The 61891-nt window shown below is 39.9% G+C and overlaps 1 protein-coding gene across 1 annotated transcript; it reads right to left on the bottom strand.

Moving 5' to 3' along the window:
- Positions 1-16378: 16378 nt before the first annotated feature.
- MDM1 (Mdm1 nuclear protein) lies at positions 16379-46628 on the bottom strand (the record flags this gene model as incomplete). Its single annotated transcript, XM_080704833.1, has 16 exons — positions 16379-16491; positions 17717-17776; positions 20419-20671; positions 28333-28442; positions 28540-28652; positions 29420-29719; positions 31401-31576; positions 31892-31921; positions 36053-36152; positions 36228-36331; positions 37497-37664; positions 40239-40373; positions 41443-41813; positions 45515-45629; positions 46217-46236; positions 46352-46628. The coding sequence occupies 16 exons, from the start codon at positions 46626-46628 to the stop codon at positions 16379-16381; spliced, it is 2445 nt and encodes an 814-aa protein (XP_080560959.1).
- Between the last annotated feature and the right edge of the window lie 15263 nt (positions 46629-61891).

Here is a 61891-nt window from a genome sequence, read left to right as displayed (position 1 = left end):
TCTTTCAGCACCAGAGAGATCTAGAAGAAGAATGGGCAAGGATAGAATAACTACTGCAAAGTAGAAGGAAGAGGAGGTGGTGGGAAAAAACGGGAAGGGATTCCCACTGCGGGGGGCTGAAGTGCGCTAAAAACAAACCACAGATAATCTAGGGATTAATACCAGTGGCACCTACTGAGAAAGAAAATGACTCAGAGCTTGGCAGGATTGAGAACCAAGGGTTTCCTGCCTCCTCCACCTCCTGGCCCAGCTCGCATTCACAGAAGCACGCACAGGCAGCTCTGCCACGCTTCAGCTGTGAGCGCAGTGTGTAAATACCAAACCCTCAGGAGCTAGCTTCGTCAGGGCTGTTTGAGGACTGAGGGAAGCGCAGCACGCACGTATCTGAGCACGGCGGCGGGCTCATCACCAGCTATCCTTATGGTGGCTGAATGAAAAGGCAGCTCAGCCTGCACACACGGCGGGGAAGTTCACAGATTTATTTTATCCTATATGTGTGTGTATTCTTAATTAAACATCTTTCTACGGCCCTTTTTGGAAGTGGAAACCCCTGGGGGTGGGGGTGTCCTGCTGATGGTGATGCTAGAGAACCTCCCACACCGGGGACCCTTTTTGAGAACGTGATAGACAAGAAATGGTATAAGGTTCATTAGCCAAAGGTCAGGGGCCACTCCCTTTTCTTTTCCAGGCTCTAATTACTAGTATCATTTTTACTATTTTTATATTTTATTTATTTATTTACTTATTTATTTTTGTGGTGCTGTGGGTGGAGCCCAGAGGCTTTTCTACCTCTGGGCTGTACTCCCAGACCTATTTTTATCTTTATTTGGAAACAGGGTCTCACTAAGTTGCTGAGAGCTTCACTAAGTAGCGGAGGCTGGCTTCGAGCCTGTGCAATCCTCCTGTCTCAGCCTCCCAAGTGCTGGGATTACAAGCGTGTGCCACCACGCCCGGTTTATTGATTTTATTTTTATGTGGAACATATGGGAAATGACATACATTCAGACTGTGCCTGGTGCCCTCTCCCCCCACCCGGCTTCCCCTTCCCCCCCTCCCAACAATGAGTGTCCAGGTTAACCATGCTATATTCATACTTTTACACATATTCAGATGTAGCTCCTCCAATAATCAACCTCAGCCTTCTTCCTCTCCTATCCTTCCATTCTAGCTTTGCTGAGGTTTCCCCTTCATTATCTGGAGGCCCTCTGGCATTCCTGATACTTGCTAGTTTGCATACCCATGTTCATGGCAGCACAATTCATAATAGCCAAAATATGGAACCAATCTAGGTGTCCATAAAAAGATGAATGGATTGCAAAATTATGGGAAATGCACACAATGGAATTCTACTCCGATATAAAGAAGAACAAAATCAGGTCATTCACAAGAAGATGGAAAGACCTGGAGAAAACTATGTTAGGTGAGATCAGCCAAGCACAGAAAGAGAAGGGACATTTTTTTTCAATATTTAGCAGTATCTTTATTTTTTTTATTTTTATTTTTGGTGATACTGGGGCTCCTGGAAACCCTTCTACCTCCGGGCTACACTCCCAGACCTATTTTTATACTATCTATTTGGAAAGAGGGTCTCTTGAGCCCGCGCGACTGGCTTCGAACCTGAGGGATCCTCCTGTCTCCGCCTCCAAAAAAAAAAAAAAAAAATTGTTAAAAGCCAGGCGTGGTGATGCACGCTAGTAATCCCAGTGTTCCGCAGGGAGAAACCAGAGGATCCCAATTCATGGGCAGCCTCAGCTACTTAGCAAGGCCCTTCACATCTCAGTGAGACCCTGTTTCAAAAAATAAAAAATATGCCCGGCGTGGTGGCGCACGCTTGTAATCCCCGCGCTTGGGAGGCGGAGACAGGAGGATCGCGCAGGTTCGAAGCCAGCCGCGCTGGCTTATGAGACCCTGTTTCCACATTTAAAAAGTATTTTTAAAAAATAGGTCTGGGAGTGTAGCCCATGGGAGTTTAGCCCGGAGGTAGAAGGGCTTCCAGGAACCCTAGTACCACCAATAATAATAATAATAATAATAATAATAATAATAATAATAATAATAATAAATAATAGGGCTGGGGGTGTAGCTTGGAGGTAGAATGCCCCTGGGTTCCATCCCAGGTACCACTAAATAAATAAATAAATAAACAAGAGGTTACATTTCCTTTTTATGTACTGTATTGATTCATTGTAACTATACATCATAGGGAGGCTCACAGTGACACAAACACACATGCACACAGCATGTGGTGTGTTTCTCTCCTGGTCCCGCCCCCACAAAAATGTGTTAGTGAAATTGGTAGCGACGCCTCCCTATATGGGCATAGCATTATTTCAACTGTCTCCTTCATCAATTATTCTTTCCCCTCCTCGCCTCCCTCTCCCAAATCCCTAACACTGTTCTAGTCACTTATCTGTCTAGCTCTTCATTTCTTTAACTTCCTTATACAAAAGAAAATGTGTGACCCTTGACTTTCTAAAAAACTGGCCGATCTCGTTTAGCATAATATTCTCTATTTCCATCCCTTTTTCTGAAAATAACAATTTTGTTCATCTTTGTGTCTGAATAGAATTACATTATGTGTATATACTACATTTTCGTTATCCATTCATATACTGATGAATACTTAGAATGGTTCCATAATTTGGTTGCTGTGAATTGTGCACTATAAAGATGGATATGCATGTGTCACTATAATATGCTGACTAATTCTTCTGGAAAGATACCAAGGAGTGGGGTAGCTGGGTCACATGGTGATTCCATTCCTAGTCTTTTTAGGAACCTTCATACTGATCTCCATAGCAGCTACACTAATTTGCAACCCCACCAACAGTGTATAAGAGTTCCTATTCTCCTACATCCTCACTGACATTTATTATTGTTTGTAATTTTGATTATTGAATAGTATCTTTTTATAAATCAGTGGGCAAAAGGTTTAGACTCCAAGAGATAGGCATTAATAAGATATTCACTTTTTCTCCAATGAGGTTCCTTTCCCAGCACTGTTTGAAACATCCCAGTAGAACAGAAGACCATGTCCCCTCTTACCTCTGACTCCACATGTTCCTCCTGCCCCCTGGACAATTAAGAGGTGAAAAAGAGCATCATCATCACATTCAGATCCAGACACCTCAGCACCTGTCACTGCTTCCCAGGCAAGGTGATCCATGATGGAGATGCCCTGGTATATTATATAGATGATAGATGATAGATAGATGATAGATAGATAGATAGATAGATAGATAGATAGATAGATAGATATAGATAGATGATAAATAGATATGTAAATCAGTTTATATTTTTGTGTTCATGTTATTGGGGATTGAAATCATGGGCATTCTACCTCTGAGCTGGACCCTCAGCCCTTTTTATTTTTTTGTTTTGAAACATGGTTTTGTAGTTTGCTGACAGTTTTGCTAAGTTGATGAAACTGGTCTCAAGCCTGTGATTCTCCATTCTCAGCCTCCCAAGTATAGGAATTACAGGCATGTGCCACCATCCCAGCTTATACTTTTATATTCAAAATAAGTGCATGAGCAACTTTCATTGTCATTGGGAACACTAAGAAAAAGACTTCTTATTTCTATAAAAATATCACAAATCACCAAAATATGCCTCAATAATTAAAGCAGTGCAGTACAACTAGATGTATTCATTAATAGGACAATAGAGAATAGAATTAATTATAATTGCATGTGTTGGCACACACCTGTAATCCCAGTACTTGGGAGGATGAGACAGGAAGATCTCATGTTCAAAATCAGCTTTAGCAACTTAACAGGCTCTCAGAAACTTATCAAGACCCTGTTTCCAGGTAAATAATAAAAATAGAGCTCGGGATATAGCTCAGAGGTAGAACACCCTTGGGTTCAATCTCTAGCAACACACACATGCACACACACACACGCACACACACACATGCACACGCGCACACACAGAGAATTGGGAAGCCAAATGTCTACCAGATTTGGTGTGTGATGCAGACGGCCTCTTAAGTCAATGGAGTAAAGATAAAGTTTTAACTAAAGAGAGAGAGATTGAGTAGTTAGCTGCAGAGACAAACTTGGAGCCACAATTAATATAATACTCATCAGAATTAACTTCAAGTAAATCAAACATTTAAACAGGGTGAAGAGAGGAATACATCTTTTAAAAATGTGATAAGACACAGGTCAGACCCTTCATGACATTGGAGTAAGGCTCAAAATCCACAAGTCATGAGAGAATAATAATGCACTAACTACCAAAACAGATGAAAGCCCTCTGAGTATAATAATACTACCCCAAAAGCAAAGTCCAAAGATAAATGGCAAACTAGCAAAAATATTTGCAGCTCATCTCAGAAGATGTGCTCTTCCCAGTAGGTATTTTTCACAGAAAGGGAGTATAATTACTTGCTCCCAAACATATGAAAAGATTTCCAACCTCAGACATTAAAAAAAAAAAAAGTTTTGTCAGAACTGTACTTGGAAAACATTTCTTGCTTATCAGATTGGCAAAAATCCAAGACAGTGACAACAGTCTATCAGCCAGGCAGTGGAGAAGGTGGCTATCTTATCTTTCACTGGTGGGAGAGTTCTAAGAAGGACAATTTGATGGTAACCATAAAAAATGTGTTTACTCTTCCACTAGCAATCCTACTTCTGAGAATTTATTTCACAGATATAGCTGCATGATAAAAAATCATTCGTACAGTTTTGTTCATCTCAATATTGTTTGTAATTATAAGATTGCAAACATGAGCGCATCAGGGTTGTGGTTGGGATAAACCATCACTCAAGTCTCTCTCGAGAGGGAATCTGGCCCATGTTGTGCAAAGCCGAGAGAGAGCTGGAGAGTGGAGCAAAGGTGGGCTCTACAGTTGAGGGGCAGCATTGTGGATTCAGTATGACTGCATGTTGATTACATTTTTGTGTATCGGTAGGTACTGGGAATTCAGAGACACTTTTTTTTTTAATTTGGTGGTGCTGGGGTTCCTGGAAGCCTTTCTACCTCCGGGCTACACTCCCAGACCTATTTTTATATTTTTTTATTTGGAAACAGGGTCTCTTAAGCCAGCGCGGCTGGCTTCGAACCAGCGCGATACTCCTGTCTCCGCCTCCCAAGCGCGGGGATTACAAGCGTGCACCACCATGCCCAGCTACCATTTATTATTATTATTTTTTTTAACAGGGTCTCGCTAGGTTCCTGAGGGTGGTCTCAAACCTGTGATCCTCCTGTCTCAGCCTCCTAAGTACTGGGGTTACAGGCATGTACCACCATGTCTGACTTTCTTTTGTTTAAATATACTTCTATTGGTGCATTGTAATCACACATCATAATGAAGTTCAGAGAATAGGAACATACATGCACTCAGCACTTGGTGAGGATCTACCAGGCTGCTCAAGACTGAGGTCTTCAAAGTCATTAAGGCATGACTTTCAGCCCCAAGTGGCCCATTTATAAGGGATGTGAACTTGAATCCGTTTCTTGGTTTCTATAAACCACAGCTTCCTTAGCTGTAGAGCACAGGCATTAATAAGGAAGCCTACAGAAGATTATCCAATACAATCCCTCAACACAATGTTGGACACATAGTAAGTTGCTTAGTAGTCATTAATATTACTACTTGGCCTATACTAAAGGGAGCTCATTGTTCTGAATCCCATATCGGGCAAAATATCATGCATGGGGATTGTAGGTAGCAAATATCTCTACTATCTTTATTAATCTCAATTCAAATTTCATTTACTTTCTTATTTGCTTTGGTATTAGTAATTAAATCCAGGTGATTAAAACCTACCTCTAAGCCATACTCTCAGTCCTATTTTTTTTCTTTTGAATAAGGGTCTAAGTTACCAGTATCTTGCTAAGTTGCTGAGGCTGACCTCAAACCTTTGTTCCTCCTGTCTCAGCCCCCCAAGTATTGAGATGACTTCAATTTTAGAATGAAGAGCATAAAGTCCTCATTTGCACAGCATCTACTGAAGCCTTGCGTGTGAAGACGTGCGTGTGAATGTGGCCACTCTTCCAAATGAACCTGCTCTTCATGTGCAGGTTGGAGGGCTGTCCATCACAGCAGGAAACCGGCCATTTATTGCAACTTATGCATGGCAGAACTTCTAAACTTAGGGCGAACACATTTTAACTAAACTTAGGAAAGCCTTGAAAACCAGCTAAGTCCTTTGACTTCAGAAAATTCAGGTGCCAAACAGCCTGCTTGGCTTTAGCTGTTTTCTGATCGCCTTGGTGCATTGGCTTGCTCACCCCTTGCTCATGATCACAGTCATATCTGTACCTTAGAGAAGACTCAGTAAATACTGTACTTGCCAACAAGGAATTGAAACCACTACCCAGAAAATTCACTTCACTGGCGCCTCGGTGCAGGGGCGTTTCGCTGGTATCCCCCGTGACATCGCAAGTCCTATGAGGCTGGTGCTTGTCAGAGAATCCAGTTGAGGGAAATTGAGCCTGCTTCACTCTAATGTTGTTTCTACGGCCAATTCACAGTTTTGCAAGGAAGAATCAAATTTAATAAAACCTCCACTGGACGTGATATACTTGATTGGCCTCGTTTCTCAACACTCTGGCTTTCCTGCATTCTCAAACATCAGCAGCGTTTGCAACCGGGCTGTTTATCAGGTAAGTACGTAGCAAGCTGGGTTTACTAGAGAAGATGGGAGAAGGTGGCTTTAATGTGGGAAGGCAGGAAGTAGGAGGCAAGGGGACAAAATAGAGCCACTTCACAGTCACACACGGGACCAATTGTGTTTCAGAGGTTTCAATCCACGATCACTTGGCTCTGTTGTTTCTGGGCCACAGCAATACATCATGGCAGGGAGAGGTGGAACATCATGTGGTAGAACAAAGATACTGACCTCATGGAAGCCAGGGAGCAAAGAGGAAGGAAGGGGCCAAGGAAAAAAATACAGCTTCCAAGGGCACACTCTTGAGGACCCAGGAGCATTCTACCTCCAAGCTATACCTCCAGCCATTTTTGTTTTTTTGTTTTGTTTTGTTTTGTTTTGTTTTGTTTTGTTTTGTTTGGTGAAACAGGGTCTTGTTAAGTTGCTGAGGGTCTAGCTAAGTTGCTGAGGCTGGCCTCAAACATGTGACCCTCCTATTTCACCCTCCCAAGTACTGGGATTCGAAGAATATGCCACCATGTCTGGCCGTCTGACGCCATTTTTATTTTTGTACCAGACATAGGGCAAGGAATCGCAGACGTCAAAGGATCAACCATTTTTCTGGGTTGCATCCCAGAAGTGAAGCAAAGGTACTCTTTCCTCTCAATAGCTCCCAAACCAGGGGCGTACTGTTCAATAGTTAACATTTTCTCTCTTCCCAGGGAAAATCTCTGACTGCTAACAACTGTCAATTTCTGAGACAGCAGGATCATAGGATTAAGGCCAGCCTTGGCAACTTAGCAAGACCCTGGTTCAAAATTAAAAAAAAAATAAACAGGACTGTGGATGTAGGTCAGAGGTAGAATGCTTCTGGGTTCAACTTCTAGTATAATTAATAATAATAATAATAATAATACCACTAATAATAATGATATCTCACTTCATCTCAGAGAGCCCACTCTCTATCCCACACCGGTCAACACTGTTGCCAAGGAAGGGACCATTCTTCCCAGCCCTTCCCCATCCCCAGCAGGTGAAGGCTTGGTGTGTGACATGGGAGGTGCCAGAAAAAAGATGCTAATGCACCATAGGATATCTCTAAAGATTGACCCTCCAGGCCCTTAGGTCATTGATCCAACTGTCCAATTTGCTACTTACATTTTGTATGTGGTACTAGGGATTAAACCCAAGGGCATTCTACCTCTGAGCTACACCCCCAGCCCTATTTTATTTTTATTTTGAAATAGTTTCTCGCTAAATCACTGAGTCTGGCCTTGAAACTGTGATCCTCCTGTCTCAGCCTCCCAAGTACTGGGATTACAAGCATGAGCAACCATGCCTAGCTGCTGTTTATATTCTTTTTTAAAAATGCTAAATATTTTATTGCTCTCAACACCCCTCTCTATGAAATAAAGTTCTTTTTAGAAAATAAGATAGAAAATAAATAATAATAATAATAATAATAATAATAATAATAATAAATACAATTATTTTTTGTGGGTCTGGGGATGGAACCCAGAAGCATTTTACCTCTGACCTACACCCCCTTCCCTATTTTTCATTCTTTATTTTGAAACAGGGTCTTACTAAGTAGCTGAGGCTGTCCATGAACCACGATCCTCCCATCTCAGCCTCCCGAATGCTGGGATTACAAGCGTGCGCCACCACGCCCGGCTAATAAATATAATTAATGAACTGTAACTGTGTGCCAGCATGAAGTGCTTCAAATGCATGAAATTATTTAACGATTACAACATTTTTGGAGATATTATGGCTATTCACCCTGTTTAACATACTTAACTACTAGAGCTTGGAAAAGTTAGACTTGCCCAGGATGACAGAGCTAACAAGTAGCCAAACCGAGAAATAGACATCCTCTTGTCCTACCCAAGAGCATAAGCTCTGATTAAATGAACATACGTGGCTGTTTCTTTTTCTCTAGTTCCTTGTGGTCTAGTAAGGTTGCTAAAGAAAATCTACTATAGGAAGACATGTACTGAGATCAAATCATTCTATACTTGGAAAAAAATGTGGTAAGTGAATATACTCTAAGCCATTGAACTTCATGTCATTGCCAAATCTGGATGCGAGGTGCTCTGCAGAGACCAAGGAAAAGGTTATTTCCAGAGTCTTCAAGCAACCTGTGCCTTTGAACCCAGAAAGCAATGCACTTCAGGCTTCCCATCGGAAACCCAAAGGACACAGACAGGGCGAATGTTCTTTAAACAGGGTGCTTTGGCAGAGGGAAAAGCTCATAAGGTTTGTCTTATTGTCATCTTAGTTCATATAAAAGAATTGCAGTGAATGACAAAATGAATTGTCAATAACACACCTGAGGACATAAACTCACACACGCACAGACCACACATGTATGTATTGTGGCTTAGAAGAACTTTTTGTTATAAGTAACTAAGAAGGAGGTTAGCAAAGGGAACCTGACACAGGAAAAAGTAAGACTTGCTAGCTATGCTATCCTTCAGAGAAAAGAAGGAAATGGAAATTATTTGTCACAGAAAATCTGAAAATTCATGAAGCATGAGTAGAAAATAATTTTTCTCCTTATATGGAATTAACCAAAAATAGTAGCTAGAAGCCTAGTCATTTATTTTTTAACTTGCAACTGTGACTTGAGTAAATTAAAACCAAGAGACACTAAGATCAATGTGTTATGAATATCAGAAAGTATTTGTGTAATTTTTACATGCAGCTGGAATGAATGAATGAATGCAAATAACCACTAAATCTATATAGGAGGGAATATCCGCGTCTCTCTTGAAGCTTCTCCAATTGAAAATAGCCACTGTTGCTAAGTTTTATTTTTATTATTTATTAAAGAACTGTGTGTGTTGGTATATTGGTCTCTACTAATCTATATTTTTACATTTCTTCAAATTAAAGAAATAATTGTGAGTGGAATTTTTTTATCAGTCCCCAAGTTGTGATTCTGACTGATAAAACATTAACTGACATGTTTTCAGAGCATCAGTTCATAGTATTTTTAAAATCTTGGCCACCATGATTCACAGAAACCAGAATCTAAATGATCACGCAAGGATGTTTGTTAATGTCAGGTATATGTTCACTAATCATTAAATCACTTTGGAAATTTTGTCTTTGCAAAGCACAAGGTAAGCTTTGTAGCACTACGGGATCATTACAGAACCAGTGTTAGTGCTGTCACACAACCTGTTTTCAATTTTGTTTTGGTTTCTCCAGCACTTTAACTGTTTGACCTGAATAGTTTTTTTGTAACAGGAACATCGAATGCTAAAGTGCTCATTGTGGGCAAAATGTTCCTGAGTGAGACATCCAAACTCTGACGACCGCTGAAGTTGTGAGTGTAAAGAATCCTCACTTTCCCATAATGTGTAGCTCTAGGGTTAGTCTTCATTTTCTTTTTGAAATCACGCAACTGAGTTTTATTTAATTCATCTTAAAAGACAGCAATCATGGGAAATCTTTGACACTGGGCATATACTCATTTAGCGACCTATCTTTCATCAGTAATTATTGTGGGTCCTTTAATCTCTGCATTTTCTGACTCAAACCTGATAACATCTCCAATTCATGGCTTCACTGATATAGTTTGCATATGTCAGGTAATTGATTCCACCTTCTAGAATCGCTGAGTCACAACACTGCAGTCAGAATCTTTTTTTTTTTTTTTGCCTTACCACACAAAGGAAACAGACAAATCATTTCTGCACACCTACCCAAAACTGCCTTGTGAGCGGAATGTAGGTCATAATAGTCTGTGATGAGAGACGCCACAATTGCAGGATGCCTTGTCTCCCGCTTGCTAGATTTAACCTTAGCCTCATTGACAAAAGCCTATTATTATTATTATTATTATTATTTATTATTATTATTATTTTGGTGGTACTGGGGGTGGAACCCAGGGGCTTTCTACCTCCAGGCGCTACCATGCCCGGCTTCTATTATTTTAATAAAAAATTTGCCAGCATAAAATACTTTAATTAAATAATGTAAATAGTATATATAAAATGCCTTTAGAGACCTCAGGCTATTTAATCTTAAAACTAAATTGGTGAGTTATTATCCTCACCTGTAAAATGAGGAACACAAACTCAAAGTTCAGCAGACTCACTCGGAGTTAGGATTATTAAACCATAGGTTATTACAGCCCCAAAGCCAGTGGTTCCCAGACTACCTGGATATCAGACCATCCTGGGAGAGTGTGCTTACAGATTCCTAACTCCCATCTCCCGGCAGTTCTATGGCTCTATCATGGGTAGTCTTCCTCTATAAGTCCATTGCCTGCTATTCGTGGCTTAAAAAAGTAAAAGTCCTAGGTGGATTTCAGCCAAGAAAGAAAACTAAATCAAATCGTTTTATTTTTATAAGCCAAGGGAGGTGTGAATTGTATAATAAATCTTATAGCAACTTATTTTGAGCTGTCCCTTATCTCCTTTCTAAAGTAGATGCTTTTCTCCACCAGAAGAGGAGAGACTGATGCGGTGGCTGTAGTAGTGGGTTTGTAAGCTGCCTCTGGTGCGTAGGAGGGAGAAGCCCTGATTTATAGGGCTTCTGGCTTCAGTGGTATAAATATTCCTAACGTGGCCAAACTATTGGTGATTTAACCACCTGCTCACAAAATTCCTGAGTATTTAACAATGGGCCCCGAGGCCAGCTCCAGCATGACACTGGGTATAGAATATATTGGGGAAAACCGCACAATTTCCCAGTATAATCTAAATTGTCCGTTATATAGTTTGAATTGGTATGAGCTCTCCAATATCACTCTACCGACTGGCCTCAGGCTCTGACTTCCAAAGGCAGCTCTATGTCCCCCAAGTCCTCATTTCTCACCAACTCTCCAAGGAAATGCTCTGATAGGGGTCTGGAGCACTATGAAGCCGTGGATGCGACGTGGAGGAAGAGAAATAAGATGCCATATTCAGGACAACTGCTCTGCGAACGCCTCTCTGCCTGTCGTGTGTCAGGTCTCCTGCTTGAGAGAACAAGGGTGGGACAGAAACAAAATGGAACTTGAGGGAGCTTGCCTCTAAGCCTGAGGGCTGGGTCTTTCTGTGCCTCCACTCTCCACAGGAAAAAGACTAGATGTTTACTAGAGATCAGGATCAACACTAGCATGGAAATTCTACTATGACTAGATGACTGGCCTGCTTCTAACCCAAGAGGAAAGCTGAAGACCCAAGTGGTTACCCGGCAGTGGGGCACGACCCTCGCTGTCCAATGACAGAGACCATTCTCTTCCCTGGAGTAGATTTTGTGCAGCAAAATGACCTTGGGAAAGCAAGTGATTATGGTAGTCTGACAAATACCTGAGCACATTAACACAACTATTACCCACCCACCACATGTAAAAGTGCCAGAAGCATATTCTAAAGCCAAACATAAGTGATTCTAGGACTGATTTTATTCTTTTGGAAACCTTTCAGAAGTCTGAACTATTTTTTGATGTCTACTACATGCACATGAAACCACAACAAAGGTACATAATCTATCTTTGAGCTTTTAGGGTATTTGACCTGAGCAATGCTCTATATAAGAACAAACTTGTTTTCAATGTTAACTCACTTTCATTCTGGTTGAATCCATTTGTACAACGGGGTCAATGACCACATTCCCTGTTTTCCTGACTAGAAAAGAAAGGTAGGTATTTACCTACCAAGAAGGCACAGTGAAAATTTTACCAAATGAAAAAAGCAGACCGAACTGAGTCACAGGTCTAAAATTTTAGTATAAACACTAAATGTGTGGGTAGGCTTTGAGTAAGAACACCTAGATTTGGGATTTTGGACCCATTATTCAATCTATTTTCCCATCTGAACAGTAAGTGATGTGTGTATATATATATATATATATATATATATATATATATATGTATATGTATATATATATATATGTGTGTGTGTGTGTGTGTGTGTGTGTGTGTGTGTGTGTGTATGAATATATAGAGATAGAGATAGAGATAGAGATAGAGATAGAGATAGATATAGATATAGGAACCCAGGGCCATCTACCTCTGGGCTATACTCCCAGACCTATTTTATATTTTATCTGGAAACAGGGTCTCACTAAGTTGCTAAGAGCCTCACTAAATAGCTGAGGCTGAATTCAAACCTGGTATCCTCCTGTCTCAGCCGCCCAAGTACTAGGATTACAAGCATGCGCCACCACGCCCAGCTGTAATAAGTATATTTATGCTTACATTGCTTGGCAGCATCTTACCACATACTAAGCATATTTACTATGTTTTTTATCCTTAATCCTCAAAAATCATTTTTCAAGGTTTTTTTTTTGTGTGTGTGGGTCTAGGGATGGAACCCAGGGGCATTCAACCTTCGAGCTACACCCCCTGCCCAATTTTTTATTCTTTATTTTGAAACAGGGTCTCACTGAGTTGCAGAGAGCCTCACTAAGTAGCTGAGGCTGTCCAAGAACCGCGATCCTCCAGTCTCAGCCTCCCAAATGCTGGGATTACTAGAATTACGCCCAGCATTCAAGAATTCTTAACTTGAAATTCAGACTCCCATAGAAATCCAGAGATAAAACAAAAAATTAACATGCACAATCTCATATATATATATAATGTTTGCACATTTTTATCTGGTTCTCAGCCAGAAAAGCATTAAGAATCTCAGCATCTGGGGTAAAGATGAGGTAGGAGTGGCAGAGGGGCAGGTGTGTGCACTTTGGAAAATCTTTCCATTGTGATTTCAACGCTTATTCCCCAGTTAGTTTGTTATATACCAATTCACACAAAAAGACAAAACCACAATTTATAATATTTATTTGGGTGTATATATATACTTACTTAACATAGAAGTTATATTAAAGATGAACATTGAATTTCCTATGTATTTTCCAAAGTGAAAGTTTATGTCTAAACAAGAGCTCACACACAAATAGTTTTGAAAGCAGCATTGTTCATTATAGTCCCAAACTACAAATAATCCACAAGTCCACCAGTGGGATGAATAAAAAAAAAAAAAGAACACTAAAACATGACTCTCAAAAAGTTTATGCTAAGTGAAAGCCAGACATAAAAGATAAGATTTCATTTATACAAAATGTTTTCAATTAAAACTACCAACAGGAAGTAGATTAGTGGCTGCCCTGGGGACCAGGAGTAGAAGGACAGATTGACTGGACAGGAAAATGAGAAAACTTTTAGGAAACATATCTTAATTGTGGTGTTGGCCTCACAGATCTACACATCTCTTCAAACTCAATGAGCTATGATTCTTTTTGACAATTCTAGTTTATTGTATATAAAAGCCTGCCTTAATAAATTTTATTTAAAAATGTAAAGCCGGCTGTGGTGGCGCACGTTTGTAATCCCCGCGCTTGGGAGGCCGAGACAGGAGGATCGCGCAGGTTCAAAGCCAGCCTCAGCTACTTAGTGAGGCTCTCAGCAACTTAGTGAAACCGTTTCCAAATAAAATATAAAATAGGTCTGGGAGTATAGCCTGGAGGTAGAAAGCCTCTGGATTCCACCCCCCAGTACCACCAAAAAAAAAAAAGTGTAATTAGCAAGCCCGTTTCCTTAATACTAGGACAGTCCTCATGTAACAGACTATTCACCGATTAACTCAAGCTCACATTCTTCAAGTTGCTTTTCTAGTGTAATTGATGGAGTAGTAATGATTCCTCAACACTGTTCTCTCTCCTGGGCCACAGAGCAGTTATAAGATAGAGGTAATCAGTAGTGCACTGCAGAGATAAATCACACAAAGACAGGGTCACGACCTCCGCCCCATGAAAACCATACCCTACACAAGTCACAACTGATAAAGTTCATGTGGTGTGACTGATTCACTGTAATCAGTACAACTTGATATCACAGTCTTTACTTCTGATAGCATATGAATATAAATTGTGAATTCTCTACAAGCTACCTATAATTTCAGTCTGTACCATAAGTCAGGGGTCAGCTGTTTACCACTGTCCTAATCCACTCAACTAACTGTGGAGGAGAAAATCCTAACTCTAAGCATCTAGAGGGACAATAAGTTCCAAACTTACTTTACTATTAACATGCCTCAGAATAGAGGCATGAAGAAGCTAATTTATGTTCTCAAATCTAGCTATCCACTAATTTCAAGCTGTTATTTCAATGCTTAGTGCCTTGATAAATTTATGAAAAAATTATTTTAAAAGGTCAGTAGCGGGCGTGGTGGAGCACGCTTATAATCCCAGCATTTGGGAGGCTGAGACAGGAGGACTACGGTTCAATCCTCCTGTCTACTTAGTGAGGTCCTTTGCTAGTCAGTGAAACCCTGTTTCAAAATAAAGAATAAAAAATAGGGCTGATGGTGTAGCTCGGAGGTAGAATGCCCCTGAGTTCCATCCCCAGTACCAAAAAAAAAAGGTCAGTGGAATGCAGACAGACATTTGTACACCTACAGTACTTTGCAACATATGAGATTTTTAACAAGCTTCTGGTGAACTGATGATTTGTAAGAGCAGTTTTGACTAAATGAAGCACTTTTGAACAAATTGTTCACTTGTTTTCTAACCAACAGACATTATATTTTATCTGTATATTTTATCTATAGTACTTTCTATTACTCTAAAAATTTTATGTAATGTTTTATAAAATCTGTATTTAGAAACTTAAAACTTATGATTTGTAAGATAAGACAATATAACATATCCTGTAAGTGAAAAATATAATTAAAATTTTGTGTTAAATTTTTTAAAAATGAGTCTTCTTTGAAAATTCTAAATTTTCTTCTATTTGTGCAAAAATATTGTAGATTCAGCTTCATCTTTTTTTTTTTTTGGTACCAGGGATGAAACCCAGGGGTATTCTACCTCCAAACTATACCCCCAGCCCTATTTTTTAGTCTTTTTATTTTTGAAACAGAGTCTCACTGAGTTGAGAAGGGCCTCACTAATACCTGAAGCTATCTGCAAACCGGAATCCTCCAGTCTCTGCCTCCCGAATGCTGGGATTACAAGCATGCACCACCACACCCAGCGAAGTTCATAGTATTTTGACAACGACTGCAAAAAAAGTTTAACTTTTGATTAAGCTGTTATCAGCAGAGTATTTCTAAAAGATATTTACTCCATAAAAATAATTTTCTGTAGAAGTCAAACACACTTCATTAATTTTATTTCAAAATGTCTACAAAGTTTTAATTCTCATTATACAAATAATTTTTCAAAATCCAGACATTATTCGAAGGTAAGCCAAAGTTATCATACAAATAGAATACACATAAAGATAAAAAATATTCATATTCTCTCAGCAAACTTTGTTACATAAATAAGAAAAATATATACAGTTGGTATTTGCAAAGTACAATTATCTTTAACACTGCAAACACATGTAGAAAGTAAAAGAAACATTAAAGCAAATTCAAAAGAGCAACATATTCATTTTATGCAGTCTATAGTTATAAATATAGCAGAGCAAATCTTAGGGGACAAGATACTCCACACTGGGATCTTCATTCTCACTTTATTTCTTTACAATATTCTCTGGATGGGTGAACTTCACAATTCCACCAGCTACCCCTGACACCTAATACAAAAGATAGAACATGTAAAGAACTACATAATTCGGTCTTTGCATTTGGGGATAGATATAAAAGAATCTCTAAAACTGAAATTTGTATAAGCATGTGTTAAAATTTTCCAAGTAAAATGAACTATTAAAAAAATCAAATAATTTAAGTTGGAAATATAAGAAGAAAATTCATTCAAAAAAATCTTAAAACAGTGAGCAGTAAAGAATAATTATGCTAACAGTTTCCTAGATAAAAACAACTCAACTTGGCTTATGTTTTGCCCCAGAAATTCTCCTTCCTCTTCTGAGCTCGTGCCAGAGTCTGAAAAGCCCGGAGACTGGAAGCTGCAGAGCGAGCGGAAATCTCAGACAATCTGTCCTCATCTATAGTGAAAGAATCCCAAGATTATGTTCAGCAAGAAAAGTCTACTAAACAGATATTATGATCCATATAATACTGACAGAAAATTTAAAGCATCAGAGTTTGTAATATCAATGTTGGGTCAGAAAAAAGTGATTCATTAAACATATATATAAACAAATTATTATAAAAGGTCATATATATGTTTATATATTTATATCAAACACTTTAATATGAAGTGAGAATTTTCCCTTACAGAAATCCCATAATGTCACAATGTCATTAAGTAAACAAAACCTATGACTTCAGTATTACTTGGAAACAATTCATCATCATACTGTCTTGTCCTACTTTCAAAAGCACAGCTCTTTGGGGTGGGGAGAAACACCTTTTCTAAACTTTTTAAAAGCAAAATTCCATACCTTAACATTGTGCTTACATGATGTTTCTAAAATAATCGCACTAAACGGAGAAATACTTGACTTTATTATGTCACTCCTTATTACTGAAATTGCCCAGTCCAAGTAAGCAAATCTATTACACTTATTTATCAACACTGCTATTCCATTAAAAAAAAAAGAAAAGAATTAAAAGATGCCAGCTAGTTTGCATTTCAAAGCATAACTAGTTTCTAGTTCACTGACTACTGGAAAAAAAAAGTCCCAAATTTGCTAATGTAAGAAAAAAACTTTAATGTATAAAAATTTCTAATACATAACTTACTGAATTTCAATTTTTCCCAATTCAAAATTTACAAATTCAATTAATTCCACACATCTAGAGATGAATAAATATAGCAATTACATTTTTCACCTAAGAATTCAAAATTCCTTGTGCAATTATTAGAAGAGAAAAAAGTCCTTTTCCATACATATATATTCAAATGTCTATATATTCTTGTCAAAAATTGACAATATATACACGTTTGAAAAAAATCTATGAGTAAAATGCTAGACCAGATTCCCAAGCCTGGAGCTGGGCGGGCAGAACAGGAAGCGCACTGCACCTGCTGAGATGCACGGCACAGACTCTTCTCATCTGCTCGCCCTCGAGGAGAGCTTCACTGCTCATCCAGGAGACTCGTTTATAAAATGGGATAATTTCACCCCATCACAGGATTTCAAGGACCTAATGAAGAAACATCTGTGGAAGCACTTTATAAAGTGCAAATCAACCATACAACTATTACACTACTATAAACTATCATATGCAGAACATTATATTTTTATCTTACAACTATTGAAATACCTTCATCATTAAAGGCTTCATGCTGAGGTAACTGGAAATTGTTCATCCTTGTTTTGCCCACTTAAAAAGAAAAGAAGAAATTATCTTTAAAGCCACAAAATAGCACATATTAATGGTATGGTTTGAATGTTTGTCTCTTCCAAAATTCATGTTGAAATTGAATTGCCACCTAGATGACACCGGGAGGTGGGAACCTTTAGTGGTGCTCAGGTCATGAGGGATCAACCGTCAAGAACTGATGCCCTTCGTGGGAGTGGGGTTTTGCCCCCCGTTCCCTCCTTTCCTGTATCTTCCCTTTGCCCTTCTGCCATGGGGCAATGGAGCGAGAAGGCCCTCTATTTTGGGTTCCTCAGCCTCCAGAAGCATGAACTAATAAATTTCTGTTTATTATAAATTGCCCAGTCTCAGGTGTTCTGATACAAAAGAACAAAACAAAGACATTGTAGTAAGCCCCTAATAAAAGTAGATGATTGGAAATTAATTTTATACTATCAAAGGGCTGTAAAACAGCTGTTACAACAACTATATATAACACTGTTACGACAACTACTTAAATGAATAACCTCCTAGAATTCTTCTCAATGATAATCTCGATCTAATTTCATAGAAGCATAGTAGGCTTTTTAGAAATGACAGATTGAATACATACATTTGTAAAAATGACATAAACCCAGAGGGCAAAGAAAATTGGAAGACAAGAACAGCAACAAAATGTTAGAAAAGTGATAAGCAAACGAAGGGAGTGCATGTTACTCTACCCAGGCAAGCCGCATTCTTAAGCCAGCAAAGGAATGAAACCAAGAAGCAAGCAATTTGTTCCCCTAATGGTTTGGGGTTGGGGAGCACTGAGTCTCACATCTCACTAGAAGTGATACTGAGGGCAAGATGAACCAGGAAACCGGTTGAAAATCTTTTTATAAAACAGATCAGCCTCTTCACCTGAGGGAAATATCATATTCAAAACAAGGAGACTTTGTGTGAGTGCCTGTGTGCTTGTGCATATAATTTTGTATGTGTATGTATGTATACTTAATTAATTATATACATAGTTATAATTTTATCATTATTATAGATTAATTATATATAATTTTTTATGTCTATATGCATATGTATGAATTTGTGTATATATACTCTCATAGATGTATAGTGATTAGTCTCTTCAAGGAGATGAAAGATTCCATCCATGAAATAAGAACAGGATGCCATATAAAATGAGTAAGTAGAATGAACAAATTCTTAGAAATTAAAAATATTGTAGCAATATTTTTAAAAAACCAACAGAAGCCAGGTGTGGTGGCGCACGCTTGTAATCCCAGCCCTTGGGAGGCTGAGACAAGAGGATCACACAGGTTTGAAACTAACCTCAGCTACTGAGTGAGGCTCTCAGCAACTTAGTGAGACCCTGTTTCCAAATAAAGTATAAAATAGGTCTGTGAGTATAACCCAAAGGTAGAAGAGCCTCTCGGTTCCACCCCCAGTACAACAAAAAAACCAACAACAAACAAACAACAACAGAAGAGGTAGAAGATGAGAATCCAACAACACTTTCAAATTAAAATTTTATAAAACAGATGAAAAATAGAAAAAAATACATCCAACATCTGAATAACAGGAATGCCAAAAAGGAAACAGAAAATGAAGAGGAAGAGAGCCAGGCGTGGTGGTGCACGCTTGTAATCCCAGGATGTGGGAGTCACACAGAAGGATCACCATCTGCAAACCACCTCAGCTACTTAGTGAGGCCCTTTGCAACTCAGTGAGCTACTGTTTCAAAATAAAGAATCAAAAAATAAGACTGGGGGTGTAGCTCAGAGGTAGAATGCCCCTGGATTCCATCCTCAGTACCGCAAAGGAAAAAAAAAGGGGAAGAAATGACTACTTAAGAAAATTTCCTGGAAGTAAGAATTTTATAAGAATTCTAGATCTGTAAATAAGAATTCCAGATTGGCCAGGCATGGTGGTGCACGCTTGTAGTCCCCGCGCTTGGGAGGCGGAGACAGGAGGATCGCGCAGGTTTGAAGCCAGCCGCGCTGGCTTAAGAGACCCTGTTTCCAAATAAAAATATAAAATAGGTCTGGGAGTGTAGCCTGGAGGTAGAAGGGTTCCATCCCCAGTACCACCAGAAAAAAAAAAAATTCCAGATTGAAAAGCCCACAAAGTGCCAATGACTGAAGAGACACCCACTTTGACATACATCATCATAAAATAGCAGAGCAGTGGGTGTAAAAAGAAGGTCCCAAAAGCTGCCAGATAAAAAATGCCACATATAAAGACGCACAATACAAAGCGCGTGAGAATTCTCAACAGGAGAAAGCTAGAAAACAGCAGGCCCTATAACACTAAAGTAAAGCAATTTTTGATCTTAAATTCTATACTCAAGCAACACTGGGCAATGTCTAGGGACATTCTGGGCTGCCAAGCTTGGAGAAGAAAGAGGTGCTACTGGCCTCTAGTGGGTTACCTCTAAGTGTGTACTAAGAACTTGAGAAACACCGCACGCTTAGACTCAACTGAACAGTGACCTTAGGTGTAGCACCATCCAGTGTCCCAAAGAGAAATGACTCCTCTGTAAAGACATCTATTACATTAACTAATAAAAAACTGTGCAGCTTATTAATATGTAGTACATTATTTGGAGCATTTTATCTCTCCAAGTTACACCTGCATTTTTAAAAATAAAAAATTGAAATCAAAATGATTACCATTGTGCTGAAATTCTGGATTTCTCAGAGAGCCCTGAATTCGACGAGAGGGATGCCAGTAAGACGGAGCGTGCGGCGGAGAAGGCAACTGTCCTGGGGTGTTCGCTGCACATTCTGGAACTTTTGAAACTGAAAGAGTTGCCTCAGCAAATTTCGGGATACTAGCTTCAGTATCTTCCCGCAAAGGCAGGGGATCAACTGTTTTTATACCAGCAGCAGGAGAAGTCAGTAGAGATACAGCATGACTTCCTTTCTAAATGACAGAAATAGAAAAGATATATTTGCATGCATATATAAATAAAGAGCATATATAAATAAAGAAACCAAATATTCAAATGCAAAACATATAGTCATAAACATAGTAGGGAAAATTTATGTACTCGCTGTGGGGAAAGATTTCATAAGCATAGCAACCAGTATAGATAAGCAAACCTGACTATGTAAAAGCAAAACTATGTATGCATTAAAAAATCTTTAAGAAAAAAATGACAAGCCTGAGGAAAATATACAACTTACATGATTGACACCAAATTATTACTATATAAATATTTCTTTAAAAGTAGTAAGATAAGCCGGGCGTGGTGGCGCACGCTTGTAATCCCCGCGCTTGGGAGGCAGAGACAGGAGGATAGCGCAGGTTCGAAGCCAGCCACGCGCGCTGGCTTAGGAGACCCTGTTTCCAAGTAAAAATCTAAAAATAGGTCTGGGAGTGTATCCCGGAGGTAGAAGGGCTTCCAGGAACCCCAGTACCACCAAAAAAAAAAAAAAAGGAGTAAGATAAATATAACTAAAACGTAGAAAAAGGAAATAGATAAGCAATTCATATGTATACCAATATAGCAAATATATTCTACCTACTGAGTATTCAAAAAATTACAAAACAAATGCATTGAGGTACTGTTTACTAACCAAACTGTAAAAACTATTTTCAAAAAAACCATAATATACACAGCTGGCAAAGATGTGGAAAAATGAGCATCCTCCATAGACTTATTGGTAACATTACCTTTCTGGGGTGCTGGCAAAACATGGCAAAACCCTTAAAATTTCAAGTCCTTTCAACATACATTAATACTGGGAGAATATGTATTTATTGGAAAAAAGATAATATTATCAACAAAAATACAGCCAAAGGATAGATTTCTTTATAGAATTTTTAAAAAATAAAAATTGAGAATAGAAATCTAAATAAAGTTATCAACAATAAAATCTAGTTTAAAAACTATAGTAATCTGTTTCTTATGTTGTCATAAAAATAAGATATGAATAATATTTAATGAAAGAAAATGTTTATAAGGCTAAGTAATAAAAATTGATCATGAAACCTTATAATATTTATTAACACACACATACAACTAAATACCTAAAAAATTTTGGTTGGTCAGTATTTTTTGTTTTCCATAATGACCATCTATTATTATCCTAAACGGTCCTACAATTGTACCTTTTTTTTTTTTTTTTTTTTTTTTAGCGGGTTTGGGAATGGAACCCAGGGGCATTCGACCTCCAAGCTACACCCCCTGCCCTATTTTTTATTCTTTATTTTGAAACCGGGTCTCACTGAGTTGTGGAGAGCTTCACTAAGTAACTGAGACTGTCCGCGAACTGCAATCCTCCGCTCTCAGCCTCCTGAATGCTGGGATTACAAGTGTGCACCACCACACCCGGCTCAAACCATTGTTTTTTAACCATAGGTAGCATTCTCTGCAATGGAGAACTCCTGGCTTCAAAGTGGAGATGGCATAAATTCTCAACACTTTTTTTTTTTTAACAGTACCAGTGTTGGAACTCAGGGGCATTCTACCTCCGACCTACACCCCCAGCTCTATTTTATAGTCTTTTTTTTTTTTTTTTTTAGTTTTTGAAACAGATTCTCACTAAGTTTCTGAAGGCCTCACTAAATAGCTGAGGCTGCCCACGAACCGTGATCCTCCGGCCTCAGCCTCCCGAATGCTGAGATTATAAGCGTGCACCACCACACCCAGCTCAACCAACACATTTTAAATCAAGATCTAGGATAAAACCAAAATCTCCTGCTTACTTTCCTTTTTAACTCTAAGTATTACATAGCATAATGCAAAAAACTCTAAAGGGAAATTGTTCTTTTTTTTTTCTAATCCTACATATATCAACAGAGTTTAGGTTCTGTCAAACTGGTTTTTCTACTGTTAAAAAGATCTGAATGTAATCTGCAAAACAACATTAACAACGGGGCCCTAGGTTTAATGTGATGGATGCATGATGCATTTTGAGCTGGAACCTCGTGATGGCCTCCCTGTTTCCGCTCTGCCGTGTGTTCATCTGCTGCCCATCAAGTACCCAGAGTGAGTCCACTGACCCTGCAAATCAGATCTATCTTGCTCTGTTAGTTCAGATTTCCAAGGGCTCCAGAGTGCCATTAGAATAGCATCCAAACTCCCTGCCCCGCCTCCCTGTCCAATCTCATTTCCTACCCTCTGCTCTTTCCTCTCTAGGATCCAGTAACAGGAGACATTTCACTCTTAAAATCTCAGCCTCAGACAAGAACACTTGGCACTTGCTGATCACCAATAAATTCTATAACAGTGCCCAGAACATAGTAAGAGCCTGTTAAAAACAGGATTCAGTGGATAAAAATGAAATTTCCAATATTCCCCCCTCCAAAGAGGTCCTTGTCCAGAGTGTCTTACCCAGTGCATGGTACCCCCCACACACACTGGAAAGCCCCAGGCCAACAAGTCACCCAGGTCCTTCACCTCCACTAATGATCAACCCCCGCAAGGCTTGCCAATGCCTCCCTCAGACAATTCTCCAGTCCGTCCACTCTGTCCACGCTCACTCCCCTTCATCTAAGATACCAGCATCCCCAGCCTGGGTCACCACACTGGCCTCAAGGAAATCCATGGTCTACCCCTGCTTCCTATAGTAGCCGCACAGAGCTTATAAAATATAGTCAATCTCAATGCTCCCAGGTTTAAAATATTGCAATATCCTCTCATTGCTTGAAATAATGACAGAAATTCTCAATGCTGCTTTCTTTTCCAGCCTTGTGCTGCACCATGCTCCCCGCCACGCACTGGACTAGTCTTTGCTTCTTAAGACTCTGTGTTATTTTCTCCACAGGATTCTCGTACAGGCTGTGCTCCTCACCACCCTGTTTAACTGGTTAGGGCTTCTATTTTGTCGTTATCACAGGTGAGTTACAACTTCTTTTTTTTAACTTAGAGGCTTTCTACTTCCGGGCTATACTCCCAGACCTTTTATATTTTATTTGGAAACAGGGTTTCACTAAGTTGCTGGGAGCCTCACTAAGTAGCTGAGGCTGGCTTTGAGCCTGTGTGATCCTCCTGTCTCAGCCTCCCAAGTGCAGGGATTACAAGTGTGCGCCACCACACCTGGTGAGTTACAACTTCTTCTAAGAGGCATCCTTGATTTGCAAGAAGCTCTGACCTCAATAACTAGGACCAATGCCTTCAAAAAAAGCACGTACTTAATATGTTGAAGACTTAATTTGTTTTAATTTCTTCTTTTTGTATGACTGACTGATGTGTGTCTCATCATAAGACTGCAGGTGCCACCGAGTCTTGCACCATGTCACCGTCACAGTCAACAGCACTTCGCATGTGTGAGTGGAGCACACCTGCTGAATGAGGTGAGCTAATGCACGCTTGGGTTCTTTAATATCATTTGTAACACTGAAAGTGCTTCTTGATAAACCAAGGCTTTGAGAACTCTAAAGGTGTGTGAGACAAAGTTGTTTAAGGGCCGTGAGGACAGACAACTGGAGTCAACTTCTACTCCGCCACATGGTGGGCAGCTAGGTGACTGCAGTTTCATCATCTAAATGAGCAGAACAACGCCTATCTCCCCTCTTTGGTCTGAAGACTACACAGGTTTATACACGTTAGGTGCAAGTTAGCCAACTTGTTGCTGCTTCATAGTACTACCACAATTCAGAGCATATGACTAAAACTTAACAGTGAAAACATTTCTGCATATTATGATAATACATTCTCTCTAATTCCTACAGTAAAAAGAGATGTAAGGTGCTATTAATCAAAAGTAACTGAATAATAGGAATAATTTATTGAAAACTAAAAGACTTACGGGTTTAATTTTATATGTAATAATAAATTTTATGAGAAAATGAAGGGCAAGAAAATTATTTTTCATATCAAGTTTAATGACTCCTCTGCCTACCAGCAACTAAGGGGTAGACAATAAAAAATAACCAAATCTGGTTCCTCATCAGCCCCTAGTGGTAGAAATTTCTAATCAAGTTGTTAATAAGGACCCTGCTTACTTCAGAAAAGGTTGTGATAAAATGTTAGAATTGCATGGTGTGCTTCATGACATTAAAATGTTAAAAACAGCCAGGTGTGGGGATGCACACTTGTAATCCCAGCGCTTGGGCGGCTGAGACAGGAGGATCGCACGGGTTCGAAGCCAGCCTCAGCTACTTAGTGAGGCTCTCAGCAACTTAGTGAGACCCTGTTTCCAAATAAAATATAAAAAAGGTCTGGGAGTATAGCCCGGAGGTAGAAAAGCCCCTGGGTTCCACCTCCACTAACACACACACACACACAAAGTTAAAGACAATTATCAGTCTATTTAGATAATTCAAGAAATTAATAATTCCACAATAAATGAATAATACATATATATATGTGTGTGTGTATATATGTGTGTGTGTGTGTGTGTGTGTGTGTGTGTGTGTGTGTATCAGCTACAGATATGGATTATCCCCCCCCACTGTGGCTGAGCCAGGTGTGTGTGCACAGCTGACCAAAGCTTCCACATCCCAGGTGGCAGCCTGGACTCCTGAGGAGGGGGCAGAACAGTCCATGGGGCAACTGATGCGTAACATTTTATTCTGATCAATATTCTGACCATATTCCTATTGCCACATTTCCTTTAATAACTCAATACATACATAAAAAACAGGAAAGTTGAAATACTGTGTAACTCAACATTTATTCAACACATATTTAACAAGTAGCTGCTTTGGGCTGGGCTCTGTACTGAGCACTGAGGTTGGAGGGAGCTCTGACCCAGTCTCCCACCTCTCCCCAATCCCTGAAAACCCCTACTGTGTACTCTGGGACTCATGAACAGCTATTAACAAAATCCCACATGAGATTTTCAATCTCTTCTCTGAATATTCTCTATTCTGCTTCAACCACTCACACCCATGATTATACATGAAATCTTGACAGTACTCATAACTTTAGCCTCCCAGAATCTTAATTCCTGACCAACACATCCTGTCTCAGCCTCCCAAGCACAAGGATTATAGGTGTGTGCCACCATAACAAGCCTGATCAACACATCGTAAGCTAATCCTTAGCCAGGTATGGTGGCACACACTTGTAATCCCAGCATTTAGGTGGCTGAGACAGGAGGATTACGCAGGTTCGAAGCCAGCCTCAGCTTCTTAATGAGGCCCTTTGCAACTCAGTGAGACCCTGATTCAAAATAAAGAATAAAAAATAGAGCTGGGGGTGTCACTCAGAGGTAGAATGCCTGAGTTCTATCCCCAATACCGCAAAAAAAAAAAAAAAAGGCTAATCCTTATACTCTGACTCAAACAAGTCTGAGGCTACAAAGGCCTTCTACCCACTGATCTTGTTACATATGTGCTGTACATTTTCGAGTCATGTTGTCCTCCCTAAGTAACTGGACTTCCACAGCCAATTATTAGACTCATTTCCCTGCATAAACCTTCTCTCCTTTACCCCCTTTCTCGCTTTATCTCACTCTTTTAACTAGTTAAATCCAACTCTCTGCAACCAAACATGCCTGGAGAAAAACACAACCCATCTCACTCGCTTCACCTCAAATATGTAACCACTAGCCAAAAACAGCCCTTACCATTGTCTGTGCTAGTCCTCGCTCCCCTGGCTCATCCACTCTCCGACAAGACTGTCGCATGCTCCTCCTCTTCCCTGAAATAGCCAACGTTTTCTACCCCAGCCTCATTCTCAGCAAGGATATTCTTCGTATATCACCAAGAAGCAATCAGAAGAGGCTTTCAAGAGCTCCTGTCACACCTTCCTGTGTTCCACAGCAGCACCCCAGAACCTGCACTCCCTCTGGGATGTCAGCGTGCCAGTCTCCACCGACCCTACACCCTCCCTCCTACTCAACAGCTTTCCTCCTGCCTCAGCTCTTCTCCGCCTTCAAAATTGTTCTGGTCAACATGCACACATGCTGTTATATTTTCCATCTTGCTCTTACTTTTTACAACTACCATTCTACTACTCAGCTTCTCAGGAAAACACTCCTGAAAAAACTGTGCTGGCTGTCTCTAACCCTTCTCTTTTCTCTTGAATCCACTCGCATTTAGACTTCTGTCCTTCACTTATACCAAAACTTTCCTTTATCAAGGTTATTAATGACCTCCAAGTTGCAAAATCCGAGTCAATTCTCATGCCTTACTGACTTGTCAGTGGCACTAACACTCCCTCCTGACACTTTAGGATGACAGTTTCCCATGTGTCACCCTGTCACAGGCTGCTCCTCTTCTGTCTTCTTTGCTGGTTATGTCTCAACTTCCCAAAAACAAAAAATCTGGGGATCAGACCTGCCTATACCTACTCTTCTCTGTCTACTCCCACTACATTAATGATTTCCAATCTTCAGACTTTAATACCTGTACCACTGTCTTCCCCACTCCAGTTAACGGGTAACTCCAACCTGGTGGAGGCCAGAAATCATGATTCTTCCTCAGTGCTTCTCTTCCTCCAGCCCCATATCTGATCTATCAGAAATCTTGCTGGCTATACCCTCCATGCATATCCAGGATAGACTTCATCACATGACATTCACTGCTATCACCGTGATCCAAATAACCATCACCTCTTGCCTGGATAGAGTAACTGACTCCGAACTAGTTTCACACACCGCCTGCTCTTACTCCCCTCCTGTCTTATTTTCCATATAGTGGTAGAGGGATTTTGGAGACTAAGTTACATAGTCACTTTTCAGACCTTATAATGACTTCCCATCTCACTGAGAATAAACTTCAGGGTCTTTACTATGACGTACAAAACCTAGGCAATTTCACACACCACGTGTCTCTGTTCCAGTCACCTGACCTTCTGGCTGGCTGTGAAAGAATCAGGCATGCTCTAACCTCAGGGACTCCTCACCTGCTCCTCATTGCCTAGGATGCCTCCCCAGTATGCTCGGGTCAACCCCTCGACTTCGTTATGTTCCAATGCTACCCTCTCACTGGCCACCTCCCATCGACTTCTCTTCTTTATTTTTCCTCTTGGTATTCATCACTACTGTGTATTTTACCTAGCTAGATTTTTTACTGCCTCTCTCCTCCTCCACTAGAATGTAAACTCAGTGAGCGCCATGACTTCTGCCTGTTTTGCTCCCTGCTGGATCTCCAGTACCGAAACAGTGCCTGGAAGGTAGTTGGAATACAACTGCCACACAGTAGGTGCTCAATAAATAGAATTGTTTTTCTCCTCTCTCTTCCTGTTGAGTCACTACTAAGATCTGAAAGCATTTAGCAGCAATGCAATGCCACTACCAAAAAGAAAAACAGTCAACCCCTTTGCCTTATGAAAATTAGATTAACAGAAACATCTTCACATATGACAGAACTTTCTAAACTCTAACCTTATCACTTTTTTTTGGTTTTTTGGTGGTACTGGGGTTCCTGGAAGCCCTTCTACCTCTGGGCTACACTCCCAGACCTATTTTTACATTTTTATTTGGAAACAGGGTCTCCTAAGCCATCAAGCACAGCTGGCTTCGAACCAGCGTGATCCTCCTGTCTCTGCCTCCCAAGAGCAGGGATTACAAGCGTGCGCCACCACGCCCGGCTAACCTTATCACTTTTAATCTATCATTTACTTATTACATGTGACTAAAATAATCAGTTCTAGAAAATATGCTTTTCCCTTAACTATAAACATTTACCTTAGTAAAATCGTTCTTTGGGGTTTCCAAGCCATGCTGAGAGGACATCCCTCTCCTCTGCTCTGGGGCTGGATGCTTCACTTTAGACGGCGACACTAAAACAGCTCCACCTGGAGAAACATAGATGTGGAAAGTTAGTTTCAATTAAACTAGCTTATCACGCAGAGAAAGTAGTGAAGAAAGAACTGCACAGTGTTTGCCTATTACCAACAGCGGGAGTAGTAAGATCGTGATGGGTCCTTTGGATTCCGCCAAGTTCTCTCAGCTTCGGAGTAGGAAGCCTGCCTCCTTTTCCTGAGGACACAGAAGAAGAAGCCGACCTACAAATTGGAACAATCTATTAGAAAGCATTTCATTCAGAAAATATGCAAAACACTTTGTCATTGCTGTGCCATAAAAAAGTATAAGAGAAGGCCATAATAAATAATGTTACATTATAATTATAAAATACTTATATTTATAATATTTTATAAAAATAATAAAATCCATATGCAGTTAAGAGGAACTGGATATTGGAAATGGGCAGAAGGGGGCATTGCAAGTCAGCAACAACACAGCTGAGAATTCTTCCATCAAATCAGGGCTTGAGATCCACGTCAGCTACAACAGAAATGAAGGAATAAAGGATTTGTACTACATACAAAAAGATGGTAGAGAACAAATCCCCGAAGCAATTTGCACATAAAGCAATAGAAATTAGGAATTAGCTATTTTCAGAAATCACTTAAAAATACTACAAAACATGATCCTTTGTTGTTTTTTTGGTAGAATTATCTAATATTAAAACACCAGCATTTTTTCCTTAAACATTAAAAAAAATCCTTCCAAACACATTTGCAAATCTGACAAATCCTAATTACAATACATAAATGGAAATAATCCTACTTTCTCCCCACATGGTCCAGTGTTTATCATTCCATTTCCAATTAGTGAGGACTCAAATATCTGAGTGAATCAAATAATAAATTATATAGCAGTGACTTCTTTGTGATGTTAAGGCATAATCTGCTCTTTATTATTCATAAAACTAAAAGTGGCATAACAATGTACAATTAGTCGCGTAGTCTGAGAAATTTTAAACTCTCACCCTTCTGTCTTCTTGTCTGCATTACACGTCTCATGCACATCCAGCTTCTCGGGCTTTCTCATATAAATCTGCTTGATCCCTCCCCTTTCGTCCTCCGCTTCTTCCTCCCCTCTGGGCTGTTTCTGCACATCTTCACCGGCGTCGTCTGCATCCCAAGCCAGCTGTCTTCTAACAGGTATGGTGGGAGCATCTGATACGCCCAATTCCTCCGTGGCATTTTTCTGGGGCTGCTCTTCCAAGGTACTTTTTTCTTCTAGTTTTGTAGGACATTTCTGTAAAGTCTTTAGGCTTGTAGGATCTCTGCATAACATAGGCTTTATTTTAAATTTGAGTAGTTTGAGCAGTCTAATTTATACTAATTGCAGTAAGTTCATCACTCCCTTCCACTGTTCACAAGAACATTTCCCACAGATGTTGCCTTGTCCAGGTACCGAAGATAGAAATCTAATTGAGAGTTCATTTTACAGTGTAATAAATGAAAGTTACCATCTGGAGTTTCTATTACAAATTCCAAAATATGTCTGCCTTCCCTTACTCCTACCTTCATAAGTAACACACCTACATTTTTGGTGGCAAAAGTCATACTTGGCCCCCAAACTGGGGCTTACACACAGAGTAGGATCCTATATAAAATAACTTGTTCACTTACTAAACTGATATTGTGCACAAACTCAAGTATACATGTGACCAAATATACTGATTCAAATTTTATACTTAAATTTATCTTTTAAACACATTATTAAAGACTACCTAGTCTTTGTAGCTAGGCATGGTGATACAGGCCTATAATCCCAGGAATTGGGAGGCTGAGACAGGATGATCACAGTTCAAAGCCATGCTCTCAACAACTTTGCAAAGTCTTGTTTCAAAATAAAAAATAAAGCTGGGCAAGGTTGGCTCATGCTTGTAATCCCAGCATTCGGGAGGCTGAGACTGGAGGATCATGGTTTGTGGACAGCCTCAGCTACTTAGTGAGGCCCTCTGCAACTTAGTGAGACCCTGTTTCAAAATAAAGAATAAAAAATAGGGCAGAGGGTAGCTCAGGGGTCGAATGCCCCTGGGTTCCATCCCCAGACCCACAAAAAAATAAAAATAAAATAAAATAGAACGAGGAGTGTAGCCTGGAGGTAGAATACCCCTGGATTTAATCCTCAGAACCGCCAAAAAAGGGCTAGATTTTGTGATATATTTATAAATCAGATGTCACATAATCAGAATTTATAGACTAATTTGGTATACATGACTATAAATATAACAGATAAGAAAACTATTTGCTATAAGTCATGTGCAATTTCTCTTATAAATAATTAAATTATGTTCACTTTAAAACCCAAAACAGCAGAAATTCGCCCTTAAGATCAGAGAGCAAACTCCATACCAGTCATAAAATCCATTAATGAATGATAATGGATATGCACTAACAGCTTATGATCTCTGATTTTTTATTGTTGTTGCCCCTTTTTTCTTATCTTTTTGTGCATATATGTGGTTCTGGGGATAGTACCCAGAGGCATTCTACCTCTGAGCTACACCTCCATCCCTATTTTTTTATTTTGCAACGGGGTCTCATTCAGTTGCAGAGAGCTTCACTAAGTTTTTGAGACTAGTCTCAAACCTATGATCCTTTTGTTTCAGCCTCCCAAGTACTGAGATTACAAGTGTACACCACCACTCCCGGCATTTTTTGTTTTTCATTTTTTAAAGCCTTTTTACATTGGACACATAATCATTCTTACTACTCTACTACTGTTATAATATAAAATCCATCATCTCAGAATTACATTACATATTATTTATATGCAAATGCTTAAAAGAAGCATATATAACTTTGTTTTTTCACAGAGGGTAAGTTTTAAAATGTTGAAATACATGACTTGCATTTTTCATTTGACTAGAAGATTCTGAGTAGTCATGTCATTTTCACTCTATGATCTGCATAAACTACAGGATCCTTTTTCACCATCCAAAAAGAACATCTCACCGGGCAAGATCCAATGCTCTGATGTTGCTACTAATGGTTCCTTCGGAGCTTGTGGTTGAGGAGACATCCCAGCAGTAGTTGTTATCAGACACAATCTGATTCAGGTGGTCCCGAGAAAAATGTGTTCCCTGAACTCGTTTCCTGTAAAACTCAGCCTTTTCTCGGAGTTCTTTAACCTATGCAGAAGATACAGACAGCATATATTACTATAAATGCTCCTCTACAAATATCACAGAGTAGCATATCAAAGACATTGCACAAATACAAGAAGAAAAGAAGGCAAAAACAGCCACATACAGACATCAGACTATGTGCACATAAGCAGAAATTAAACAATCAGGCTAAGCATGATACAATTATTTTGCTTCATAACAGCAGGCAGAGAGAAATTGTAGCAGCTAAGGAAAATATTGACAACTATTTTTTATTCCAACTGAAATTATATAAGTATTTGATGCATTACAGTTTTTAAAAACTCAAAAGCAACCAACCTCTGCATACCACATGGCATTTAGAGAACCCTAGGAGAGGAATACAGAAACAAACTTAATGACAGGTTAATGCCATAACTGAATATTAATGGCAGTCAATAAATGTTGTACCTTATTATTCCTCCTTAGAAATATATACCAAGCTTCTCTATCAGTATTTCTTAGGATTTTTAGTAATATTTGATTTAGTAAACCAAGGTGTCTTAATATTATCTTGAAAGCCAGCCTCATTCTAGTACAGCTAGGATACTGTAATGACAGGTAACCTGACTATTATTTCTATTTCCCTACCTCTGGATGAGTAGTTGCACGCCAGAAATGACCAAACAGCTTTATATACAGCTGCTACTACCATAGAAGCCCCACTGAGAGACTGGTAAGGCTTCCCTCTCCAAATCCCTCAAATCCCCTTAGAATCAGCAAAACCTCAACTTTTTTGGGGGGGATGAGTGGGGATAAAACCCAGGGGCATTTGACCTCCGAGCTACACCCCCTGCTCTATTTTTTATTCTTTAATTTGAAACACGATCTCACTAAGTTGCAGAGGGCCTCACTAAGTAGCTGAGGCTGTCCACGAACCACAATCCTCCAGTCTCAGCCTCCCAAATGCTAAGATTACAAGTGTGCGCCACCACGCCTGGCTTAAAACCTCAACTTTTAAAAAATGTACTATATAATTAAAAAGAATATTCTATAAAATAAAAATTATATTCAATAAGGTGATAAGATATAAAAAAGAAATGTCCTAATGAACTATAATGTAATTTCAGTTCCATAATATGTAAATAACATATTTTCATATGAAAAAGAGCTTTTTTACACCCATTTGAAACTTTTATTTTACACATCACACTGCCACCTGCTGGCTTCTCTAAATACAATTTCACAATATTAAAAAAAAGTTGAAGCTTTAACCTTAAAATTCTGCTTAAAATATTTATTCTTGAAAATATTTCTATCATAAAAGTAAACTATTAGCATTAAAATGACATCAGAAAATTGTGTGCCAGAATAGCTTTTTTCACTTAAAGGCAAAAAATAATACTGTAACTTAATGCAAAAGCATTAGAGTTGCATATATTCAATTCCCTAACAAGACATTATTCTGAGTGCAAAGGGATTAAAAATGTTACATCTCTAGGGAAAGAGCCAAAGCAAAAGACAGCACCCATTATGGCATAGGAAACCACATAATCAGCTGGGCGTGGTGGTGGACACTTCTAATCCCAGTACTTGGAAGGCTGAGACAGGAGGATTATAGGTTCACAGCCGGTCTCAGCAACAATACACAAACATAGTCAGAGACCCTAGTGAGACCCTTTTCCAAAATAAAGACTAAATAATTGGGGCTGGGAGTGTAAGTTAGAAGTAGAATGAGTTCAATCCCTAGTACCACCAAAAAAAAAAAAAAAAAAAAAAAAAAAAGGAAGGAAAAAAGAAACCACATAAACCCAGCAGAGCCTTACTACTCTAATGACTCAAACCTGGAGAAAAATAAAAATCCTTAAGGAAAATTTGGAACATTGTTTTCTTCACTAATCCCAAAATGAAGATTATTATATCAGGACTAGAAAAATGCCATGTGACTCAAAAAGTGAGTTAATATTCTGTGATAAAAGTCATTGATTTGAAGTACATTGGTAACTCATTGTCAGCCACATCTCTTTGTAAAAAAAAAATTTAAGATTTAAGTAAAATCTTTTATTTATTTTTTTTTTTTGAAGTACTGGGGATTGAATTCCGGGGCCTTCTATCTCTGAGCTATACCCTCAACCCTATTTTTTTTTGTTGTTCTTTATTTTGAAACAGGGTCTCACTAAGTTATGGAGGGCCTCCCTAAGTAGCTGAGGTCACTGTGAACCTGATTCTCCTATCTTAACTTCCCAAGTACTGGGATTACAAGCATGTACCATCATGCCCAGCCTAAGTAAAATCTTAAATGTTAAATCTTATAACCTGTTTAACAAAAATTATTACTAACATCACTGACCATTGACTTCTTAGAAAAAAAATGTATTCTAACTCCAATTTACTCTTTTAAATTATTTTGCTGCCAGGCATGGTGATGCATGTTTGTAATCCCCGTGCTTGGGAGGCAGAGACAGGAGGATCTCACTGGTTCAAAGCCAGCCCCGCTGCCTTAAGAGACCCTGTTTCCAAAAATAAAAAAGCCTAAGATAGGTCTGGGAGTGTAGCCTGCAGGTAGAAGGGCTTCCAGGAACCCCAGTACCACCAAAAAAAAAATTTATTTTGCTTGAGGAAATTAAGGCAAAGTGTTTTCCTAATTTAAAAATTTGCAAGCACCAGTAGCAATTAATAAAACAATTACATTACCAAAATATCATAGTAGAAAGAATAACCAGATCTTAAATTAACAATGTTTTCTTCCTTCAGGGCAAGATAAGAAATTTCAGCTTACCATGATTTCAACATGACAGTTGTCTGCATATTAAATGTTTACATTTGAGGCCAAACTACCAACTCAGTTTAAAGAAGTCTCAGAGACTAGACTGGCTCTTTCCAAAACAAGAGTGTCTCGTGACCTCCACCTACTGAAGTGCCTAAACACAACAAACAGGTCAGCATGACCCCTATTTAATGTCCACCTCAGTGCCCATGCTCTCTGACCTGCCTGTGTCCCCTCAGTTCCCAGACACTGAGCTCCTTGCCAAGACCAGGAATGCTCATAAACTGCTCAAGAGTTTAATGACTCAACTCTTTCTTCTATCAGGGCTGCTTTGGATGTTCAAGCTTTTAACTTGATTTCACCAGAATAAACAGTTGAATGCTGCCCCAGATAAAATCTAGGACAGCTGGAGTTTTGTCTCATTCTCTGCTTGTGCTACCTCTGAACCATGCACAGATAGATATCCCAGGGCAGCCACTGTGGAAGGAGTCAAGTAACCTCCTGAAATGATGCAGAGCCCGAGAGTGGCCAGGATACATATCTAGGAGCTGCCAGTTCAAAGAACCAGCAGCTCAAAGTGCCAGCACCTTCTCCCGGAGGCTGATGACATATAACTGTTGGCCATGGATTTAAGTACTGAGCTAAATAAGAGCTTCATTCCCTGTGCAAGTTATCCCTCTATTTATTTAATTTTTATTTCATTATATTTATTTTCTTTTTCTTTTCGTAGCACTGGAGATTGAACTGAAAGGCATTCTACCTCCCAGCTGCATCCCCAGCCCTAGTTGTTTATTTTTTATTTTGAAACAGGGTCTCACTAAGTTGTAGAGGGCCTCACTAAGTAGCTGAGGCTGTCTACAAACCTGCAATCCTCCTATCTCAGCCTCCCAAGTACTGGGAGTAGGAGCCACCGCACTCAGCTTATCCCTCTCTTTATAATGATGAAGGAAAGGGAGTGTTTACTAATATCTAATGAAAAAAATATTTTTAATTTAGCTTGTGTATACAGAAAAGGAAAAACTGTCAAGATATAGTTTTAAAGATGCTAATTATACAATAACACAAGATGCTTCATTGTTTATCCTTTGACTATAAGAAGCTCCACTAAAGTAGCACCTCTCACATCTATCCTTAGTTCCACAGTTTTCCCCTCCGTCAGAGCACCCCAATCTAGAACTTGAACCTCTGAAAGCTTGGGCTGCACCTTCCCTTTTCCAATAGATTGGAATGGTACACTGACAGTGAGTGCCACTATCAGACACATTATCTTGAATAATAACCTTCATTGGGAAACTGGAGGTCTCAATGTAAGAGAATCAAATTCAAAATGCTACAACTGGGTAAACCAAGTTTATTAACAGAATCAAATGTTTGATTGCAAAAAAGTACTCAACTTTAAAGACTTTCATAGTAACTACTGACTTCTAAGGAGACTGTTGGTCTTAAACTAACACACCAATAAATGTAAACACATTAATAAATTTTATTCTAATACATACAACTGAGTTACTGACACTTTTAGTACTATTATTTCATCATACATTTTTAAAGGGGGTCTTTTTTTGTCTTTTTGGAACCAGGGATCAAACCCAGAGTGCCACACCTGCAAAGTAGGCGCTTTGCCACTGTGCTACATCCTGGCCCCTGCATCATACATCTTTAAATTGCATCTCTGTTATTAAGTGAAACTTACTGTGAAATAAAAGTGTTACACAGGCGGAAAGACAATGTGGCAGTAGGGATGGGATACTCACCTGATTCGGCATGTTTTCTTTCACCCGTGTCCAAGAGCCAGCTTTGTAAAAATACTGAGAGGGGCTCAGAAATTTTGCTCTGTATTCGGAATTCACCTTCCTAACAGAGATGAAATAAAGGTAAAGATCTCACTATGTTGACCACCTAAATACCAGGATATTTTTCTATACATACCCAAGTCTCTGGTGTCTCCATGGAGTAAGCTTCTTTTTAGGTTGGTTTGAGTCTTTTGATGCCATCTCTTCTTCCAATTTTAAAGGATCATCTGTTTTATCACACTAAAATGGAAATAGTTTAAGCTTTTATGTTTATAATAATATTATATATTAAAGCAAAAGCATAGATGTCATAAAGTTAGATGTGGATATTATGTTTCTGTTTGTAGAAGTTAGCTTTAACTATTAATGATAACAGAAATCACAACAAATCAACGAGCAAGTTTTAAAACCAGTACATGTGGGGTTTTTTTTTATTATAGTTTAAAACATAGTTTTATTTTCTAACAATAAAGATTTTAGATCCCTGGCTAGGGAAGAAACTTTAAAGATTAACAAACACACATCTAAATAAGCAAATTTAATGCAAATTTACTGTTACTACATATTAACATGGTCTCAGATTCACTCTTAATACTCTAAATTTAGATTTAATTGAATTACAATAGTTAAATGTAAGGTTCTGATAAATAAGTTACTACAATGCCTTACTGGATAAATCAACAACACTTTTTCTCCCCCAAGAATGTCACATACCCAAAGAAAACCTAAATACATACACACACACACACACACACACACACACACACACACACATACAATTTTACTTTCAGTCATACTTTTAGGAACTAGAAAATATCAGGTATCACCATTACAAGAGACTTAAAAGTAGCATTTAACTTAAAATCATTTTAGCCTTATGCTGTGACTTTAAAATGGCTCTAATTTCACACAGAAGCAGTTGTTCATTTGTATATACTGAAGTTAATGATATGAGTTACACTGGATATAATTTATCATGCTAAAGTTTTGGTTTAAAATGTGTATGTTTGTGTCTAATTCTAATATCTATTTTAAAATGTGTGCCTCTATCACTCCTGTTATCCGTGGAGCTTTTATTACTGTAAGGCCAGTCATTTGACAGAAGACTCACCTACTGTATTGGTAAGTATTCATCACAGTACATATGTTATTTTAATGACTGACATATCTGTCTCCCCTCTAGCCTAAGAGCTGCTTGGGGCTTGGTGTGTTTGTTGGCCTTGTGCTCCCAGCACCTACCCAGTGTCTGGCTCTGAGTAAGTAATCAGTGAACATCTGACTCTTGATAAACAAACAATGAATTAATGAATAGCAAGGAAAAGAAAGAAACCTCAAGTAGTGAAAAATGTAGAGTCTAAAATTATGTGCATTTTTGTTAGCTTAAAGGCTAAAAGTTGATGAATACCTTCTTTTCGGGAGATTCTGCTCCAAAATTTCCGTTTTCTCTCAAATCATTTCTTGATTTTGGTTCTTTCACTGGAGATAAACCCTTGAAATTTCTTTTGTATTCAGTTTCATGGACGATTGAGTTACCTTTGAATTGTGGAACAAATTTGCTCTTATTGTGGAATACCTTAAAACAAAAATTAGTTTAGTTTAGTTATACTGTTAGTTAAATAATTCAAAACCTAGGTCTTCAATTGCTTTTAAAAATCAAAAAGTTGAATCATAAAATGCAAAAAGCGAAATTATTTATTATTGTTATGATTTCATCTCACATGTCTATTACTATCCAAAGGCCAAATGTCTATGGTCATTATTGATTTAAATAATAGCAAGTGTAATTAAATAGTGCTAAAGCCAAAATAAATAATAAATCATACTTAGGTTTGATCTTTTCTCTCCAGAGTTCCCCACTCTCCTCCCATCAGTTTGGTAATGGGTTAAGTAAAATAATCATCTTTTAATAATACAAACATAGACATTAGCTTTGTTAAGGCAACTATGGTGTTAACTCTACAGATTTTTTTCCTTCCTGGACATGTATGTTCTTTCTTCCTGCAACAATATAAAATTCTTAATATTTTATTTTTATTTTTGGTAGTACTGGGTTCCCTGGATCTACCTCTGGGCTACACTCGCAGACCTATTTTATATTTTTTATTTAGAAACAGGTTCCTTAAGCCAGCAAGGCTGGTTTTGAACCTGCACGATCCTCCTGTCTCTGCCTCCCAAGCGCGGAGATTACAAGCGTGCGCCACCACGCCTGGTGTAAAATTCTTAATATTTTAAATATCTGATATGTTCAATCTATTTTTCCTTTGCTTGCTTTTTTTTTTTTCTAGTACTGGGATGGAATCCTTCTACCTCCGGGCTACACTCCCAGCTATTTTATATTTTTTTATTTGGAAACAGGGTCTCTTAAGCCAGCAAGGCTGGCTTCGAACCTGCCCGATCCTTCTGTCTCCGCGTCCCAAGCGCAGGGATTACAAGTGTGCACCACCACGCCTGGCTGCTTGCTTATTTTTTAGCTTTTTTTATTAAGGCAAGGGAAAAGTTCAGGTAATTACTATTAAATGTTTCATTTTATTCTTAATACTTCATAATATGGTTTCCATCTTATGGTATACTACCACTGACTACAAGAAAGCAAACAGAAATTACACAGAGTTCAAGTAAGGTCTACAGTATTATTGCTTTATAAAGCTGAATATCTTCATGCAGAAACAATCCAAACAGTATACCTTTTTTAGCAGAATATAACCTCAAGGACTTCCCAAGCAAAAACTGTTCTCACTCATTTGCATATTAATATAAGACACCCTTTCAGAATACAGGTGTCTGATGAAACAGAACTGAATAGCTCCATTAGAGGCTCCTCATCAACAAGCGATGAAAGCTTGTCACAGAATTCTTAAATCCAGACGCTAAAAATGAGACACTTTGAACTTACAAAGAACATTTACTTCCAAAAAGAAGCTTTGAAACCCTCACCAATGAAAGCAATAAAATTACTAATGAAGATATTGCTAGTGATTTATTCCTTACTATACTGTTGATTCTATAAAAATAGCATTTTCTACACAACGCTTTCACTGACAAGTAAAATCTGTCAATAGGACTTTGATTTGAATCAGCTCTAGTTTATAGGTCACATACTCTATGGAAACTGAACAATCACAATTTCAGGTCATAAGTAGTTTGGGAGCACACTTGATATTGAAGAACATCTGTGGGCAAGCAAAAGAAATACTGATTCTATTCACTAGGTTAGTAAAGGGCACAGATCATTTTATGTTGCTTCACTGGTATTATCTTAGTGTAAGATGACATTATTATCTTACTGAATCTAATAGTCCTCTCAGTCATTTAGTGGCATATAAAGTATACAAGTGAATGTGAAGTACAGGAGAAATAAATGAGGTATAGGGTATGTGAACATGTGTGTGTGCATGTGTTTAGAAAGAAAAATACCAAGACCAGGAAAAGAAAAGACTGAACTGTCAACGGCTCCTAAGGATATTAAAAGTGGAGGTATTTCCTACCTAGGCCTGGAAGTACGGTTAAGAAAACAAACAAGAGTTTAAAGTCTAGGAACTGTCGAGAGGATGGTAGATGTAAAACAGTAGAATACTTATTAGCAATGGTAGTTCAATACTAAAAGAGTACAAATGAATAATGAAATCTAGTGTCACATTTAGTTATCACTATAGCTTTTGAATTTGATAAATATCGATTCCTATTACTGTTCATCTGATACAAGGACAAAATTATGTATCCTGTGTTACTTCCATCATGTTTACTTATTAAATATGCCTTTCCTAAGAGATAGAAAACACGCAAAAATATTAGTGAACTAAGCATAGCATTTTAGAACAAAACCAATTGAATGATTTTTTTAATAAAAAGAAAGGTCTTTGGGCATGCAAACACCTACTAGTCCCCAAGTTTTCATTACCCTGTCTCATACTTAGTGTGTGTGATGGATCTGGCAACAATGACCTCAGCAGCCTAGGACAGTATAATATTACTACTATAAATCATAAGTAATAAGATGGTTTTAGAAAAACTCTCATTCTCAGTCTTCCAGAACCTACCTCCAGGCCTATGTAAATACCAAATTTCTTTTAGCTCTTTAGTTCTATGAAAATCTACATCAGAAGATCAGATGATTATACTCAGAAATGTATTACATCCTTTAAACTACCTGATTGGCTGCAAACACTGGAGCAGTTTCTTTCGAGGTCTTCCAAACAAACTGCCTTTGATATTCAGAATTTCTCAAGGCACTGTGTAAAGGAACAGTTGTCAATCCAGCTTTCTTGCGTAGAAGTCTATCCAACTGTTAGGAAACAAAAATCCACTCAAAGCCATTAAAACTTTCTATTAAAACTTTCAATTGTGCTAAAAAAAAAAAACACCTAAAAAGATATCTACCCTCTTAGCAAATGGGTAAATGTACTTTACAATATTGCTAACTACATACACACTGAGGAAAAAAAAAACTTTTTTCAACTTTTAAATAATCTCTTTTTAAACACCAAACTATTTAAAATTCCTTTCTTAATATTGTCAAGGGAATATTAGGCGTCCTAGAAAAAAATAATATCTCTCAGTCCCTTCCTACCAATCATTCATAATTACATCTATTACCATGAAACCACAGCACCTTTGCCTTATCCACACAGAGCTTCTGTGGATACCCTTCCCCTGCCCACCAGACTCACACATCACCTTCCTTGCTTCCCCTGAACCCCTCTCTTAAGAAGCCAGATCCTTCTCCATCACTCCTAAATGCTTCTACAGGGTTCATCAAGAGTGGACATGAAACAGGGAAGGAGCCATGTACTGGAGAAATAACTGTGGGAGACAATGAGATCCCCACTCACAGGCCCCTGCAGCCTCTGCTTATGTGCTTGCAGAAACCTGCTGCAGGCCAGCTCTGACATAAGAGAGCAGAACTGCAAGATCTTTGAGAACCAGCCAGAACTTTCCTTCCTTTTGCATTTTGCCAACTGAGATTCTGTTTGTTTTCTTGCTGGTACACAGTAAGTAAGTGAAACAGGGATGGGCAGAAGTAAGCTCAGCATCCCTGCCAGAAGTAACGACCTACTCCCCTTCTGTCTCAATCTGATCGCTCCCTTAGGACTCACATACTGGTCTATGATGGACAAAATCCAGAGGCAGGCTGTCCATCCAAGGAAGGTCTATCTTAATATAACCAGTACAAACCATCGAGTATTAAGAACAGAACCAGGCACAATAACTAAAGCCAACAACCTATCAACTACACTATAGAAATGAGACAATAAAAGAAAATTTTAAAACACAAAATTTAATATTACTGAAGTGATGATTAAATCAATAACGAGTCTTGTGCTTCTACAAAGAAATATAGTGAATATGCCTACCCCATTATCTAGATTTTCTGACAGAAGCTTGGTAGGCTGTTCTGGCTCCACATTTTGATTCACTGGTACATGGTTTATTATTACATCCTCATTCTTTTCCACAGCATCTGAAGGCCCTTCAGCTCTGGAGTCTGCAGAATGAGATCTGGTTCTCTTGGGAACCCTGGAGGCTTCTAGTGAGAGAGCTCTTTCTTGGTTAACATCTTTTTGTTTTGCTTCTTGAGATTTTGGCGTTTCTAGGGCTTCAGGTTCTGCTGATACAACCACATCTTTCTTGGGGATAGGTCCATTCCACTCGAGAGATTTTGAAATCTGTGGGTCATGGTAAGGAACTCTTCGTTTTGAAATAAAACTTGGCTCTTTTGTGATCCCTAAAAAACAGTATATAAAAATCAAAGCTACCACAAAGTTACAAAGACAACTTTAAATAACACCTACGGAGGCAGACAGGAGGATCGCAGGTTCACAGTCAGCCTCAGCTACTTAGTGAGGCCCTCTGCAACTTAGTGAAACCCTGTTTCAAAATAAAGAATAAAAAATAGGGCTGAGGGTGTAGCTCAGAGGTAGCATGGCCCTGGGTTCAATCCCCAGTACCGCAAAAATGAATGAATGAATGAATGAATGAATAAATAAATAAATAAATAAATAATGCCTACAAAGAAATGGAATTAAAAATTCAGTTGATATCAACACACACAATTTTCCTCAGATTACAAGGGTCAAAAAGCCAAGTACAGTTTTTCAACATAAAATTCTGAATTTTAAGAAGCATCAAAAGCTTGGCTGTAACAAAAAAATTAAAAACTGGGCCATAATGTCTGAGTTATCCTCGCACAAGTCACTAGAATCTGGGAGTGATGGGCCTGGCAGGCTAGGCAGGACATGTTGCCTCCGTTTCTAATTACTCTCCTGTGCTACTTAACAGAACAATGGGCCTTGGTCTGTCAAAATCTGGAACTTTGCACAAAGCTGCTCTTATGCACAGCAGACCAAGAGGAGAAGGGATGAGATGTCATCATACTGGATCTCAGTTCTACTTTTGCCTTGATTTCCTGAGAACTAAAAAGAATGGGTCCTTTTAACAAGAGCTAAGATACAATTTCTCTATATTTCTATCTGGCAAGCAAATGTCCAGAAGTTTCACCTTCCACTGAGGTAAGAGAAGCTCTGCAAATGATAGAACAGAGACACTGGCCTAGTTTGGGGCCATTCTTTAAACAGAAAGAGGGCTGCCACAGAGTAGGGAGGAAGATGAAGACCAGACGGAGGTAAAGGGAAGGCAGACAGAAAATCAGGTATGAGGTAAAGCCCAGGGCCCCTTAGCCTCTCTCTTGGATGCTTTGGCCATCCAACCCAGGGGTCCCATCTTTATGGGCATTCTCTAAATCTGTAGCCATCAAATGGGTGTGTTTGACTGGGGCATAAAAAGTCATCCAGGGGGTGAGCAGAAATGAGCATCTTCCAGATCCTTAACTCTGTGCTCTTGCTTTACCCCCATCTATCTGCCTGAGAGCTGCACCTGCCATCGGCACTTCCACTGCCCACTGCCCCTGTCATAACTGCCCTATTCCCACTTTACAAAAGACTGACATACCTCTCAACCAGCCAGTGCATCCCCCAAGGAGTAACAAAACTCCAAGGTGAAGAGATAAGCAAAGGAACAATTCAAAAACGCATAATGCCTGGGGGAGAGTACTTGACAGGAAAGCAAAGGCAGAGTCTAGAAATAACAAAGGAACGACACCTTATTAAATGGAATTCCAAGTCTTTTACATCCACCTGTCTTTGAATCAAAATTCAGGAGTAAGAAGGCTATGGTGGGAAATGCATATGTGCACATTAGCTCTCAATCTTTTGATTAAAATATTTTGATTGATAAAATTAGACTTTTCTCAGAGAAAATCTAATTTGGCTGGTCAGTTTACCAGTGAGAAATGACTTTGCCAACTACATGATTAATTTTCCATATCTAATGAGCTAAGTTGATAGTTCCAAAATTTTAACATATATGTAAAGCATATATACAATAGTCAATATATCAGAAGTTATATTCTCCTGAGCTATTTGTAAAAACAGAACAAAAAATATAAATTAAAAAATATGTCAGGTCAATATCAAGATTTTCTAAATTGGCTTAGGAAGTATGAAAGTAAAAATGTTTGTAGACCACAGCCTTCAACTCCTCTCTACTTTTAACACAGGGTCAGAATTCTGAAAGGTGCACCCAATGCAAATGGTCTGCCCCTTGCCTCCCAGCAGATCCCCACAGGGGAAAACATACTATGATAAGAAAACATAGAGCTAGTCCTGGGTAAAACTGCTATGTTTCCTGCTAACCTTCCACCTCCATTTCTGAGCATACTGGAGTTCTCTCTCTGCCCTTTTCCCTTACCTAAAAGTCCCACTGACCTACCTTTCATAGCCCGAATCCTTTCTCCCAAATGTACTCTGCTTAGAAGTGACTGTGCTTCCACGGTCTCCTTTCTTTGCTCACCCCTCAAATGCAACTACTCTAAGTGGAAATGCTGTATGGGGCAAATATCTAGTTAACCAACTGTCTCATGTCCTTGTATCCTTCCAGACCACAGATCCCGAAAGCAGGCAATACCACCTAGGAGTGAGAGGGTGTTGGGGAGCAGTAGCCCTAAATATAATTGAGGGGCACTGAATAAAATAACTGGGTGGTAGAAGTGCCCAGAGGGGTTAATAATTTTTTTTTTCTAAAAGAAGATGGTAAGCCATTAAGTCTGGAAACTTACCTAGACCTTCAGGGAATATCTACCTTTTTTTAAGATTTATTTTGCATTTTTCCTAATGGAGCCTCCCATGTTAAATTTTGGGTCACTTGGAAAGAGAAGATTATGAGCAGGGGGTATTCCCAACACGCTGCCCGAGAACAAGGGACACCAATCTATGAAGTCATGCTTTGCCCTAAGTGTCCTGATGCTTCAGAGGAACCTTAAAAGAGCCACCCACTCCAGCTCACTCTTCCCTTTGTTCTCCAAATCTAATCCTGGAAACATTCTCCCTATATCATTAACTTTCCATGCTGTGCACCCTACCCATAAGTCCTTTCTTTTTCTGACTTTAAATATGCAACGTTTAGGAGACTTTACATACAACAGGTCAATCATCTTCCCACATGTCACTTACAGGGCACCAAGCACTGATCTGTGTAAATACACCAGGACCTTAACAAGCAACATCTCATGTAATACCTCCCCGTAATCCTGTGCAGTAGGCTCTTTTAGTCCCACTTTGGAAAACAGGCTCAGTTTGCCCAAGGTCATACAGCTATTAATGGTCAAATTCAGGTTCATTCATTCATTCAAAACTCAGTTTTAATAAGCAGTGGAACGTCCCAAGATCCTGAGTTAGTTAGGTATTGAGAAAGAACAAGGAGACAAAGCCCTGCTCTCAAGAGATCTTATAGGCTCTGAATAAACTTGATTTCAAATTATGGCTCTGACACTGTGAACCTGGGCAAGCTGCTTAATATAAGCTTCCATTCCTCAAGACTTGAGTGTCCTCTTCCCTGGGCCTGTCCCCTCAGCTTTTAGGCCCCAGCACAAATGTCACCTCCTTAGAAGAAAAGCCTTTCCTGATCATCAAATCTAAAATGTATTCCCATCTTTCCCCCATGTAACCTATCACACTTACTATTTCATATACAACCTGAAATTCTTTTATTTATTGACTTATGTCTCTGCAATTAAAGGGCTTTGTCTGGTACAGAGCTATATCCCTAACAACCAGGAATGCTCTGGGTTAAATAAATGAGTCAATTAGGCCATCTGAATTTTTTTTTTTTTTTTTTTTTGGTGGTACTGGGGTTCCCGGAAACCCTTCTACTGAAGGGCTACACTCCCAGACACCCATTTTTTATATTTTTATTTGGAAACAGGGTCTCTTAAGCCACCGCGGCTGGCTTCGAACCTGCGCTATCCTCCTGTCTCTGCCTCCCAAGTGCAGGGATTACAAGCTAGGCCATCTGAATTTTTTTAAAAATCACTTTGTAAACTTAGCTCAAGGTTTACTCAAGTTATAATGGCTATTAGTTTGCTCAACTTACCTAATTGATCTGATCTAAGACCAGCCCATGGGTATTTTCGTCCCACCGAGGAATTCCGGGACTCCGACAAATAGGACTTTTTCCACAAAAAATTTCTCTGGTATTCACTCAGTCCCTGTAATGCAAAGTACAATTCGAGGATGGTTCAATTAGCAAATGTTGTTTCAAGAGGGCATCAGTAAAAATAGCTTCTGAACACCCAAAGAGAGTTGACAGCCATAAGACTGATAAACACACACAAGCTCCTTAATAATAGCTAATATTTACCCAGCCCTTTGCTAAGCAGTTCACAAGTTCTATCCTTTAATCCTCACGGCCACTTGAGGCAGATGCTAGCAGGAATCTGGAGGCTCCCCCGTGGCTGGTTCTCTGATTCCAAAGTGTGAGCTCATCTGAAAACCTGTGAGCATCCAAGTCCTCATCACTACAGATTTATCCTAAGTTCCCACAGAGTACACAGTATCACCTGACTAGTACCTTTTGATTTTTTAGTAAAGTCGAACCAAGAAAAACTTCCCTCCCATTCATTCTTGGTCGAAAGCCTTTGAAAGAATTAAGAGTCAGAATTTCTGGAACGTTATGCCCACCCGGCTGGCGTGTGGAAGGGTGCTAGCCCCTGACAGCTCCTGGAACTTTTAACAAACCCTAAAGGAAATGCATACACTTTCTGAAACATATGTACTACTCCTGCTCTCTCTTTACGACAAACCCATTTCTCACGCCTTTAAAAGACACAGCCGCTTTAAAACTTTAAAGGGAACGGAGACAGAAATGCTAAAGGATGGGGCTTAGTGTGAAGTCATCTTTCACTCCCAATATAAGGTGCCTTCCTCCTGCCTCCTTTCCTCTGAATTCCCCTCCCCCCAGAATAATCTGTCTTAATGCCATCTGCCTCTCCCCCACGCTGCAATGGGAAGCGTGTGTGTGAGGGGAGCGCCAGGTGAGAGCAGCGGGGCGCGGCCGGCGGGCTCGGGGGTCCTGCAGCCTCCGCGGGGCCGAGGTGCGCAGCGCGGAATCCCAGCGCGGCCCGGCGCCCGGCACCCGCCCCGCCGCGGCGCCCCACAGCTGCCCTCGGGCTCGGAGACCCCGGCCTCACCTTGAAGCGCACCGGCATGTCGCTCGGCGCAGGAGCCCCCTCCACTCCCGACAGTTAACGGGACAAAAAGCCCCGAGGGGGCGGGGCAACAACAGTGTTCCCTAGCAAAAGCCGCGGCCTGGCGTCCCCGACTACGCGCCGGCGCACTCGGCGGCGCCTCCCTCCTTGAGCGCTGTCGCTCTGCCTTGCCCCGCCTACGTTGAAGCCTTTGAACCAATAAAAACTCGCAGAAGCCCTTCAGTCTTTATGATTCAACCAATCAGTGCCCGAGAGGGGCCCGCCCACCTCCGGAGCCAAATCCAGAAGGCTGATGGAGATGGCGGGCAGAAGACTGGCCAATGAGGCTCCAGGGACGGAGGTGGGCGGGGCGGAGGCGGGGCCCCGGGGAGCTTAGTCCAGGGAGCTTAGCCCTGGGCGCTGGGGCGCCGCTCGGCGTAACAATGGTTGCACTTGCTGTCGGGGTTCGGGTGTAGCCCACCTCGCTGGGCCCTGGATACTAACATCATAAACCCTGAAAGTGTTTTCATTATTCCAGAATGTATGACGGTACCGAATGTTTTCTGAAAAGAAAGTCTATTCAGACGAAAATGAGTTCCTACAACCAACGGCCACATTACACTATTTATTGTCACATCAAAGGGAATTGAGCCGGAAAATAGATTTTACTTGCACAGGTTAGAATAAATTTTATTGACATTCGAAAGATAAACCACTGTCTCCTGTTGATGCTCTTCCTCCCTCAATCTCTGCCCCTGCAAACAAAAAAGTTTTATTAAATTAGAAAGCTTTTATTAAAGATGCTTTGAATCTTCTTCTAAACTTTCAGCCTTGTTTCTCCCCTCACCCTTTTCTCTGAAATAAAAGTCTGTCTGATTTAATAGACTACCTTTCATCGTCGATAAATATTTGACAGAACACTGTGCTGACACGGAGGATTGGAAAATAAAGAAATTGCTCAGACAGTTCTGCAGTGCACTCGGGAAGGATGCGCTTATATTTATTAAAAATGTAGCATGTGCTCAATTTCAAATGAGAGGTGTAAATGAAAAGAGCTACAGGGGTTCGAAAAACACAGAGTCATCCCTGAGGGTGGAGATGATTAGAAAAGGCTTAGATTCAGACTCAGCCTTGAAGACTAAAAGGTCTGCAATAAGTAAAGAGGGAAATGGGATGAGCAAAGGTCAGGTGGAATGCTGCCAGGCTTCTTCCAGGAACAATGAATATAGTGCCTTCTAATTTTGCCATTTGTTGAGTGAAAACAAGTATACCTCCTCTTTCAAATGTTCAAATATTAGCCCTAACCCTTGTTGCTCTCCTGTAAGCAAGGAGCTTGTCTTTCTGATTCCTAATTGATGTCTCTGTTCTTCTCCATCATCACTGAGCTACTTTAAAATTCATTTGAAGGAGCCACCTGATATCTGAAACAAAGAGAATATTAAATTAATCCCTCTGCAACTATGCAGCCAGGGAGCCCTTGATTAATGTTAATTGATGATGACAGCATCTCTGTTGTGTAAATTAAGAATGGCACAAACAAGACACAGTGAAACATAAAATGAAAATCCTCTGCAGGAAGGCAGGCCAGATCCTACAGGGTAGGAAAGACACAGCTCTGGTTGCACACGGCTTTGTTCGCACGATATGCTAAGGTGAAATCAGCAAAAGCAAGCATGTAGAATGTAGCTTGTCTGCTATATAAGGACAGTGATAACTGCAGTAGAGGACAGAATAAATAACAGGAAAACCAAATGGCAGGAGGTAAAAATAACTTGGTCACATCCTAGGTTTGCTAGAGATGTATTACAAGAACTCAGCAAAGAAGAATATTAATATTTATTGTTAAGCAGAAACCTACCCCCAGTTTAGGAGGCAAAGACATAGGAGTGAAAATGCTGGGGGACAACCTCAGCAACTGAGTTGTCTTACCTATGTTTTTTACTGGCTCTTACCTCTTCTGCTACTGCAGGAAATAGAACCAGTACCCTAGAAATTCCCACCTAAGTGTTTTCCATAATCATCACATTATGATTTTGTTTATTCATTTTAAAATATATTTTATTGGTGCATTGTAATTATGCATCACAGCAGGGTTGGAATTGATACAAACAGAGAAGTACACAATCCTTGGTGTGAGTCCCTTCAGATCCCACCCATGCCCCACCTCCCCACACATGTTAATAAGGTTGGTAGTGATACCTTCCCGTATGGGCAGAGCATTGATGGAATGTTTTCTTCATCAAGCTTCCTTTGTCCTTTCCTCCCCTCTTACCCCCAGCCCCTTCCTCTCTTCTAGTGGTCTCTCTTCTCATTTATCTGGAATCCCTTTTGTTTCCCACGTTCTCTGTCCATGTTTATAGTATCACAATTCACAATGGCCAAATTATGGAACCAACCTAGGTATCTGTCAACAGATGAATGGATGAGGAGAATGTGGCATGCACACACAATGGAATTTTACTGAGCCATAGAGAACAAAATTATGTCATTTGCAGAGAAATGGATGGAACTAGAGAATATTCTTTTAAGTGAGAGCAGCCATTTGCAGGAGGTCAAGGGTCATATGTTTTCTCTCATAAGTGGGGAACCTGCCGAAGTTTTGGGGGAGATCCCCTAACCGATGTCTTGCTCCTGCTTTCAGCTGCAACGTGGAGTGTGCCCAGCAGACCTGCCGCTTCTTCCAACAGCCACATTGCTGTAGGTGTCACTCTTGCGGCTGGCGATCACAGCCATATTTGCCTGGCTCTGAGACTCTACTGGTCACAGCTACTCCCCAAACTGTCCACCCCTCAGGGTGATCTCTGACAAAGCACCTCTCTCCTGTTTTTCTGTTACTGTCTTTTAAATGAGTATCAAAATATCCTAGAGAACTTCTTTTCATTTCTCTTTTAACCTTCCTTATCTCCAAAGGGTTCAAAGTGAAGTCCATGGAGCCCAGGCCACAAGTGATTCCTGGTGATAGAGCTCATGCTGTGCCTCTGTCTTCCACTAGGGGGCCCCCTTACCAGGACAAGGCTATCACCTGGTTCCATCTTCCCTTTGTTGATTTCTCTTTCTCATACAAATAGATTTCTATTGCCTATAAGAGATGAAATTAGTACAATGCCAATGAGAGGCGATCCTTTTAACCCAGAAATTCCTCTTCTATAAATTTATCTTACAGATAGACTATATATATATATATATATATATATATATGAAAAATACATTCATTTATAATTTTTTAGTGAGGACACTAATGAAACGCACTTCAGTTCATTCAAGGCCCAGAACAAGAACATGTTCTGCAGCAGGTCCGGAGGACAGTACAGTCTGCCGTGCCACATAGATCCTTGTGACCCAACAGCCCCAGAAGGGTTGAAACCCACTTTGGGTATCAAGTTCTCTATCTGTTCTGGTCCATCTTGGAAAATAGAAACTACCTAGGCATTTCAACAAAAACAATTTCTGGTTAATTGATTATTGGAGAACTTTAAAAAGCTAAAAGGAGAAAAGGGAAAAGGAGGATGGTAACTCCAGGAAGCAGCTGCCTCTCCAAGGCTAAGGGAACCAAAGGGATATGATGAGGTTACTTGAATACAGAGGCTTGCAGGAGAGACTTGTGGAGTTAGCCAGACCTCTGAGAAAGTCACTGCCCAGTTGGTGCAAGTGCCCCCTGGGAATGCAAATAATAATAATAATAATAATAATAATAATAATTATTATTATTATTATTATTATTATTATTATTACTGGCATGAACCACGAACAAAAGAGGGCATTCCAAGCACACACCTGTAATCCCAATACTAAGGGAGCTGAGACAGGAGGACCACAGTTTTAAAGCCAGCCTCAGCAACTTAGTTAGATCCTGTTTGAAAATAAATAAACAAACAAATAAATAAATAAAGCTGGGCGTGGTGGTGTGCACTGGTAATCCCAGTACTTAAGAGGCTGAGACAGAGGATTGCAGTTCAAGGATAGCCTCAGCAGCCTAGTGCGACCCTGTTTCAAAACAAAAAATAAAAAAGAGCTAGGGATGTAGTTTGGAGGTAGAATGCCCCTGGATTCAACCCTCAGTACCACAAAAATAAATAAACAAGTACATAAATAAATAGGACTGGGGATGTAGTGAAGAGGTAGAACACCTCTGGGTTTAATACCCAGTTACACACACACACACACACACACACACACACACACACACACACACAGCATTCTAGTCTCTAGCATCCTGTCTTAGCAACTCTCCCAGGGAGCTGGCCTTGTGGTTTACAGAAACTGAAGAGTGAGACAGGAACTGACAGGATAACAAGTTATTGACTTGCACACACCCATAAAACCCTTATAAAAGAATAGGCATCCCTATGACCTGACATGGAAGGCTGTCAAGGAGAAAAGCGAAGCGTAGAGAGGTGTCTAAGTGTGTGCGTACATTCAATGAAATTAAAGAAAGAAAGATGAAAAGAGAAAGTGTCACAGGATATCGTAGAATGGCATCATTCACAGACACTTTTCCCCTCACTCATTAATCTAACTCCAGTAGCAGCAGCTGTGAAGATGAAGAGCATTTGATTTGTCTTACTCACAAAGATAGGAAGCTTTAAGATACCAGTAGTCACCATCAGAGCTATTCTCCTTACATAAGATAACTCCTGTTCCCCACAACCAGGCTGACTGTATTCTACCATCTGCCCAAATAAGACATAAGCAAACATTATAAAAATGAAAAATTAATTGAATGTTGTTTGACTAAACTGGAGAGAAGCAGCTAGATTGTTTCTCTGACGGTTCTACAGAAGCAGTTACAATTTATAGAAACAAGAGCCAGTAGATATAGATATTTAGATTTAGACGGGCTGCGCTAATCAGGGAACACGTCAGTTTTAGCTTCCTTGGCACCCATCCAGGCCGGTGGGTAGCTTTTTTTTTCTCTCTCTTTTTTTTCTTTTTCTTTTGGTTTTTTTTTTTTTTTTTTAGTTTTTTATTTTTAACATGAAGACTTTTAGGAGTTAAAACACTCTAAAGCTTTTCATTTCAAAGTAGCTGTTTCACTTCCAGTGTTCCTTTCTAGAGTCATCTCAATTTACATACATCACATTAAGGTCCTTTACTTCTTTTAAAGACAAAAACAAAACCAAAAATCCTTTTAGGCAACTTTTATTTGCACTCAAAACGTAAATACACACACATACTACTCATTCTATTAAAAATAGAAAGCCAATCACTTTATAAAGCAAACACTCTCCTGCCATTTTCTCAGTAGCAGTTGAAACATTGGAGAATTTGTATTTGCAGATAGATAGATAGACAGACAGACAGATTCTTATTTTTTTTTTCTGTACCGAGGATTGAACCCATCTATATTCTACCTCTGAGCTACACCCCAAGCTCCATTTTTAAAATTTTTATTTTGAAACAGGGTCTCACTAAGTTATAGAGGGCCTCACTAAGTAGATGAGGCTGGCAGTGAACCTGTGGCCCTCCTGTCTCAGTCTCCCAAGTACTGGGATTACAAGCATGTGCCACCACACCTGGCTTCCTATATTTTTATTTGACATCAGAAAAATTATATACAAGCAAAACATCATGAGACACAAAGGAGTGAAATACAGCCCCAGCCTTCAAAGACAATGACAATCTACCCGAGGCAAAGACACACACACGCAAAGAATGCAGGAAACGAGAAGAGAGCAGGAAGCGAGGCAGGCGCTGCGCGTGAGCACCTATATATTCTAAAGATGCTTTTAAATCTAGTGCCAGAAATTTCCATCTAAGATGGGACTAAAGAGCAGGCCAGATAAAGGAGCCGCTTTCATAGTCCATCCTGGGAAACACCTGATCTCGGGCCTTTCTCTTGCTCCATTCTGAGGAGCTGAATCTGGGCCAGGCCTTCCTTGGAAAGATTCAACTAACATTTCCAAATAGATTCTCAAAAAGGTAAATACATACTGCCGCCTCTGTCTCTCTGTCTCTCTCTCTCTCTCTCTCTCTCTCTCTCTCTCTCTCATTCCTTCACAAATCAGGGCAAAACTGTTTTAAAGACTACTGTTTTATCAACAGAGTAATCACCTTGTGTTTGTATATAAGTAATTTTCTCTAAAATACCTTATGGGGAAACTGACAGAAACTACAGTTTCCAGGCCTCCAGTTCGTTAGTTCTGTGCCTTTCTCTGGGCTGACACTTAACTGAGCTTTCACTGGTAAGTCTTGGGCTCACTCATTGCCAAAAAGCAATCAGTCCAACGACTGCATGCTTTGCCTTTTCCCACAGTTATCGACTGATTTTCCTCATATGAATGAATTTTTGATTGCACAACTGAAAAAAGTGACAATTAAAATCGATGAGTTCTATCTCAGAAGCAAAACTGCTGATACTTCACATTAATGGCACTAAGAACTGAATAAACAGGGTCTGTGATTAAGCCCTACCCAGAAGCCAAGTGCAATTTGCCCTCCAGATTTTTAACTGTAGGGTGCTTTTGTTGACAAGAGAGTGTCTCTGGGTTTTGAATCCCTGGGGCACCTTTCTGATGACTTTGGAGGGACTCCAGGTTCCCTTGACAAGGATTTTTTTTTCTTTTGGTGAGTCTGAGGGACTCCTCACCATACAAGGCCATGGCTCTCTGTAAGACATAAACCACTGCGATCCTCTCATACCATAATAATAATGTGCCTCAGCTGAATCAGACACAGGGAACAAAATTTGGAGGCTCAGAATTCTTTTCATTTTAACGCCTTCGCTGTCAGTGGTTCTGCTTTCTAAGAATTGCCTCCCCCACCCCTGATTATTCGTTGTCTTAATTTGCCATCCTTTCACAAAGCACCCACAGATTTCTCTGGAATTGCTAACTGCAGATTTGAAAGCACTGATTCTTCTGACCACATAAAACCAGATGCCATGTCTTAAGGCCATAAATATAAATATACACACACTACTCTACCCTTCCACCAAAATAAATTTTGAAATATTTCTTTGTCACTTAATGCATATATAACTGAAGGTTAAGAACTAATTGCTATTTTTCTTTCTGAAATCACTGTTCTTTCTACCAGCAATGCTTTATCAAATATCAACAGGAATCAAGAATTTTTTAGAACATAAAGTCAATTCCTTCCCTTTGCTATGAATTGTTGGTTCCCCTAAACATTTGTACATGCATTTTGCTAGAGCAATGAATTCATAAAATGTTATACTGTGTTGCTCACCTCTTCATCTCTGACCTTCTATCAATTGAATTAATGATGTTTGACAGTGTAGAAAGTGATGTGCCCAGTTGTAAAATACTCCTTTTGACCTTTACTCCTGTGCAGCAGAAGAGCAATTGTAACTTACATTCTGCTGGTCAGAAGCACATGCATAAGCTGAGTTATGGAGAAAAGCAGAGCACAGGTAACTATTGTGATGGCCCAAGTCACAGCAGTAGCAGCAGCATGGTTTCTGAGTTGGCAGCTCTATCAGCAGCTTCCTGGTCATGGCAGAGGCAGAGCCAGGTCTGGCTGCAGAGGCCTCTTGATTAGCAGGCACCTCCTGGTTCTCCAGACTACAGGCTCCTCTTATGAGTCTGTTCCATGATCTGGCCCTAGAATCTACTATTTCAGCCCTTCTGACGCTTCTTTAAGTCACTTGTACCAATAATCTATTGCCACAATAATGCCGTATAACAAACACCCCCAAATGCAGTGGCTTAAAGTAATAACTGTTTATCATTGCTCATGATCTCTGGGTCAGCCAGTCAGTTCTGCTGATCTAGGTTTAGCTCGACTGATCTCACTAAACTTGCTCATGTGCTAGAGGCTGGCTGGTCTCCATATGGGGTCTCATCTTCCAGCAGCTAGCCTGGACTGTTTTCATGGCAGGAAGGGATTCCAAGGAGAGCAAGGTATGCACGGCCTCTTGAGAATCTGGCTTAGAAATAGCACATTATCACTTTTACACAATTTTTTTGGCCAAAGGAAATCAAAAGGCTTAAGGGAAACAGACTAAGCCCCTTGATGGGAGAAGTTGTGAAGTCACATTTGAAAAGAGGAATGCAAAACTGGTAGACTATTAATACAATAAGTACTGAATACCCTGAAAATGTCCTTTTTGCTTTGAATCACTAGAATAGGTTATCTTCTTTGCAATTTAACTCTGGTCAATACAATGCCAGGTCAGATACATGCATTTGTTTTCATTTCCTCTCTCGGCTCCATAAAATGAGAGTAAATAAATAAAATAGGTATAAACTAGTGAGGTCAAGAAGAATGGCAGAGAAGACTACTGCAAAGTGGAGATATCAACAAATATTGGAGAGACAGAGCAGTCTGTTACAGACTAGGATCTCCAGGAAGCAAACCCTGAGAAGTTTAATGTGCTGATGTTTAGTTGTGAGAGCCCTGAGAATCCGCACCTGTAGGAAGGAGACCAGGGAGCAGAACTGAGGAGAAGCCAGACTGCACAGCAGGCCTGGTGACAGGTTCACCCAGCCCCATGAGGAGTCCTAAACTAAAATGAAATGTCAGAGTTCACTCTTTGGGGCCAAAACAGGCCTTCTTAGGAAGGCCTTGGCCTTGGGCAAGGTGGCTCTCAGCAGGCTGTAGAGGTAATCCCTGATGGGGTTGACAGCAGAAAACACTTCCAGAAGTAGCAAAACTTATCCTTCTCTGAAGCAGTATAAAGACAGAACGTCATTGATCATACGTTTCTACTAAGTAAGTTGTTCTTAGTAATGTTCTTTTTTAATTTTTTTTTATTGGTGCATTGTATTCATACATCATAATGGTGTAAAAAAAACTTGTATAGACATACATGCACATATCACCCAGTTAGTCCCTACCCAGTTCCCACCCCATTCCCTCCTCATCCCTCCTTCCCATGCTTGGCTTAGTGGTTGGCTTCGATATGTTTAAGTACATCATGTGCTTTAGAGAATTTCCTTCTCCCCACTCCCATTCCCTCAGTTAGGTTGTCTTGTTTGCTCCTCTACAGGATTTCCTTTTTCATCTAGAGTTCCTCCTATGACCCATTTCTCCTTAGCTTTCACATACTAGGGAAAGCATACAATTTCTTATTTTTTGTGACTGACTTATCTCACTTAGCATAATATTCTCCAGTTCCATCCATTTCCCTGTAAATGATGTAATTGTGTGTGTGTGTGTGTGTGTGTGTGTGTGTGTGTGTGTGTGTGTTTTGGCTGAGTAAAATTCCATTGTGTACATATCCCACAGTTTTGTAATCCATTCATCTGTTGCTGGACATCTTGGCTGATTCCATAGTTTGTCTATGGTGAATTGTGCAGCTATGAACATAGATACACAAGCATTAGTTTGGTAGTAATGTTCTTAACAAGCAGTAAATATTTAAATCCAAAAAAGGGGTGAGGGGTGTTCCTGTTGGGAACTAGTTTCAATGTAGCTGTTAGGTCTCAGATGTCCTCAGCAAGTACATCACCATTCCGTATGGCCTCTTCTCATCCGGCAGCTAGCCTGGACTGTTTTCAGGAGTGACAGAAAGTCCACATCAACACCGAAGCCTTTCTCCACAGTATGGTCCTGAATGGAACTCCTAGGTTCTGCCTTCACAAAGAACTGACTCCAAGAGCCACCAGGATCCTAGAAAGAATCTCCTGTGTTTTTTTTTTTTTTTGTTGTTGTTGTTTGTTTGTTTGTTTTTTTAATCTCTCAGACCCTTAGTTCTGATTTAAAACTCCCAGAGACAAAAATACTAGATGTGAATGTCTCCTTTCCCTCCCCTAGGCATCCCTATGGCAGGGCAATGGTATTCTGCTCCTGGGTCTGGAGCAGATCATCCACAGCCTCGAACTTCCAGAGATCCCAGAGGCGTTGATGCCATTCAAACAATAAAGCTAGGCCCACAGGGTTATGACTAGTTATCTGTTGGTGAGTTCCAAGGAAAATGACTGATGGTGGTGGATAAAGAGGAGCAGAATAACCCCAGTTTTGGAGGAGAACAAAAAAAGAAAAAGAAACTGAATCTAATGAGCTAGCCCAAGATTTGTCTTTTTACCTATAGAAATTTAAAAACATGATATGAAGGAAAAGTGTCAATTTTGGAGAACCAAGAGGAAAAATAATATGGGCTTCCCGAACCTGATTCCAGTTGCAATCATTTATAAACTGGTTACTATCATTAATCCCTAATTGCCACATGGCACGATAGCAATTGAACATATCAGTGTGTGTTTAATTCAGTGATTGGGAGGCAAAACTCTGCAAATATACAATAGCCAATATGTAAACGTGGATTAAAGAGTGCTACAAAACCAGGAACAATTCTCATTCTTAAATGAAGAATTTGGGTACCATCTCTGTCTTTGCTGCTGCTAACAATGAAAGCCACTTAGTTTCTTATCAGTCCATTAGCTTCACATTTGTTTTGAACAATTCCTCTTGTGATTATTGTTGTTACTGGAAAAGGTTTATGGAGCACTTGCTACATTTCCTAAGACTGTGCATGCTGTATCAGAATGATTCAGTAAAAAAAAAAAAAAAAAAAAAAAAAGAGGAATAAGGCTGCTTAGGGAAATGGGGGATTATAAGAATGTGAGAGAAGCTGAGGGAGTGAGTCTAGATTGTGACAATGGAGAACCACAGAAAAAAGTCCCTATGACTTCAGCCGGAAACCTGGAGTGTAGGTGGAGGAACTCCAGCTCATGGGTGGAATCTCAGAATCTTGTTGTGACTACCAGAAAGAACTCACAGAAAACGCTGTGAGGCCCTAACACACCTCAGCAACCATTACCCCAAGCACCAAACTCTCCCCTCACATCTGCCTTCCAAGTCTTGCACAAGTCACAAACTCAGTCTTATTTGCAAATTCCATCCTGTATCCACATGTAAAGGGGATTCTGGGAAAAGTAGTTCCCAGCCTAGGAGTGATGCTGGTGGTGTCGAGTCATCAACAAGTGGTCTAGCACACAGACTACATTTGTGTACTAGATATCAACTATCAACATTAATATCTGGAGGTTAAAACTTTTTGGATGATAAAATTCTGAGATATTAAATAATTTGCCTGAGGTCACATGTGACTAGCTAATGTCAGCTGACAAAGCTAAAACTCAAACCCAGGCCTATCTGATGCTCAAGATATTATTTACGCCAGGTGTGGTGGTGCACGCTTGTAATCCCAGAGTTTGGGAGACTGAGACAGGAAGATCGCACAGGTTCAAAGCCAGCCTCAGCTACTTAGTGAGGCTCTCAGCAATTTAGTGAGACCCTATTTCCAAATAAAATATATTTAAAAAAATAGGTCTGGGAGTATATCCCAGGTGTAGAAAAGGCTCCACCTCCAGTACCACACACACGCAAAAGATATTCTTTATTTATTCATTCATTCATTCATTCATTCACTGGTACTGGGGATTGAACCCTGGGGCATTCTACCTCAGAGCTACACCTTTACCCATCTTTTAACTTTTTTTGTTTTGAAACAGATTCTTACTCTGTTGCTGGTGGCCTTATTTCATTACTGAGAGTGGCCTTGAACCTGTGATCCTCCTGTCTCAGCCTCCCAAGTACTGGGATTATAAACATGTGCCATCACATCTGGCTAAGATTATGCTTTTACCAATTTCAAGTACACTTTTATACTTTGAAATCTACAAAAATACTGATGACCTGTCATATATCCTTTTACATTATGTCCCTGTCTCTGTGAACATCTGAGACCTACATTTGGACTCTTCTAGAACACTGTGAGTAAGAGATTGAGATCTCAGGACTAAAGTGACGTGTCAGGGAAATAAAGCATGCCTCCTTGGGAGCCAGGATGGCCATTTCTGCTGCCTGCGGTAGCAAGTGCACTGTTCGGCAGCCTACAGAGTTGTGCTATCAGAAAGTCCCCCTTCTTCCTCTGGTTGGAGAAAAATTAATTTCTACAGTGCCCAGTTCTCTAGTCATGTCTAAGCGCTGTGTCCTACACGACACTTCCCTGAACCTCCTTTTGGAGAGAGGGAAGGCTATGCTCTCCATCACCTCACGTCAGTGGGAAGTGCTTCACCAGAACCACCTGCGCTCCCTGGACTTTGCAACACTGAACATCTATCATCTGATTCCCACTCTGGGAAACACAATTGGGAACAAATGTTGTGCAGTAGCTGGTTTCATAGCAGAATGGAGAGAAGCGGTACATTAGGAAAAGCTGCCCTTCTGCCTGTGTGGAGAAAGGATGTATGTTTTCTTGTGGGCCAAGCTGGACAGAGCGAGGGAGCCAACCTGAAGTCATATTTGATCCTACTGTAGATTACTGCCTGGCAGGGAAATGTGACCCAAGGGAAGATTGCCAGAAGTCCAGGTGTTGAGAGGAGGATCAGGGTGACCCCTGAGGTGCAGCCCTGCCCACACAAAGGGAGCGTGTCAGAGGTCCTCAGTGGGCAGACTTCCAAAGCATCTCTCAGGGGAAAGAGCCAGCAATTGTGCACCTGCCACCTCAGAGGAAATCATCGGATTACAAACGGCATAAACTACAAAAGATCTTTTTTTTGTTAACCCCTCTCTTACTGAGCCTAGCTCTGGAAACATAAGAAACTGCACATATAAAGCAGCAAAAAGTAGAAAAAGAAAAAGCAAGGAAGTAGAGAAGCCGAGCATGCATCTCTCCAGCTAAAGAATCCAAGTCCTAGTACGGCTTGAGTTTGGGGAGGTCATAGAGAGAAGAAAGGAATAAGCAACTGGAACCCAGGGGTATTCTATCTCTAAGGCGGGGGTACACCTTTTTTATTTTTTATTTCGAAACCAGGTCTTGCTAAGTTGCTGAGGATTTCACTAAGTTGCTAAGTCTGGCCTTGAACCTGTGATCCTCCTGTCTCACCCTCCCAAGTACTGTGATTATAGACATATACCACTATGCCCAGCTGCTACAGGAGAACTTTACTTATTTTTTTTATTTATTTATTTTTTGTGGTACTGGGGTTCCTGAAAACCCTTCCACCTCTGGGATATACTCCCAGACCTATTTTATATATATTTTTTGAAAACAGGGTCTCTTAAGCCAGCAAGGCTGGCTTCAAATATGGTGATCCTACTGTCTCCGCCTCCCAAGCGCGGGGATTACAAGCATGTGCCACCACGCCCGGCTACATGAGAACTTTAAAAATCACTTAAAGATGCTGTCCCTGTCACTGAAAGTGACCAAAGGATTTTTTTTTTTTCTGTTTGGAGTAACCGCACCAGGTATACTTATGCCAATAATCCCAGTACTTGAGAGGCTAAAATAAGAGAATTACAAATTGCAGGCCAGTGGGCAGTACCTCCGCAAGATGCTGTTTCAAGATAAAAATAAAATAGGGCTTGGGGTGGAGCTCAGGGTTCAATCCCCAGTACCACAAACACAGAAAAGTAACTGAAAAAGTGTAGGATCTAGCGGATATTACATCCAGGAATAGTATTTAAGAGAAAGACATAGGAAGGAATAAAGTTGATGTCTGTCTTACCCTTTTCAGTCTAGCTTGTAAGTAAAATAATTATACCAATATATTAGGGACAATAGGAGGACATATACGGACTCTTCGTAACTAAAAACATTTTAGCAGACTTTTTAAATACCATGTAAGAGAAAATAAAAGTGAAAATTAAGCCGGGCGTGGTTGCTCACACTTGTAATCCCAACATTCAGGAAGCTGAGACCTGAGGATCAGGGTTCATGGACAGCCTCAGCTACTTAGTAATGCCCTCTGCAACTCAGTGAGACCCGGTTTCAAAATAAAAAGAATAAAAAAATAGGGCAGGGGGTGTAGCTCAGAGGTCGAATGCTCAAAAAAAAAAAGTGAAAATTAGAGTAAAAAAAGAAAGAAAACTTAATTAAAAATAATAAAAATGAGCAGTTATTGAGAAGGTCCAGAATATAAAACATGCATTCTGTGGGGGAGAAAAGTAATAAACAAGGAAAAAATTACATGAAATATCAGATAGTGAAAGATATTATTAAGTAAAATAATCTTGGGTAAAACAATATGGGACAAAAGGGTGGTGGGGAAGGATTGCGATTTTCAACGAGATGATAAGGTAACATTTGAGCAGTGGAAGGAGAGACACAGATAGGCCGGAAATTTAAGCGAAGCCAGGCCAAGACTCTTTGTCTTGTTTTCTGATGAATCCCAACTACCTAGAACAGTGAGTGGCACATAGGAAGTACTCAAGAAACATTTGTGGAATGAATGAGTCAAGGCATGGGAAACCACAGAGTCAAAGGCTCTGACATGAAAGCATTCTGGCTCCAGCTAAAACCCCAGCTTAACTGTATACTCTTGGAGCCGTGTTTCACTTCTCACGCTTGGAAAAGGAGGGAAGACAGTAGTGCCTAACCCAAGCCTTTTCCATGAGGATGAAATGAGCTTACATGTGTAAAACACACTCCTGGTACGTGGCAAACAATAAAGGTTTACTATCATCTCTGGAAATCACGCTATCACCACGGACTCCGTTTACACAACACCAAAGTCTTCGTTTGCCTCTCCCCATTTTCCACACCGCCTCTAATCCCCGAGCTCACAGAACCGAACACTTGTAGTTACTTGGACTTACCCTCTACTTCAGTTATTTTGCCCAACTGGTGGGCCATCAAGCCTTACTAATTGTCCTACTAATTTTGTTTTTAAAATGCTACATACATCTTTTTCTTTCCTCTTCATCCCTCTGCTCTGCGCCAGGTGGCCTCCATCTCCTCATGCTACAACAGCCAGTGACAACCTCCAAGTTAGTTGGTTGGATATTTAATCAATCAGTCTCCATGGGCTTAGGCCTCTGTCCCCAACTATGGAAATCTTTAGGTTCCAATTGGTGCTCTTCCCATCACTCGGAAATCATTCCTGTCTCCATCCTATCACGCTAAGAATCCTCTGGGTGGAAAAGCTTTCTAGAACTTCCACAATGCGGCCCTGCTCTGTGTGATCTTACTTCCTTCCACATTGCCAGTGTCCAGGCCATGTTACGCTCTGGTCTCTGTTCTCTTGTATCCTGTTCTCATCTGAATTGCCCTCCTCATTTTTTTCCCACCTATCTCAGTCTATCTGTCTTTCGGCCCAACTTCAGTCTCAGCTTTCTTCCTATGGTACAAAAAAAAAAAAAAAAAAAAAAAACCCTCTTGACCTCATTCTACTACTCCAGCACCTGAAACCAACATTAGATCCTGATTACATAGTGTAGCATATTATTTCACATAATTTTAACATGTAAGTTGGTTTTTATATGTATTAAATCATAAGAGCCTACGAGCCGGGCATGGTGGTGCACACCTGTAATGCCTGTACTTGGGAGGCTGAGACAGGAGGCTGAGGTTCAAGGACAGCCTCAGCAAGTAGTAA

Source organism: Muscardinus avellanarius (genome assembly GCF_963383645.1).
Source record: "Muscardinus avellanarius genome assembly, chromosome: 11".
Taxonomy (NCBI): Eukaryota; Metazoa; Chordata; class Mammalia; order Rodentia; family Gliridae; genus Muscardinus; species Muscardinus avellanarius.
This window is presented reverse-complemented; position numbering and strand designations above follow the sequence as displayed.